Here is a 72,089-nt window from a genome sequence, read left to right as displayed (position 1 = left end):
AGGAAGGATGAGGTGAAGGCAGTTGTAAAGATGATGAAAGCAGGTAAGGCACCTGGTCTGGATGGATGTCATGCAGAATGTCTGAAAAAGGGAGGTTCAGTGATGGTGGACTGGTTGGTGAGGTTATTTAATGTTTGCTGGAGAGAGGGTAGAGTACCGGAGGACTGGAGTAGTGCCTGTATAGTTCCTCTTTACAAGGGAAAAGGGGACAAGTGTGAATGTAGTAATTTCAGAGGGATTAGCCTGTTGAGTGTAGTAGGGAAGGCTTATGGGAGGATCTTAATTGAGAGGATTAGGAGAGGAACAGAAGGAGTAATTGGTGAGGAACAGTGTGGATTTAGGACGGGTAGAGGTTGTGTAGATCAGATCTTTGTGGTAAGACAGATATGTGAGAAAGCTATAGGAAAGGGGAAGGATGTTTTTTGGGTTTTTATGGATCTGGAAAAAGCTTATGATAGGGTAGACAGAAAGGCACTGTGGGAGGTTATGCAGATTTATGGGATAGGAGGAAAGCTTTTGGGAGCTGTCAAGAGTTTTTATGAGAGTAGTAGAGCATGTGTTAGGATTAGAAATGGAGAGAGTGAGTGGTTTGAAGTAAAGGTGGGACTTCGTCAAGGATGCGTTATGTCACCCTGGCTGTTCAACTTATACATGGATGGAGTGGTGCGAGAGGTGAATGCTAGGGTAGTGAGTCAGGGATTGGAGATGGTTAAAGAAAATGGAGAAAAGTGGGAGGTGAGCCAGCTGTTGTTTGCGGACAACACTGCGCTTGTGGCAGGGTCAGAGGAGGGATTGAGGAAGCTGGTGGCAGAGTTTGGGAGAGTATGTGATAGAAGAAAGCTAAAGATAAATGTGGGTAAAAGTAAGGTGATGAGATGTACAAGGGGTGAAAGTGGCAGTAGACTGGAAGTGAACATTAAGGGAGAGCGACTGGAGGAAGTGGATAGTTTTAGATACTTGGGTGCAAGTGTAGCAGGAAAAGGTGGAGTGAAGGTGGAGGTAGAATGTAGATTGAGAGAAGCGAGTAAATGCCTTGGTGGTTTAAAGAGTGTAATGAGGAATAGACATTTGGGAATGGATGCGAAGAGGAGACTGTATGAAGGAGTGATTGTGCCAACAGCACTGTATGGGGCAGAAACGTGGAACATAAGAGAAGAAGAGAGAAGGAGTTTGAATGTGTTTGAGATGAGGTGTCTGAGAAGTATGGTGGGGGTTACTAGGCTGGATAGAGTGAGAAATGAGGAGGTGAGGAGGAGAACAGGGGTAAAAAAGGATTTGGGAGATAGGGTTGATGAAAGAATATTAGGATGGTTTGGACACATGGAAAGAATGAGTGAAGAAAGACTAGTAAAAGAGGTATGGAAGGCAGATGTGGAGGGAGTGAACATGAGGGGACGTCCTAGGATGAGGTGGATGGATGGGGTGAAGGGGGCTTCGGGGAAGAGGGGAATGTCTGTTGAGGAAGGAAGGGAGAGGACGGAAGACAGAGGTGAGTGGAGAATGGTTGTATATGGATGATGTTGTGACTGCATGAGGAGGAATGGGCAGGGGGGTGGGGGGTGGGGTAGTATGTGTGAGTAAATTTTGACGCAGCCCGAAGGGATTTCTCCCCGTCCTCGCCTTATATGCAAAGGGGGACGGAGAGGGGGGGTCGCCGATTAAATGAAGCGGCCTTGCTGTGGATGTACTGTGTCTTGCGACACTGCTTCTGACCCAGGGCGGTGGGCAGGGTGCAGGGATGACCCGTCATCCAGGAGGTGCTCAGATGAGAGGAAGGGTGGGAGGGGTGTGGAGGGTATTTAGGGATGAAATGGGTGGGAGTGTTTTTATGCCTTTCCCTTTTTGGCTACCTCCCTTGGAAGGGGGAAAAAGCCTTGGTATATGTAATACTATTTCCTTTGAAAGATTCATAATTGATTTTATTCTATTAAAGAAATGTTTTTCTTAATTTGTTTCATGTTTGAAGGACCCCTGAGTGCGTTTTGATGGTTTTTATAAAGTTTGTTCAAACAAATGTTTTTCCATTGTTTGAACTTTGAGGTGAGATTATTATGAGTGGATAAATGTTTTGAAAATTTTTAGAATTTGTATATTTTAATTGTGGGTTTTTATAGCAAAGTTTCTTTAAAAACTTCTTAAGTATTACATTTTACAGAGATGTAAAGCATTACATATTTATTTGAACTTTATAGCTGAGATGTTTTTAGGATTTATAGCAATTAGCAAACTTACACTTTTTAAATGTAATCAACCTTTTGCATACGATTTTACCTACTTATTATTCACACTTCTTCATCCAGTATCATATAAAAGAAAGGTCAGTAACTACCATTTCAGTTTATTTCAAGACTCTGAGATGTATAGGCTTGCATGTTCATGTTACCATGGAGGTCACAAAGACATAGGGGCGGAGTGAAATTGTGCTACAATTGTTACATGTATGTTAAAAAATAAAAGAAAAGATTATGTAAGATGGCAATGTGTTAAACAGAGGAGTGAAGGCTGTATTTCAAAAAGTTACCTCCTGGTAGTTTTTGGTAGCTATATAAATTTTCATTTATATTTTGTATTTTAATTTGTAATATGATACATGTAAATTTGCCTAGCCCTAATCTAGATCCTTAGCCACAAAACCAAACTATAGGACTTTATGTACGGGGATGCACAAAATATTGTAACTTTGTCTTCAACTCTTATTGAATCGTCACTAACCCGAACCAATAAAATTCATTAGTTAGTTTTTTTTCTCTTCAATATTTTAGTAATTGACAGCATCTTTTGATAAAGTTAACCCATCTCACTAGGCAGCAGCGATCGCAGTGGCCCCCTTTGTGCAGGGAGGACATTTTAGTGTAGATCATTTCACTTTGAATATTCAACATTCTTAAAGAATTATTATTTCAGCGATTATTCCTTTTTCTTTCTTTTTTTGATTTTCTTTAAACTAGTTGTTGTGATAACCAAGGAATTTTTAAAATACACACAAAAGTTTCTAGTTGGACATGATAGCCCCACATATACAATTTCATATTTAGACTGCCAGATTTGGAAAAAAGACCATTTATTTAACTACGACAACAAACTAATAAAAAATAAAAGAACAAACCAGAACATTTTAAGTTTGGCACTCAAATTCATCTGCTTTATTTTGTACTCCCTATAAAGTTTAATTTTTGTTCTAGAATACAGAAGTATCCTCTTCTGCTGACTAAATCATCAACGACTTGAACTGACAAACTCCTCATTATAACACATCCTCTTCAGTAATTAGTATGTGTCAGTTTCTCTTGCTGACTAAATCATCAGCGATTTGAATTCACCAACTCCTCACTATGTCACATCCTCTTCAGTCATTGTCCTGCTGACAAATCATCAGCGATTTCAACTGACCAGCTCCTCACTATATCATATCCTCTTCAATAATTCGTGTCATACTGACTAAATCATCAGCAATACAGGAACAACGGCAGACCCAAGATTTGTATGGATCTTGGGCGGACCATCCTAGTATTAAGTTCATTTGACGTTAAGTTTAAAATAACCCAGAGATATGGCGATAGGAGTGTGGACAATATAAGAAATGAGTTTCATTTCCAGTTTCGTTGTGGAATAAAAGCTGATGCGTTATTATCAAGCATGTCAAGTACAAAGAACAATTCTTGTACACATTATGGATGAAGAGCCCACGCTAACTAAATCTCAATAATAATTGAATATGTAAAATTGGAAAAATGACCACGTCATGATATAAAAATTAAATGAAATAATAGTTTAGAATTGTAAAATTACCACTGCTTCATAGAATTTATTAGTTTAGAACTAGTATAGTGATCAGGATAGGGACATCCATCGATTGCTGCGCGAACGATGGATCGATCGATAGCGCAGCGCGACATGACATATGTATATGTCATGACATATACATATGTATGTATATGTCATGACATATACATATGTATGTATATGTCATGACATATACATATGTCATGTCGCCCTGCGCTATCGATCGATCCATCGTTCGCGCAGCAATCGATGGATGTCCCTATCCTGATCACTATACCAGTTCCAAACCAAAAATTTTTATGAAGAAGTGGTCATTGTACAATTTTCAAACTTTTCATTTTATTTCATTTGTATATAATGGTGTGGTCATTTTTCCAATTTTACAAATTCAAATATTATTGTGATTTAGTTAGCGTGGACTCTTCATCCATAATGTGTACAAGAATTATTCTTTGTACTTGATATGTTTGATCATAACGCATCAGCTTTTATTGCACAACGAAACTGGAAATGAAACGCATCTTATATTGTCCACACTCCTATCGCCATCTTTCTGGGTTCTTTTAAACTAAACGCCGTTGTTCCTGTATTGGTGATGATTTAGTCAGCTTGACACGAATTATTGAAGAGGATATGATATAGTGAGGAGCTGGTCAGTTGAAATCGCTTATGATTTTTTATATAATGAGGAGTTTATCAGTTCAAATCGTTGATGATTTAGTCAGCAGAAGTGGAAAATTCTGTATTTTAAAACAAAGATTAAACTTTATAATGAGTACAAAATAAAGCAGATGAATTTCCGAATGCTAAACTTAAAATGCTCTGGTATGTTCTTTTGTTTTTTGTTAGTTTGTTGTTGTAATTAAATAAATGGTCTTTTTCAAAATATGGCAGTTTAAATATAAGATTGTATATGTGGGGCTATCATGTCCAACTGGAATTTTTTGTGTGTATTTCAAAATTTCCTCGGTTACCACAACTAGTTTAAAGAAAATCAAAAAGAAAGAAAAAGGAATAATTGCTCAAATAATATTTCTTAAGAATGTTTAATATTCAAAGTTGAATGATCTATACCTTCTGGACACAATCCCTCCTGGACAGAATCCCCCAAGACAATATCCCCCCTGGACACAATCCATCCCAGAGTATATATTTATGTATTTTAATATATCAATGTATTTATATATTAATGTATTTTAATATAATTCCCATATGATACTTGACTGTATACATGAGTATATGTTTATGTATTTTAATATAACAATGTATTTATATATTAATGCATTTTAATATATATTCCCATATCATATTTGACTGTATACATGAGCATATGTTTACTTATGTATTTTAATATATATAATGTTTTCATATATGTTTGTAAGGTGTAGTAGTGAAGCAAAAAAACTTTTTCCATAAATGATTTATTCAACCAAGTATATGAATGTCTGTTCTGTATTCATTAGCACCTCGGTAAGGTAAGTTGCTTTGCATGTGATGATATATAATGGGAGAGCTGCTATTCTGAATAACGTGGGGGGATTTTGTCTAGCGCCCTCACTTTTGTGGAGAGATTCGGTCCAGGAGGGATATTGTCCGGAGGGATTGCGTCCCGGATCCCCGTGCACAATTGGGCCACTGCGATCGATGCTGCCTAGCGAGATGGGTTAACTTTATAAAAAAAAATGACGCTTCAATAATAGTTGAAGACAAAGTTTCAATATTTGGGCATCACCGTACATAAAGTCCTATAGTTTGGTTTTGTGGCTAAGGATCTAGATTGTGGCTAGGCGAATTTACATGTATCATATTACAAATTAAAATGCTAAATATAAATGAAAATCTGTATAGCTACCAAAATCTACCAGGAGATAACTTTTTGAAAAAGTAAAATATCGTGGCTCTCATACTTACCATGAGATCGCTGGTCAAGCCTCCTTTATAGCTTTCACTCCTCTGTTTAACACATTGCCATCTTACATAATCTTTTATTTTATTTTTTAACATACACGTGACCATTGTAACACAATTTCACTCCACCCCTATTTGTCTTTATGACCTCCATGGTAACATGAACATGCAAGCCTATACTTCTCAAAGTCTTAGAATAAACTGAAATGGTAGCTACTGACCTTTCTTTTATATGATACTTGATGAAGAAGTGTGAATAATAAGTAGGTAAAATCGTATGCAAAAGGTTGATTACATTTAAAAAGTGTAAGTTTGCTAATTGCTATAAATCCTAAAAACATCTCAGCTATAAAGTTCAAATAAATATGTAATGCTTTACAACTCTCTAACGTAAACTGTAATACTTAAGAAGCAGTGTCTTGCGACACTGCTTCTGACCCAGGGCGGTGGGCAGGGTGCAGGGATGACCCGTCATCCAGGAGGTGCTCAGATGAGAGGGAGGGTGGGAGGGGTGTGGAGTGTATTTAGGGATGAAATGGGTGGGAGTGTTTTTATGCCTTCCCCTTTTTGGCTACCTCCCTTGGAAGGGGGAAAAAGCCTTGGTATATGTATGTATGTAGAACAAACTTTTGCTATACAAAAACTGCAATAAATATACAAATGATCCATGCCATCAGTGAACAAATACAAGAACTTATATAAACTTCACAATTTTATCTGTAAAGAAATAAGCAAAAGAGCAGATGAAATGATTGTACACACCACGATCATCACGTGGCATGGACTGTGGATAATTTCGTCCACGACCTGACGCTTCTGCCAGTGCGACCCTGCTTCACCCCACCAAACCTAATCCAATATAATCATGTAATTACGCACCACAGGTGTCTACCCAGGCGGTATATATCGCAGATTCCGTCAAATGTAACCCTACACGAAAAAAAAAAAAACTATGTACTTTTAGCACTGAATATAAAATACGAAAGCCCTCTGCTTCGTTAGTTTCTTTTTCCAATGTATGTAATGTGATATTTCATAGTCTATAAATTTTGTATTGCCTATTTTAAATAAATTTTAATGAAATTTTGGTATTTAATTGCATGGAATAGTTATGTAATCTTTGTATTATAAAGAAATAAACAACTTCTGCAGAGGCTATAAAAACAAAACTTCTCTTCGATCAAATTACATGAAAATGACACATTCTAAAGAAAATAGTTCAAATAATTCAACTATATGCTAATTTTGACATAAAATTGTGCATTTGAGCAAAAACCGTCCTTGGTCGTAAATTTGTAAAAAAAAAAATGTATATATGTATGTCTAATTGTATTTAATATTGTTGAATAAACCTATAATAATAATAATAATAAAAAAAATGGTCGGTAATATTGCTGAGGCTAAAAATGTAACTTCCCTTTGATCAAATTACATGAAAAACACATTAAAAATAGTTAAAATAATGCAATAACATGCTAATTTGTTAGGGTATTCGTAGCTGTGATCGGTAATTTTACAGAAGTTAAAACAACTTCTCTTGGGTCAAATTACATGAAAATCACAAATTTTAAAGAAAATACCTCAAATAATGCGACCATATGCTATTTTTTACGTAATATTCTGCATTTGAGCAAAAACCGTCCTTGGTCGTGTCTGGTCGTTAAATTCGTAGCTGTGGTCGGTAATTTTGCAGAGGCTAAAATGTAAATTCTCTTGGATCAAATTACATGAAAATAAGTTATTTTAAAGGAAATAAGTCAAATAATGCAACCATATGCTAATTTGTTACGGTATTCGTAGCTGTGGCTGGTCATTTTGCACAAGCTAAAAACATAATTCATCTTTGGTCAAATTACATGAAAATCACACATTATAAAATAGTTAAAATAATTCAACTATATGCAGTCTATTACAATAATAACACAATAGTAAGAAACTTAATAAATAGAGTGAAGTTTGATCCATACCACCAGTGATCATAGATGGCGGGCTGGACGAATCGTAGCTGTGGTCGATAATTTTGCAGAGGGTAAAAACGTAACTTCTCTTTGATGATCAAATTACATGAAAATCACACATTTTGGAGAAAATATTTCAAATAATGCAACCATATGCTAAATTGTTACGGTATTTGTAGCTGTGGTTGGTCATTTTGCACAAGCTAAAAACATAATTAATCTCTGGTCAAATTACATGAAAATCACACATTTTAAAGAAAAGAGTTGAAATAATTCAACTACATGCAATCTATAACACTAATAACACAATAGTAAGAAACTCAACAGAGTGTAATTTGATCCATACCACCAATGATCACAGATGGCGGGCTGGACGAATCGTAGCTGTGGTTGGTAATTTTGCAGATGATAAAAACGTAACTTCTCTTTGATCAAATTACATGGAAATCACACATTTTAAAGAAAATAGGTCAAATAATGCAACCATATGCTAGTTTTTTTTATATAATTATGCATTTGAGCAAAAAAACGTCCTTCGAGTTTGGTCGGCTATGAGCTGTGGTTGGTCATTTTGCAGAGGATAAAAATGTAACTTATCTCTGATCGAATTACATGGAAGTCACACATGTCATAGAAAATAGGTCAAATAATGCAACCATGTGCTAATTTTTACATGAAATTACGCATAATAAAAGAAGTTTTAAGGATTATAAAGCCGACTCCACGGAAACTAAAGCATGGATATGACAAAATAATAATAGCTAGGTATTGAAGAAATCCTTTTTAACAAAGCTACATTAGCAATTAATAATAGAGAGAGGCCGTTTTAACCACGCCACTGAATGCGAGGCTGTTTTGCAGATGATAAAAACGTAACTTCTCTTTGATCAAATTACATGGAAATCACACATTTTAAAGAAAATAGGTCAAATAATGCAACCATATGCTAGGTGTATTTTTATATAATTATGCATTTGAGCAAAAAAACGTCCTTGTTCGAGTTTGGTCGGCTATGAGCTAGTTGGTCATTTTGCAGAGGATAAAAATGTAACTTATCTCTGATCGAATTACATGGAAATCACACATTTTATAGACAATAGGTCAAATAATGCAACCATGTGTTAATTTTTACATGAAATTACGCATAATAAAAGAAGTTTTAAGGATTATAAAGCCGACTCCACGGAAACTAAAGCATAGATATGACAAAATAATAATAGCTAGGTATTGAAGAAATCCTTTTTAACAAAGCTACATAAGCAATTAATAATAGAGCGAGGCCGTTTTAACCACGCCACTGAATGCGAGGCCGTTTTAACCACGCTGATGAAGGCGAGCCCGTTTTAACCACGCCCATGAAGGCGAGGCCGTTATGACTAGCCCGGGGCCGTTTTGACTGGTAAGCGGTGGAACCAAGCACGAGTCCCTGGGCTTCGCCTGCTGTGCTGGTTCCGAAACCCGGAGGTGAGTGGAGATTGTGTGTGGACTATCGCCGTCTGAATGCTGTGACCAAGGCAGACCCCTACCCTCTTCCACGAATTGATGACCTCATTGAGGAGGTTGCAGCAGCTAGGTTCCTGTCCAAGCTGGATCTAATGAAGGGGTATCACCAAATCCCCCATACTAGTAGAGCATCGGAGGTCTCCGCATTTGTTACTCCACAAGGGCACTTTCAATATAAAATTACCCCCTTTGGAATGAAGAACAGCGGAGCATCCTTCCAACGCCTGGTCAATTGGATAGTTGAGGGATTACCCGGTGTCAAGGCATACTCAGATGACATCGTAGTTTTCTCTGACAGTTGGGAGGATCACCTTCACCAGCTAAAGGAGTTACTTGGCAGGTTGGCCCAAGCCCATCACACCATAAATTTGAGAAAGAGCTCTTTTGGAAGGAGCACTATCGAGTACTTAGGCCATCAAGTTGGCCAAAATTGCATCTCACCAGTAGAAGCTAAGGTGAAGGACATTACAGAGTTCCAGGTCCCGAAGACGAAGAAGGGGATCCGAAGATTCTTGGGTATGGTGAACTATTATAGAAGGTATTGTCCAAACCTCGCTGATGTGACCGCTCCCTTGACCCGCATGCTCTCTTGTAATCCTTTCAGGTGGAATGAAGGCGCAAATGCAGCTATTGATGAGTGCAAGAGGCTTCTCTCAAGTCGTCCCGTCTTGGTGGCTCCTGACTATAGGAAGAGTAACATGATTGCTGATGCCCTATCACGTCCAGACACAAAATGTTCAACCCTTGCTCCGCAGGTTTGAACATTTTTGTCCGGTGAAGGGGGATGTATGTCACGTCACACCGGGTTCATACTCGTGATGTGACATATTCATTCCTGGAGCATGACTACACTGTGTTTTGCAACCCCTCGGCGTGACCTATAACACGGACCAAATATGGAGCGGCGTAAGTCCGACGGTTGTGAAGACGGCGTCCCCTCTCTTGACCACCTTAGCCCTATGGGGTGAGAATGAACAATGACTCCTTGTCCGCTAAGACTGTTGACCTAGAACGCGCGCGAAAGCTCTCATAGGCAAGCGGCGGAGTGGTACGAAACCAACGCCGCCCGCTAGCTGAGGTCAAGGGGCGCATTAACCAAGAAGAATGAAACGAATTAGCACCTCCCCTCCTTTTCTACCTCACTGTCTTGTAGGTTAAGGTATAAGCTAGGGAATTATTGTAAACCCTCTCCATGCATAAATAAAGGAAGTAATGGATGTGTGGAGTTGGGTAGATAGGGATAGGAATATATGTATTAAGATAAGTTGGTGCTTGGGCAATAGCACCTGTGTTGTGCGGCTGGGGTATAAATTGGGGGGGTGCAGATACCCACGCTGCTCCCTCCGCACTCGACCTCTGCACATTGTCGGTACTTTGTAAGTGAGAGATATTCTCACTAGTTGTGTTAGTAAATATTTCAGTGATTTTGTATATCTTCTTTCTTTATCCTGGCGTGTTGGATGTATCTATAAAGGGGCGATTCTTCTCTGAGACTCTGGATTGTATGAATTACTCAAACTCTGTTTTAGAGTTTGATGTAACACACAAAAACTGAGCTTAGGGCATGACACAGACAAAATGATGTGTGGGTCTGGTCCGTAGGGGCGCCCCATATAGACCCTAAAGTATCAACTCCATGCTACTTTGCCACAATAACATGCAGTCAATACCCCAGAGCATCAACAAAGATGGCACCAACACTCTCCAAATTGACATATGATCAATGATTGTCCAAATTGGAACTACCAACCCTGGAACAAAGAAGAGAAAGGATATCTACTGTAGCAACTCTTTATAGAATCATGAAAGGAATGGAAGTCCTAGATAGAGGTGATTTATTAAAGTGGGACAAGAGAAAAACAAAAGGACATGAAAGGAAACTCAAAAAGGATAGTTATAGATGAGATCTGAAAAAGAATAGCTTCCCACACAGTGGTGGATATCTGGAATAAATTAGATAAGGCAACAATGTGTGCAAATACTATTCAAGAATCTAAAAACAAACTTGATGCTGAAAGATATAATGACGGGTCACTATGGGTATAGCTCCCTTCTCATATAATACAACTAGGTAAACAACTGCCCCCACCCCATCCCTCCCCATTTCTCCTCCATTTTCTTTACTCATCACTCATTTTCTTAGTTATTTCCACTGCAACCACCCCTCTCTCCCCATCCTCCTTCACATTTAGTAACTCCCTTAACTACTCTGCCCATCTTCTGCTTACTGCCATCTCCTACACCATACTCTCCATCCGCACCCTTCACCCTTTCTCACTTAATTCCCCTCCTCTTTCTCTTTGTTTATTTCCAAAATATCTTTTTATCACTTTCAAAATTTTCTCTCATACTCTTACCCCATTTCACATCTACTCTCCTCTTTGCCTCTTTTATCTTATGCTTTACTTCTCTTTTCTTTTCTTTGTACCTCTCATATGATTTCCTTGTCCTATTTTGTAAACAATCTGTGAAAGCTCATTCTTCTCTTCTAGAACCTTCTTTGCTTCCTCATCCCACCACTCACTACCCTTTCTACTATTTCCTCCCATCCTCCTTGTTCCACACACAGATTTTGCACACCATGCAACTCCCTCCTTGTACCATCCCCATTCCTCCTCCACTAGTGAGGCTGTTTAATGTGTCTCTAAGGGAGGGTAGAGTGCTAGAGGACTGGAGGAGTGCCTAAATATTGCTGCTTTACAAGGGAAAAGGGGACAAATGTGAGTAGTAGTTTCAGAGGAATTAGTTTTTCTGAGTGTAGTTGAGAAGATATATGGGAGGGTTTTGAGAGGTTTAGGAGAGGAATATAGGGAGTAATTGTTGAGGAACAGTGTGGGTTTAGGAAAGGTAGGGGTTACGTGGATTAGATATTTGTGGTAAGGCAGATATATGAGAAACCTTTAACAAAATGTAAGGATCTTTTCTGGGCCTTTAAGGATCAGAAAAAGGTTTATGACAGAACAGAGAGGCATTATGAGAGGTTTTGCAGATATACGGGATTGGAGGAAGCTGTCAAGGGCATTCAAGAGATTCTATGAGAGTTGTATACCCTTTGGTGGAATTAGAAATGGAAAGAGTTAGTGGTTAGAGGTAAAGGTGGGACTGTGACAGGGATGCATCATGTTGGTATGGCTGTTCAATGTGTACATGAATGGGATGTTGCAGAAGGTAAATGTGAGGGTAATGGGCAGGGGACTGGAGGTGGTTAAAGAAAATGGAGAAAAGTGAGAGGTGAGTCTGTTGCTCTTTGAGGACACTGCACTTGTAGTTTGGTGAGAGGGGGGGATTAAGGTTGTTAGTGATGGAGTTTGGGAAGGTATGCAAAAGGAGAAAATTTGAAGGTAAATATGGGTAAAAGTAAAGTGATGAGATGTACAAGGAGACAGGATGGCAGCAAGTTGGAAGTCTTAAAGGAGAAAGGCTGGAGGTATTTGGGGTCATGTGTGGTAGGATTGGGGGAAGTGGAGGTGGAGATAATCCATTGGGGGATTAAGTTTGTGGTACATGATCTTCCACTTTGAGATGAAATGTCTAAAAAGTATGGTAGGAGTTACAAGATTGGTTAGAGTGAGAAACAAGCTGAGGAGGGGTGCAGGAACGGAAAAGGAGATAGCAGATAAGGCTGATGAAAGAGTACTGGGATGGTTTGGACATACGGAAAGAATGAGTGAAGATAGATAAATAAAGGAGATGTGTTAGGCAGAGGTGGATGGAGTGAACTGAAGGGGACAACCAAGGATGAGATGAATATTTGGGGTGAAAGAGGCAGTGAGAAATGTGGGAATGTCTGTTGGGCAAGGAAGGGAGAAGGCAGGAGATAGGGGCAAGTGGAGAATGGCTGTGTAGAAATGTAGAAGCATTTACATGTCATATAATGTCCAATCATTGCACACCAGAAACTTTAGGAACAGTACCACAGGGATCAGTTCAATCTCCCACACTCTTTAATCCTTACATATACAATATACCTACACCCAACACCTCAGAAATGAAAATTTCTTCTTACACAGATGACATAACTATTACATGCACACACCATGATGCAAGGATGGGAGCAGGTGGGGGATAGGGGGATGGAGTTGTTAAGTGTCAATGATATTTTGATGCAGCCCAAAGGGATACCTCCATCTTCTCTTTTTTCTGCATGAGGTGATGAAGAGGTAGGTAGGTTGCTGACTAAGTGGAATGGCCTTGCTGTAGATGCACTGTGTCTTGTTACATTGCTTCTGAACCAGGGCAGTAGGCACAATACAGGGCTGACTCATCTAATATATCCTAACTTAACCAAACATAACCATTTAATACAAAAAATAGATCTCTGAAATGCAAAAACGAAAGAAGTGAGAAATGTGTTTGTGTGACACTGGAAAAATACCAACAACAACAACAAGATAACCTACATATGATGGGGATGAGTATGGCTAGAGTGAAGCATAATTGCTGGCACCTACCTGGCTGCAGAACAGGGTCACTGCTGGCATCTGGCTGCAGAACAGGGGTACTGCTGGAGCCTGGCTGTAGAACAGGGGTACTGCTGGAGCTTGGCTGTAGAACAGGGGTACTGCTGGAGCCTGGCTGTAGAACAGGGGTACTGGTACTGCTATCCCTTGCTGCTGTCACCTGCAATATTTCTTGTTTGTCACATACCTAACATACTGCTTAATGGCAATATACACACACGCAGAGATGAAAAGAGAAACTATGAAAAAGAAATAATAGAAAAATGCAAAGAACAACCTAAACTATTTTACACATATGTAAGTGGTAAACTAAATAACAAACAAGAAATAGAAAAGCTGTGCCAGGGAAATTATGAATATACAGAACAAGAAATGGCAGAAATTATGAGCAATCATTTAAAATTGGTATTCACAATTGATCTTTCAATGAAAAAGGAAAAGGAGAATGAGTACAAGAAGAAGCTGAGAGAGGAGTGGGAGGGAGTGAAGGATAGACTAAAGCTAGGAGTGGAGGAGGAATGGGATGGTTCAAGGACGGAGTCACAAAGTGTGCAAAGATGGTGTGTGGAACAAGAAGGACAGGGGGAAATAGAAGGAAGGGTAGTGAATGGTGAGATGAGGAAACAAAGAAGGTTGTAGAAGAGAAGAAGCGAGCTTTCACAGATTGGCTACAAAATAGGATGAGGGAGTCATACGAGAGGTACAAAGAAAAGAAAAGAGAAGTAAAGCAAAAGGTAAAGGAGGCAAAGAGGAGAGCAGATGTGAAATGGGGTAAGTGTATGACAGAAAATTTTGAAAGTAATAAAAAGATATTTTGGAAAGAAATTAAAAGAGTAAGAGGAGGCGAATCAAGTAGAGAAGAAAAGGTAAAAGGTGTAGATGGAGAGATGATAATGGAAGAGAAGGCTGTAAGGGGAAGATGGGCAGAGTATTTTTGGGAGTTGCTAAATGTGAAGGAGGATAGGGAGGGAAAGATAGTTGCAGTGGGAAGTACTAAGAAAATGACTGGGATGAGTGAGGAAAATGGAGTACAAATAAGGAAGGATGAAGTGAAGGCAGTTGTTAAGATGATGAGAGCAGGTAAGGCACCTGGTCTGGATGGATGCCATGCAGAATCTCTAAAAAAAGGAGGTACAATGATGGTGGACTGGCTGGGGAGGTTATTTAATGTTTGCTGGAGAGAGGGTAGAGTTCCGGAGGACTGGAGGAGTGCCTGTATAGTTTCACTTTACAAGGGAAAAGGGGACAAGTGTGAGTGTAGTAGTAGTAGTTGGGGAAGGCTTATGGGAGGATCTTGACTGAGAGGATTAGGAGAGGAACAGAGGGAGTAATTGGTGAGGAGCAGTGTAGATTTAGGACAGGTAGAAGTTGTGTAGATCAGATTTTTGTGGCAAGACAGATATGTGAGAAAGCTATAGGAAAAGATAAGGACGTTTTTTGGGCGGAGAGGGGGGGGGGTCGCCGATTTAATGAAGCGGCCTTGCTGTGGATGTGCTGTGTTTTGCAACACTGCTTCTGACCCAGGCCAGTGGACAAAGTGCAGGGATGACCTGTCATCCAGAAAGTGCTAAGATAAGAGGGAGGGTGGAGGGGTGTGGAGTGTATTCAGGGATGGAATGGGTGGGAATGATTTTATGCCTTTTCCTTTTTGGCTACCTCCCTTGTAAGGAGGAAAAAGCCTTGGTATATGTATGTATGTATGTATGTATATATATATGTATGTATGTATATATATATATATATATATATATATATGTATATATATAAACTTGCAAACATTTGGCCTAAATATAAATCTATATATATATGAAATGCCTAAATCAAATGAAATACCAAACAACCTTAGTGAGATATAAAATGCTGTCATGTCTACAATCTGGCCTCAATTTTGAAACACTTTGGGGAAGAAATGTACAACTAACCCTCTTTTCATCCAATCAGCATTTTTCTTATGCCATGCACCCCATTTTCATCCTGATCAGATTTGTGTCTTTACATTTTGAGATTTGCTTTACTCTCTGGCTTTTAAGCAAGACTAAGCTCAAAATTATTTATTTCCTCTTTTAAGTTCTCACAGAAATAGTGTCCATCCATGTTGTGGGGCAAAAGTTGGCACATGGCAATAATTGATAATGGCATTTATAAACTTGAATTCTTCCCTTAATATATGAAATGCTTTGGACATAAGAGTACAGTATTGACAATTGTATCAACTTACAAAAATTAAAGAAATTAAATTTCCATTGTAATAATGATCCTCCCATTCCTGAAATGATTAGGTCAACCTTTTCAACACTGCCACACTTCAGAGACTTTGCACCACCCAAGGACATGTGCTTCTATACAGCTAAATGGTGGACTCTTGACTAAAATAGGTCTTGTAGTATCCAAGCCTTCTTCATTTAGCCATGCCCTAGCTCTATGAAATCACTAATCTTTGGTCAAAACAAACACTATAAAGTACACCACCAGAGTGAAGGGGTTTATCAGCAAAATGGAGGACTGAATCCAAACTATATGAGAAAGATAATGTGGACCCCTCTCAACATTATGCAATTATAGCAACTAACACCTGGTTGTATCCCAGCCATGAATTGTCATTCCCAACTAAAATAGTACTTCTTAATACCTCTGGCCATAGAAACAATGTTAGCAGCTGACCATATAACAGCAGATTAAATCAACACAATCTGCACTATTGTCTCTGACATCAATGATATAAACACATTAATGTAAAGAGTTAGGCTAACACAACTGATACAGTGATTATCCAATCCTAGCCACCAGTACTCTCCTCTCCATTTAGTGGTGTGGTCATAATAATTTTGCCTGAGCAAAAGCCTGCTCCTCCTCTTGATCTTCTTCAGATAAAGATAGGTGCACATTCTCCTCTGACCACTTCTGCTGTTCTATGCACACTCACCATGTCTGATCCAGGGATTTCAAACATGGCATCTAACAGAAGGGTTTCCTGCAACAGATAAGGTGAAGCTATAAACTTTCATCTAAAACACCTGCTACTACATGTCACCTGCAAACTTTGAGAAAAAATTCATGTTAGAACACATATTGTAACACCACATACAACATTTCAGACAGAAAAATGTTTCGGCATACTTCAGCACAACTACCCCTTTCAACCCCATAGATGGTTTCATCGACCCCTGGGGTCGATATCGACCCCCTAGCAATCTACTGACCCCCTTTCGACCCCTTAGATAGTCTCATCGACCCCTGGGGGTTGATATCAACCACTTTGGGAGCCCCTGCCATAGATGGTTTCATCGACCCCCTAGCAATCTACTGACCCCCTTTCAACCCCTTGGCTATTTGTTGACCCCTTGGATGGTCTCATCGACCCCTGGGGGTCGATATCGACCACTTTGGGAACCCCTGCAGTAAAACAATGCTCCCCCACCATCCTCAAAACGTAACAACCAATGTTGTACTGAACGCACTGTAACTCCTGTATTTTCAAAGATTTCTTCAGAGAATGCCCTGCCACTATAGCAGCAATCTTGTCACATTCGATTTCACATCCACTACCCATAGCCGGCAACACAAATGCCAAACCACTGAGAATTTACATAAAACCGTAGACAAAGCACAGAGTTCCAGAAAAATAATCCTCCCCAGTTGAATCTGAAATAGCACGGAGCCTGGAAACAATACATGCCCTGGTGGCAGCCAACCTTGGTCTCACTGCCAAGCATACAAAACAATATCTGGCTCACTCACGATATTGAGAGTGAGGGACTTCAAATTTGCGGCATAAGTACTGACATCAGCATTACCGCATCCAAACATATGGCAGTTTTGGTGTGTGTGTTTATGTGTGTGTGTATGTATGTATATATGTATATATATATCTATATATATAATATATATAATATATATATATATAATATATATATATAGATATATATATATGGAACCAGGTGTGGAAAATAAACTAAAGAAAAAAAAAAAAAAATGAAGGGCATTATAATTGGGCAAAATTGAAAAGACCATCACTGAATTACTCAATGGAAAATTAGACAATTACAATAGGAGAGAGAGAAAAAAAAAAAAAAAAAAAAAAAGGAGAAGGACCTGGGAGTGTTGGTCATGGAAAACTTGTCACCCAACAAACATATCAGTAAAATCACTGAGGCATAAAGATTTATGGTCAATATTAATGAGACTCACTATACATTTAAGGAGATATGGAAAAAAATCATAAGATGCTTGATCAGTCCTAGATTTTAATATACAGAAGTGTGGTATCCACACACAGTGAAGGGCAAAAACTTGAAAATATAAAAGAGCAACAACCAAAACTGATTTCCAGCCTTGCAGTAGTGGTGTGGTATCCACACAGAGTGATGGGTATAAACTGGCAAATACAAAACCAACAACAAAATTGGTTTCTTGCCTTGTCAATAAAACATACAAGGAGAAGCTAGAGGCCTTAAATCTATTATCATTAAAAGAAAGTTCAGGTCATCTTTTTCAGTTTTGTGCAACTCTTTTTAAGGTGTGCACAAAACTGACAAAGATTCTGGTTTGGAATGGGAGGGTATCACAAGGTCATGGGAACAAAATAAAGACCACATGTCTATTGAATACCAAGAAGCAATATTCCATACAGATGCATCAATTACTGGAATAGCCTAAAGGTGATATCCCAAGCTAAAATTGTAAGGAAATCTTAAATTAGGTATGATACTCGGAGAAAAAGGGATAGGACATCACACACATAATTTTTTTTCTTATATACTACAACAGAATAAAATGATAAAATAAAGCCAATATTCTAAGGTTTCTTTCCAGAGTATCCATGGAATGTTGCCAGCCAGCCGGCTCTACTCAGTGAAAATCAAAGCAATGATTAATTGTTATCATTATTACAATCTTCATGACAATTAACACCTCTCCAAGTGAGTCAATCTCCAACAGCTAGCAGTGATTACCACTAACTTTGGCTGTTTAACACACAAGAGTCAAGGTGATGACTCAAGCTACTCTTAAGCACCTACTGGCCTAAGCTCTTCACTTAGGATTACATGACATTGTCACATACTCAGTTAAATTCACTCCTGATCCAGGGGGATGACAGCGAGATCACATATGCATCCAGCAAAAGGCAGGGTCAGCAGTCTAGATTTGTACAGTGAGGTCAGCAATACAGTTGGGGGTCTAGCCCTGGGTTGTGTTGTGGTGGAAGATGGGGGGCCTCCTAGTGAGATTACATACGAGGTGGACTCAGATGTCCATATTGGAATCAAAGGTATAGATGAAATGTACAATAGTCTAACTACTAGGATTTTGTACCCAGCATAAATTTATACTCCAAAAGTTATAAGAGGAAATATTAATACTCCCAAATGGATATGATGCTGAAAAATGAGATTGGAAAAAAAAAAAAAGAGGGCAAAAGAGGGCTTTATGTTAGGATGAAAATTGAAGAAACACACCTTAGGTATAAGTATAACAAAATGGCTAGACTGGTTAAAAAGAACACACACAGAATGAAATGTAACAATGAAATTAAGATTGCCAGATAAGCGGAATATAACCCAAAGGGCCTCTTGCATCTCTACAGAACTAAAAATAAGGAAAGGATATGCTCATTTAAATCTAACAAGGATGTCTTGATAGTTTCAGAGGAAAAAATGAGAGGCATTTAATAAGTATTTTCCCTCAGTATTTACGAGAGAGGATTGATATGGTACTTGAGTGTGACCAGGTGTTTTGTGGGGATGGGGGAAGTAGATTAACTAGCATCAGTATTAGTAAGGACGAAGTAGTCAAACAGACTGATAGAGTCAAAACCATAAAATCCCTGGGTCCAAACAAAATATTTCATAGTACTAAAAGAGTGTAAATTTGAAATGTATGACCAGTTAACAGAGGTATCTAATAAGTCAGGGGACACTGAATTCATGCCTATTTCTTGGGTGGAGGCAAACATCATTCTTGTTTTTGAAGAGGGTGATAAATTTTCTATGCACACCTACAGGCCAATCAGTTTGACAATGTTTATGGGTAAAATGCTGGAATCAATAGTAACTAATAGAATCAGGGTTCTCACCAAGAGACATGATTTGGTTTGTGATTCTCAGCATGGTTTCACAAAGGGTAGGTCATGTGTACCTAATGTTTTATTCTTTCACACCTTCTACAATGTGGCAAATAACAATGATAGTTACAATGTTATTTACCTTGACTTTGGCAAAGCATTCAACAGGCTGCCACCAGAGACTAAAATAAAGTCAAAGTCCATAACATAGAAGGAAAGGTGTTTGAATGGATTTGAGTATGGCTTTGTAACGGAAATCAGCAGGTCACCATACATGGTGTAAAATCCAAACGAGGGAGTGTTACTAGCGGAATTCCCCAGAGCTTGGATTTAGGTTCCTTATTCATTATATATATATAATCAATTTGGACAATGAGATTATTAGTGATATCACCCGTACAGTGTCGGATAAGCTTCGTTAGAATTTCAGAGAGTGAAGGAATTTTGTACATTGATTTGAAACATCACAATTGTAGTCACCCATAATAGTGTGACACTTACAAAAAATGTGTTTATAAATAGTTTTTGTGGATTTTTTGCACTTTGTTATATGGTAATTTTTTTTTTTTTTTTTTTTTTTAATAAAGTAGCACATAACTTAAAAAATCAGCCTAATTATTCACTATTTGCAGCCAAATCTGGCAACCCTGGTCCTCTCCATTGCAATTCGTCACCCCCACCTTCAGCATTTTTCTCTTTCCTCCATCTCACCTTGTATCTGTTTAGTCATTGAAAAATTACTGTATGTGCAATTATCACACCAGTTTTGCCAAACAGAATAGTGAGGAAACTTCTGAGAAGGTGCAGGCAAAAATAAAAAAAACTTTGCTTACTTGTGGATATATGTAATTTCCCATTAACAGAAAATCCATCAATAATTAAAACAGTCTATACAAAGCCATTGATAATGAGGGTCAACTGTTTTTTTTTCAAGCATGGAAGGCTCCAGTAACTGCTCTCTCTTCCTACAACTTTCAGCCAGTGACTGGGAAACAGTCTCACACTCATACAGCACAGACAACAGTCTGAATTTTTTCCCAGAGACCTGTGGGAGGTTCTGAAGACTGTTGCCAGCCACTGTGTGGCTGGAGGTTTTACACTTAGTGAAACTCAAGGCAATGACTGAATGATTAACCTTAAGTATTTACTCAAAGTTTTGCGACATTCCCAAGTGGACGTTTTAATGCCGCAGAATTTGGAACTGTCAATCTTCCTACTTCACCTTGACACATATTCTTGACTTGGGTGAGTCATACACATAACTCAGTGCAAGAGAAAAATTCATAACAACATATGTACAATGTAAATGTGTGTGTATATCATATATGCAATCATCCCTTAACATTCATGACTTTAAAATTTGTTGTTTGGATTAATTATTTGTGAATTGCTACTAAAGAATTAAAAAATTACAGTGTTTCAACAATTCCATACCAGCAACTATAGAACAGCAGCTGAGATCACTCAAACTCACTATGACAAACTACAAAAGTAGCTAAGACAAAACAGAATGAAAACCTCCCATAAAAGATTATCAGTGAGATTATTATCACCAGACAACTATGAACCCTTTGGCCACTCAATTATCTATTCCCCTGTGATGCCCATTTCCCTCCCAAAAATAAGAATTGTCAAATTTCCATGAACTGTGCTGTCCCTAGGTAATTGATGTCTGAGTTTTATGAATATGGCACTAATTTTCATGTAAAGTCAGTAGAAATTGAGGTTTTCATGGCTATTATTTTTTTTTCCACTTTTTTGTTTGAAAAAATACTATGAGAAAATAGGGATATCTGCCTTTGTTATTTACATATATGCTGCTTATTTGTACCTAGTGTACTTCAGTAGAAATGTATTTACTTGTATGAATGCATAAAACTAGTAAAATCTAGCTTTCAATGAATATCATCAGAAGAATTATGTATACAAATATATGTACCCATATGGGTATGCACATAATAATTTTTATAGAAACAACGAAGAGCCGTTGAAACTAGATTTAATTTTTACAAAAGAACTTCAAACTGTGGATAAAATCCAATACAAAACACCAATTGGAAAGAATGACCATATACTCATTGAAACTGAACTAAAGGAAGAAATATACATGGAGAGAAATGAAAAGCATGGGAAAGGAAGATTGATGTACAACAGTATGGACTTTGCAAAACTAAAGAAATTATTCCAGAATGTAAACTGGGAAAACTTTTACATGGAAGAGACAAAAATGGAAGAGAAATGGAATATCTTGATGGATAAATACAATGAAAGGGTAAATAAGCACGTACCAAGACAGAAGTGAGAGATAGTGTACATTAAATGCTGGTTCAACAGAAGATGCAGTGAGGCAAAAGACAGAAGGGACAGAGCTTGGAAAAGGTGGAGAAAGGATAAAAAAAACCTGGAAAATGGCAAGTCTATAAACTATAGAAATGAGTATGTTAAAGTGAGAAGAGAGGAAAAAAGGAACCATGAGAAGGATATTATAGATAAATGCAAGGAGCAAGCCAAATTTATTCTATCGATATGTGAATGGTAAACTTAAAAACAAGCAAGAAATGGTGAAACTACGCCAAGGAAATATAGAATACACAGAAGATTTAGAAATGGCCGAAATCATGAAAAATCATTCTAATTCACTAGAGAGAAAACACAAAATTGGAACGAAGGTTATGAAAGGCGATCTCCCCCCATGAGCGACATAACAATAGCACAAAAAGAAATATTAGAACACCTATCAAACTTTGACGTCAGGAAATCACATGGCCCGGATGGAATTGCAAATTGGATTCTAAAAGAATGCAAAGAAGAACTAACGGACAAAATACATAACATAATAAACTGCTCACTCAAAGAAGGAAAAATACCAAAAGACTGGAAAAATACTAACATTGTACCAATATATAAAGGAGGAAACAAGGAAGAACCAACTAACTATAGTCCAGTCTCACTAACAAGCACTATAGCCAAAATCTGTGAGAAAATCATCAAGTATAGATGGGTGAAACACCTGGAAGACAACAATATAATAAACCCAAGACAATTTGGGTTCAGACCAGGAAGATCATGTACCACAAACTTAACCTCTTCACTCCAGGGCACATCGCACATCTGGCAGCATTAGCTGCCCGACGTGCGATGTTGCATCATAATAATCGCATTATAAAAAATAAAGTCAGTGCTCAATCGTTCGTTCTCTTTCACCCGTGTATTTTGATAACCATAGAAAATATGATGAAGCCAGTTTAGAGGATGGAAGTTATGTAGGTACGACTACAATAAATATAATCAAGATGTCGACGTCAGCATCATCGAGTACCCACTTGCTCCTCATGCCGCCTACGTAGGCATCACCATACAGAAGTGGTTAATATGTTTCTACTCAGGATTAATAGACATAGTGCAACTTCCTGGACTTACAAAAAGCTTACAAAAAGGAGGTAAAGAAGGAGAGATTCGAAAAAGATTTGGGTGTAATTATCTCAAACATGTCCTATGACAAACAGATAAACTTTATCAATGCACTTGATCACAAAACAAACACCAGCAAATTGTACAAAACACTCAACAGCATTACACTATCCAACAGTAACACTACACGCTCTCATGCAGCAATAATCACAACAACAGATAATCTACCCTCACAGACAACAAGCAAACGCACTCATACGTCATTTTGCACAGACAAGCCATCTCACTTCTCACCCTGACGACCGACGCACCATTCGACGTAAGAAAGACTTCCCCACAGACTCAGACTATATACCCTTCATAGACAGTCAGACAGAACTCATAATACATAATCTCAAGCACTCATCTGCCTGTGGCCCTGATAACATAAGTAACATCCACCTAAAACACATTGGACCACAAGGTATACACGCACTCACAAACATTGCAAACTACAGCTATTCACACAACACTATACCTGACATCTGGAAGCATGGTAAAATAATCACCATTCCAAAACCGAACAAAGACCGAACAAAGACCCAACAATCCCAACATCGCACCGCCCAATCACACTTCTCTGCACCCCCTCTAAAGTCATTGAACGCCTAATACTTAAACTTGTCACACCACATATTCCCCTTGCTGACTCACAACACGGTTTTAGGCCACTACACACCACAAACACTCTTCTGATAAACCTCACACAAAGAATTTTAGATGGCATCAATTCAGATAGGCCCCACCACAGAACACTTCTCATAACATTAGACATTAGTAAAGCTTTTGATGCTATCCCCCGCCACAACCTAACAAATAAAATATATAACACAGACATGCACAATAACACCAAAAGATGGCTGGCCAATTATCTGGCAGGTAGGGATGCTTATGTGTCATATAATGGCCAATCATCGCACATCAGAAACATTAAGAATGGAGTACCACAGGGCTCAGTTCTATCCCCCACACTCTTTAATCTATACATGCATGACTTACCCACACCAGACACCTCAGAAATACAAATCTCTTCCTACGCAGACGACATAACAATCACATGCACACATCGTAACAAAGCTGCAGAAATAATCCAGCCATACCTTGATACACTCAACACATGGTTCATCACAAACAGACTCAAAACAGCTCCAACCAAATCTACTGCAACACTTCTCACCAACTGGACAATAGAACACAAATACATACCTCATCTCTACATTAACAACACTAATACCACACACAAACACACCTAAAATTCTTGGTGTAACATACGATACATCCATGTCTTTCAAACAACACATCACAAACATAAAAAACAAATGCACACCTAGACTTAACGCACTTAAGTCAATCACTGGAACAACATTTGGACAAAACAAAGAAACTAATATAACAATATACAAACAATGCATATGCTCAGTGTTGAATTATGTGAGTCCTGCATGGGCTCCTAATCTCAGTGAGACACACCACAACACCCTTCAAATCATACAAAACAAAGCCCTAAAAACAATTACAGGCTGCACAAATACAACACCAACAGACCATTTACACCATGAAACAAGTCCTCAAAGTCAAGGACCACCTCGACATGAGAGGCACACAAACACTTGCCGCAGCCACCACAAACACATCACACCCGCTACACTACATAGCAGAACACCCACACACACCAAGAAACATTAAAACAACACCCAAAGACCTTTATTACGCACAAATACTCTCTTCTCTTCCTCCACAACCACCAAATACCAGCCTCCGGAAACATATTCATAATCATATCACTCACCGCTCCATTAACACACTGAAAGACAACACACTGCTGCATGCCAGACCCCCTGATATCCCCCTTCTGAATCCTCTCTCCCACCAAAGGACAGAGTCCACTTGGCCAGACTGCGGTGCGGCCACCACCCAGCACTTCTAAGCTACCAGAAGAGGCTGGATGACCGCATTGTGAACAGCTGCCCAGGATGTAACACTTCACCCCATACCATACAACACATAATGGAAAACTGCATTATACACAATCATGCACGCAAACAACACAACATACACTCTATAAAGGATTTGTGGGAAAACCCAGTTTCGGCTGTAGCATTCCTTGTGGAGACGGGACTGCTCGGACAGACAGTCTAGGGAACGACAACAATAACAACAACAAAAAGCTTTTGACAAAGTACCACTTAAAAAATTATTAAAGAAACTCAAACATATAGGAGGGATACAAGGGAACCTACTAAAATGGATGGAGAACTTCCTGATTGGTAGAAAGATGAGAGTAGTGCTCAGAGAAAAATATTCAGATTAGAAAGAGGTGATCAGTGGAGTACCACAAGGATCTGTACTAACTCCAATAATGTTTGCTATTTATGTGATTGACATGGGTGAGGATGTGAAATGTTACATGAGCTTCTTTGCTGATGATGCCAAACTGTTAATGAATGTAAAAACTGAAGAGGATTGAGAATCACTGCAGGAAGACCTGAATAAAGTATGGAATTGGAGTCAGAACAGGGAGGTGGACTTCAATATTAAGAAGTGTAGCATAATGGAGTTTGGAAAAAGCAAAAACAGAATATCAGGACAATATAAAATTGGAACCAAGGAGGTAAAGAAGGAGAGATTCCAAAAAAGATTTGGGTGTAATTATCTCAAACATGTCCTATGACAAACAGATAAACAAAATTGTTGGATAATCCTACAACTTGCTAAGATCAATAAAAGTGGCATTTACATATTTGGATGAAGAAAGGATTAAAAAAATATTGGTCACACTGATAAGGCCTAGACTAGAATGTGCGACGACATTGTGGTCACCCAGTACCATACATACATATACCAAGGCTTTCTCCCCCATACAAGGGAGGTAGCCAAAAAGGAAAATGCATAAAATCATTCCCACCCATTCCATCCCTACATACACTCCACACCCCTCCACCCTCCCTCTCATCTTAGCACCTCCTGGATGACGAGCCATCCCTGCACCTTGTCCACTGCCCTGGGTCAGAAGCAGTGTCACAAGACACAGCACACCCCACAGCAAGGCCGCTTCATTAAATCAGCGACCCCCCATGCATAAAAGAAGAGGATGGGGAGAAATCCCTTCGGGCTGCGTCAAAATTTGCTCACAAATACTACCTCACCCCCCATCCCCCGCCCATTCCACCTCATGTATCACAACATCATTCATATACAACCATTCTTCATTCACCCATCTTCTGTCCTCTCCCGTCCTTCCTCAACAGACATTCCCCTCTTCCCCAAAGCCCCTTTCACCCCATCCATCCACCTCATCCTAGGACGTCCCCTCATGTTCACTCCCTCCACATCTGCCTTCCATACCTCTTTTACTAGTCTTTCTTCACTCATTCTTTCCATGTGTCCAAACCTTCTTAATACTCTTTCATCAACCCTATCTCCCAACTCCCTTTCCACCCCTGTTCTCCTCCTCACCTCCTCATTTCTCACTCTATCCAGCATAGTAACCCCATCATACTTCTCAGACACCTCATCTCAAACACATTCAAACTCCTCTCTTCCTCTCTTATGTTCCATGTTTCTGCCCCATACAGTGCTGTTGGCACAATCACTCCTTCGCACAGTCTCCTCTTAGCATCCATTCCCAAATGTCTATTCCTCATTACACTCTTTAATCCACCAAGGCATTTCCTCGCTTCTCTCAATCTACATTCTACCTCCACTTTCACTCCACTGTTCCCTGCCACATTTGCACCCAAGTATCTAAAACTATCCACTTCCTCCAGTCGCTCTCCCTTAATGCTCACTTCCAGTCTACTGCCACTTTCACCCCTTGTACATCTCATCACCTTACTTTTACCCACACTTATCTTTAGCTTTCTACTGGTGCATCACCCTTCTTCAGATTGATTTCATTCATATCTAGTAAACCTTTACAGTTAGCACGAATGGTTCTATGAGTGCTTCAAAGAGTGGAGTAGAAGAATAGAACTTATCAATATAGACAACATGCCCCTTTTCTTCATAGCCTGTCAGTAAAGACTGGACTACCCTTGAACCAAGTCCCCCTTCAACTTGAGCAACTGTTTCATCCTTACCTGTGTAAATGTCAAACTTTAGGAGAAATCCTGTGTTACCATCACAAAGAGACCAAACTTTTACACCCCACTTTAAGGTTTTAATAGTAGATGTTTGAAAAACAGCCTTCATCAACATGGTTTCATCAACAGAGAATTCTTTCCCAGGGCTATTAGTTAAGGTGTAAGTACCCTGAACCATATCCATTATAGGTCTAATTCTATATATTCTATCATCCTGATTTCCTTCATTATCTGCAAAAGGTATACTTGACCTTTTCAACTCATAATCGTTTACACCAAATACACTGGCAAAACCTGGAGTGGCAGTAAGAAACTATCTACAAAATATGACTTTAGGGTAGGTTTATAGATGAGACCAATGCCTATTTCAGCAGGTGTCACATCATTCCATTTATGAAAGCTAGAATTAGATGATAAGAGGCATTACTTTTCTCATTCATTTCAGCACAGTATTGGTGTATTGCATCTGGAAAAAACTTCTGAAACACTAAGACCAAAACTCAAGTACGCAGTAACACTATGGACACCCAGTACCAAAAAGAATATAAAGAAGTTAGAAAGAATACAAAGAGCAACAACAAAGCTGGCACCAACTCTTTCCATAATGACATATGAACAAAGACTGTCCAAATTGGAATTACCAACTTTGGAACAAAGAAGGGAAAGAGACCTACTATCTATAGAATTATGAAAGGAATGGAAATTTTAGATATGAATGACTTATTGAAATGGGACAATGGAAAAACAGAGTGATAGATACTTGGAACAAATTCGACAAAGAAATAATGTGTACAAACACTATTCAAGATTTTAAGAAAAAACTTGATGCTGAGAGATACAAAGATGGGTCACCACGAGCATAGCTCTCTTCCCATATAATACAACTAGGTAAATACACTACTTGGTGTTTTTTTAGTGGCTAGAGTGCAAGTGAATGTCTAATCAAAATTTGTTGTTTAAATACTCATTTTGGAATGCGTTCTCAGTCCACTCGTGACCTCAGCTCAGTCCACTCGTGACCTCAGCTCAGTCCGCTCGTGACCTCAGCTAGAGACCTCGTTTTTCTGCACAGACACCAGCTAGTGAATACCTGTGAATACCTGTGAATTTTATATCTCCGAATAGTGTTAAGTGATTGTGTTGTGTTTTTGTAATTGTATACGTATAGCGCTATACAGTTACAGATATAAGATAAAGTGCAGGGTTCTATTTAATTTCAAAACAGTTTTCTGTTACCGTATTCCAAAGGTAGGAGAAATAGTATAAGGTAAGCAGAGTAAGCTTCGCGTATTTAGTTTATTAGAGACCGCTTTGATTTTTTGTTGTTGTTGATTTGTATTTTCTCTTTGCCGTTTTTATTGCTAAAGGGGGAGCGAAATGGCTTGTGAAGGTTGCGTGAACCTAGAGGTCCGTCTCAGGATGTGTGAGGAGGAAATTCGGCTTCTCAGGAGTGCGCTCCGTGAGAAGAGTGAACCCTCCCCACAACCCAAAGAGCGTTCCACTTCTTCACCTACTGTCACTGCCATGAGCGAGTGGCGCTCCGTGGGGTCCCGTTTGTCGAGCCCGCGTTCGGTAGACGTGTGCCCTGTGGAGCAACCGCTGGCTCTAGTCAATCGTTTTGCTCTACTGGAGGATGAAGTGGCTGAAAACCAGGGAGTTCTTGGTGGTGGGGGACTCCATGGTTCGAGGCTATGACGACATCCTGCAGCGAAAGACTAAGCGACGTTGCAAGCTTGTATGTCAACCGGGCCGTGGGATCGTTGATTGTACCCGGTCCATCAGGGAGCAAGGACGGAAGAACACGGTTACGATTGTACATACGGGTAGTAACGATGTAGGTAGGGTGAGATCAGAGGAGCTTGTTTCGGAATTACAAGGTCCTCCTTCAGGAGATGAAGGAACGTGGGAGCCGTCACGTAGTCTGTGGGGATCCTCCCGAGGATCTACGCAGGTTCGTGTTGGAACAGTAGAGCCATAGGGATCAATGATAGGATATCGCAGTTGTGCACACAATTGGGATACCACTTTCTTGATCCTTGGTATCTCTTTTCTAGGCGCCATTGACCTTTACGCTTCTGATGGGATCCACCTTACCCGCAGAGGCAAAAGATGTTCTTACAAACCTCATTGTGGGAGTTTGTAATGAACCAGCTCCTTTTTTAGGGTAGAAGGCCAAAGGGAAGGGGAAATAGAATGTACTTGGGAAAACAGGGTAGAGTATAGCATTAATGTAGAACAATGTACCAGTATAGGACAAAATATAATTTTAGGATATAATGTCGCTAGACGACGAAATGTCACATTAGGATATAGTGTCATAGGACAAAATGTCGCAATGGGATATAATGACAGTGGAGGACAAAAGATCACGATGGGAAGTAATTATAAAGGAGAACAAAATATCACGATAGGATGTAATGATAATGGAGGAGAAAATATCACGGTAGGATATATGTCATTGAAGGCCAAAAATGTAATTTTAGGAAGGGATACCGGACAGAATGTCAATGAAGGCCAAAATATCATGATAGGATGTAATATCGCTAGAGGACGTAATGACACATTAGGATGTAATGTCTTAGGGACAAAATGTCACAATGGGATTGTAATGACAGTGGAGGACAAAAGATCACGATGGGAAATAATGATAGTGGAGAACAAAATATCACGATAGGATGTAGTGATAATGGAGGAGAAAATATCACGGTAGGATATAATGTCAGTAAAGAACAAAATATAATTTTAGGAAGAGATACCGGACAGAAATGTCAATGAAGGCCAAAATATCAAGATAGGATGTAATGACAGTGGAAGACAAAAGATCACGATGGGATGTAATTATAGTGGAGGAAAAAATATATCACGGTAGGATATAATGTCACTGGGAGGACAAAATATAATTTTAGAAAGGGATGCCGGACATAATGTCACTGAACGACGGGAGGCCGGCGTGAATCACGGACGTAGGGGGACAAAATATACAAAATAGATCGGATGACCGTAATCGACCAGATGTCCGTGATGGGGGAAATGTTAATTTTGATTAGGGAGAAATGTTAATGAGGCATTGAATGTCAATGAAGGACCAAATAATAATAATATAGAGCAAGGCATAAATATAAAACAAAATGATAATATAAGACATGATATTGAAACTCAAAAATGTGTCAAAAAGAAATAATCAGGAGTTTCTTAAAACTATGTACTTTAATGCTCGTAGTATTAGGAACCAAATTTCAAGAAATACAGGCGTATGTCAAAAAGCGAAAATCTCGATATGATAGGAATAACTGAGACATGGTTAAATGGTACAGAGTTCGAAGCTGAATTTAATATTGCGGGATTTAAACACTTTCATCAGGATAGAAACCACAAGAAAGGTGGGGGTTGTTCTATTGTACGTTAAAAACAATGTTCATGCTTGTGTTTTAGAGAAAGTGAAAACAGGATGCATATGACAGTTTGTGGGTTGAGTTAACCCAAACAAATGGACAAAAAATGAATATAGGTGTAATATATAGGCCAAAGACATTATCATTAGCAGACGACAAAACTGTTATTTCAAGAACTGTCTAGTTTCTGCAACCGGGATTTATTGATAATGGGTGATTTCAATTTTACTGACATTGATTGGATGACCCTTGAACATGGCCATATAGGTAGTCGCTTGATTGATTTTCTTGGTGACAATTACTTAATTCAGCATGTAAAAGAGCCCACAAGATATGGAAACTTACTCGATTTATTGATCACTAGCCGCGAAAGCAAGCAAACTGATGTAGAAGTCGGTGAATCTGTTGCAAATAGCGATCACAACTTAGTCAGATTCAAACTCCTAAACAATTTTAGAATAGATACTTGTGCTTCTAAAACACCCGATTTCAGTAAAGCTCAGTTCATAGAACTACGTCAGGAGCTTCAGCTTACAGATTGGGAGGAAAAATTAAGCGAAAGACCTGTAGATCAGATGTGGGAAATATTTCAAAATACGCTCACTAAGATGATTCATACATACATTTCTTTTAAGAACAGGCGTCCCCCAAATCAGGCTCGCCCAAAGTGCCTCGACAAAGAAACTGAAAAAAGTATTGCTAAAAAAGAGACAGGCTTATAAGAAATATAAGTGCTCGGGTGCATCTAATGACTATGAAAGTTATGTATCAATACAGAGAGATTTAAAAAAGACAATAAGAAAAAGAAAACGACAATACGAAATGAACATCGCTGAGAAATCCAAAGAGAATCCCAAAGAATTCTATAGTTACATTAGAGATAAAAAGGTTGTTAGGAATCACATTGGTCCACTATTATCTGCTGACGGTCAACTTGAATATTCAAATGAAGGAATGTGTAATCTCTTAAACAATTTATTTTAGCTCGGTATTCGTAAACGAAACACCTCTCAAAGTGAATTCCAAACTGAAACCTGTGAAAAGTCTGGGGTAAACTTACTCACTACGGTAAATATAACAAAAGAAAAAATTAAAAGGTGTATAGACAAACTCAAAATTGATATAATACCAGGGCCTGACGGTTGGTGTCCAAGAATCTTAAGGGGAATGAAAAATGAGATTGTTGTTCAATTAGAAATTATTTTTTCAAATCCATCATATCCGGAGATGTCCCAAGAGAATGGAAACTAGCTAACGCTATTCCCACATTCAGAAAAGGCGACAAAAAATAACTAGTCCTATTAGCTTGATTTCAATTGTAGGAAAAATTATGGAAACTATCACCAAAGATGCTATCGAACATAATATAGAAAGTAACTGTTTGATAAATGATAACATGCATGGATATCGACGGAAACGTTTTTGCGTCACTAATTTACTCAACTTCTACAACACAGTTGTCTCGAATTATGACAAAAGAAACAACATAGATTTAATATATCTAGACTTTGCAAAAGCTTTTGATACCGTCCCACACGAAAGACTACTTACTAAATTAGCTTTGCATGGAATAAGTGGTAGCCTATTAGGTTGGACTAGTAATTGGTTGAAAGGTCGAAAAACGGGAGTTGTTTTAAATGGAAAAACTTCTGGATGGAAAAGTGTTGCAAGTGGAGTTCCTCAGGGTTCCGTTCTTGGGCCACTTCTATTCATAGTATATATAAATGATATAGACCATGGACTAAAATCTACTATTTCCAAATTTGCTGATGATACAAAACTGTGCGGAGTGGCAAATGATCACTCAAACCAATTAGATATTCAAGAAAGATTTAGATCAATTACAGCAATGGTCTGAAAAGTGGCTAATGAAATTTAAACACAAGTAAATGCAAGGTAATGCACATAGGTAAAAAATCTGTAAGTACGATTACAAGTTATTTGGAAATTCGTTAACAAAAGTGGATAGTGAAAAAGATCTCGGCGTAATTATCAGTAACGACCTCAAATCATCTAAGCAGTGTATTTCAGCCTCTGAGAAAGCAAATAAGATTCTGGGATTGATTGCGCGATCTTTTGATTTCAAAAGTCCATCACTCATTAACAAGCTATATAATATAATCGTTAGTTCGTCCACATTTGGAATATGCTGTTTCTGTATGGTCACCGAATCTCATTAAAGACATTGACAGACTGGAAAAAGTACAACGGCGAGCCACAAAACTGATTCCAAATATCAAAAATAAATCATACGAAAATCGACTTAAGCACATGAATGTTTTCCCTAAAAAAGCGTAGACTCAGAGGTGACTTGATACAGGTCTTTAAGATTTTAAAGGGAATTGACAACATCAAAAGTGACAAAATTTTCACATTGAATGAGAATCAGACAAGAAACAATGGTCTCAAACTGTCCGGAAATAGATTCAATTTGGAAGTAGGTAGAAACAACTTTGCCAACCGTGTAGTTAATGAATGGAATAAACTTCCTGCACAGGTAGTGCAATGTAGTTCAGTTCGTAGCTTTAAGAATCATTTAGATAAATACCTAAGTAAGATGTTGTAATTATTATAATTTGTTATATTATTTGTTTTTGTTTTGTTATAATTTGTCTGTCTGATTTTCATTTATTATTAGTTATATGTCAATTTATTATCATTTACTATTTACCTGTTTGTTTGTTATTCAACTATACCAATGCATTTATTTATGTATTTTAATTGTTATTTACATTGTTATAGTTTTAATTTTTTTTTTTTTTTTTTTTTTTTTTTTTTTTTTTGCATCCGACCTAGATATGGATCAAAAGGTCTCCTGTCGGCATGCTTTGCCTTTGTAATCCTTTTGTTTGGAATGCTGATACTTTGTTTAGAGGCTTCGATTGGCTAGCAGACAGAGCTACTCTCACATTGGTAGGTTGTTGAATGACATCACCAGTCTCACTCAGTCTACCAGGAATGTAGATCTCACACTGGGAAGTGTTTCCATGTCTATGGTTTGTATATTCAAATTGGGGGATAATTCTTTTATGAAGAGAGCTTCAAGATGGGCAACAAAAATCAAGACCATAGAAGACTGCCCATCCATGAAGCTCTCTTCATAAAAGAATTATCCCCCAATCTGAATACACAAAACAGACCTGGAGGCACTTTCCAGTGTGAGGAGATCATGTTCCCTGGTAGACTAAGCAAGACTGATGACATCACACAACAGCTGACCAATGAGAGAGCAGCACAATCCAGCAGCACTAGCCCAGTCTGCTAGGCAATCAGAAGCCTTTAAACAACAGAGTATCAGCTCTCCAAAATGAGTATATAAGTGATCAATTTTGATTAGACATTCACTTACACTCTAGTGACTGAAGAGGTATGAAAATGTGTTCTGGCTAGTACTTCACTTTGGCAGCTATGTCCAATGTATTGTACAGTACTTAATTTTTATTGGTAGCTTTATTATTAATGGTTTTGATTATCAACAGAATTTTCCATGGATTAGCTATTTAGTATTTCTAAGGTGGGTAAAGTCCAATTTACTCTACCATACCATATATTTGTATCACACACACCTGAGCTTGCCTAGTTTGCATTCTTACCATTAGAGTAAATGTCATTTAATGTAAGCCCATTGGCATGGCTAATGCAATGTTGCCAAGTGAAACTGAAACTTTACTGTCATTGCCTTTCCCTCAATTCCCAAGCCATTCCTAACACTGTACAGTAGTGTTATGAACATATGTTCATAAATAGATACATACATACATATACCAAGGCTTTTTCCCCCTTACAAGGGAGGTAGCCAAAAAGGGGAAGGCATAAAATTTATAATTTCCACCCATTCCATCCCTGAATACACTCCACACCCCTCCACCCTCCCTCGTATCTGTGCACCTCCTGGATGACGGGTCATCCCTGCACCTTGTCCACTGCCCTGGGTCAGAAGCAATGTCGCAAGACACAGCACATCCACAGCAAGGCCGCTTCATTAAATCGGCGACCCCCCCCCTCTCCGTCCCCCCATTGCACAAAAGGAGAGGATGGGGAGAAATCCCTTCGGGCTGCGTCAAATTATGCTCACACACACTACCCCCCCCACCCATTCCACCTCATGCAATCACATCATCATCCATATACAACCATTCTCCATTCACCCGTCTTCTGCCCTCTCCCGTCCTTCCTCAACAGACATTCCCCTCTTCCCCAAAGCCCCCTTCACCCCATCCATCCATCTCATCCTAGGACGTCCCCTCAATGTTCACTCCCTCCACATCTGCCTTCCATACCTCTTTTACTAGTCTTTCTTCACTCATTCTTTCCATGTGTCCAAACCATCCTAATATTCTTTCATCAACCCTATCTCCCAGCTCCTTTTCCACCCCTGTTCTCCTCCTCACCTCATTTCTCACTCTATCCAGTCTAGTAACCCCCATCATACTTCTCAGACATCTCATCTCAAACACATTCAAACTCCTTCTCTCTTCTTCTCTTATGTTCCATGTTTCTGCCCCATACAGTGCTGTTGGCACAATCACTCCATACAGTCTCCTTTTAGCATCCATTCCCAAATGTCTATTCCTCATTACACTCTTTAGTCCACCAATGCATTTACTCGCTTCTCTCAATCTACATTCTACCTTCACCTTCACTCCACCCTTTCCTGCCACATTTGCACTCAAGTATCTAAAACTATCCACTTCCTCCAGTCGCTCTCCCTTAATGCTCACTTCCAGTATACTGCCACTTTCACCCCTTGTACACCTCATCACCTTACTTTCACCCACATTTATCTTTAGCTTTCTTCTATCACATACTCTCCCAAACTCTGCCACCAACTTCCTCAATCCCTCCTCCGATCCTGCCACAAGCGCAGTGTCGTCCGCAAACAACAGCTGGCTCACCTCCCACTTTTCTCCATTTTCTTTAACCATCTCCAATCCCTTGCATTTACCTCTCGCACCACCCCATCCATGTATAAGTTGAACAGCCAGGGCGACATAACGCATCCTTGACGAAGTCCCACCTTTACCTCGAACCACTCAGTCTCACCATTTCCAATCCTGACACAAGCTCTACTACTCTCATAAAAACTCTTGACAGTTCCCAGAAGCTTTCCTCCTATCCCGTATATCTGCATAACCTCCCACAGTGCCTTTCTGTCTACCCTATCATAAGCCTTTTCCAGATCCATAAAAGCCCAAAAACCATCCTTCCCCTTTCCTATAGCTTTCTCACATATCTGTCTTACCACAAAGATCTGATCTACACAACCTCTACCTATCCTAAATCCACACTGTTCCTCACCAATAGATAATATAAAGAATAACAGTGAGTCAGATTGCCCTGTGCAGGTCATCACTAGATGTGTCAGCAACAAGGATTTCCCTGGGCCCCACCAAGGGGCTCATGTTAGATCACATTTACTAAAAGGGACACTGGTAGTGTCTTCCTGAAATCCCACCAACTCAACAAACTATAGTGTCGGAACTTTACTCTCATCTCCATCTATTTCAGCCTTTTAACTCCTTTTTATTGGTATATCTTATTGCCATGGCTCCTAAACAACCTGCATTACCTCCTCTTAGATCTAAACCTTAAAGGGCAAGAAGAGTGCTTACATTATTTGAAAAGAATGAAGTGCTAAAAAAAATTAGCGATGGTACAAGTTTTGCAGCTGTTGGCTGCCACTTTGGACTTAATGAATCTAGTATGCAAAGAATAAAATGAAGAGAAAAAGGACCTGAAGAATCTTTTAACTTCATATGCACCATTATCTGCAAAAGTGACAATGCATGTGCAGGATAATCCACTGGTGAAAATATAAAAACCCATGAACATTTGGATCAAGGACCTAAACTGCCACCCCACACCACTTGACATGATATTTATTAGGTGAAAAGCTAAACAACTCTATGATTAGTTATCTAATAAAGGTGATATTAATGGTGATAATGGTGAAGAGTGGTAATGAAAATGTGGAGTGGTGATGATGAAAAGGGTGACAAAATATCAAGTGACAAAATTTTTCAGCAAGCAAGGGCTGGTTTGAAAACTTTAAGACTTGTTATGCCTTACATAATATCAAGGTGACTGGTGATGCTGCATCAGCAGACACTGCAGCAGGGGATTCATACCCAGTTGAGTTTCCTAAACATGTAGATGAAAAGGGTTATAGGCCTGAGAAGGTGTTCAGTGCAGATAAATCAGGCCTATGGTGGAAGAAGATGCCATGGAGAACTTAAATATATATACCCGGTACATATATATATATATATATATATATACGGTATATAAAGTGGCTAAAGACAGAGTGATGCTGTGTGGCAATGCAGCAGGGCACATGACTAAGCCTGTGATGTTATACACTGCTGCATGACCTCAGGCTCTCAAAAATAAAAACAAACATGCTACTTGTATTCTACAGGCACAACAAAAAAAAACATAGATGATGTCTAGAATGGTCATGCACTGACTTAAGAACTGTTTGGCAGAGGTAAAATATTATATTAATGGACTTGGCATTGAATTCAATGCGGTGTTATATCTTGACAACTGCCCTGGCCACCCTGAGGAACTCAAGACTGCCCACCCCAACAACAATGTTAAGTTCCTCCCTAAAAACATCACTTCAATCCTCCAGCCCATGGGCCAGGGAGTCGTTGCCATTTTTATTGGCAAAATAAGCAGCATGGTTTGTGGGTCCCTTGATGAAGAACTGATGTTACTGTTAGGGAAATGTGGAAGAGATTTGATATTGGTTAATGCATAATCTTCATAGCTGAGAGCCACAACGAGCTCTCAGAGTACTGCATCAGATCATGTTGGGTGAAACTGGCCTGACCTCAGGTACACAGCATATTGAATATGGCAAAGGAAGTTGGAGGTAAGGGATTCATTGACATGACAGCAGGGGAGGTGGAAGAAGAGATATTGGGGAATGTTGGAGATCCTTTCACAGATGAAGAACTGGAACAACTGGTGGTGGTGCACGATGAAACAGGAGAATGCAATGAGTGATGATGATGAATACCAGGCCCTAACTCTAGATAATCTTGGGGAAGTGATACGAATGAGTAAGGCCCCCACAACTTGTCTCTATGATATTGATCTTTCCCTTGAAAGGTCCCTTAAAGCCAAGAGAATTATAGTGCTATGCTGCCCTCCACTGAACTCCAGAGGGAAAAGAGGAGTAAGGTATCCCATACCACAACCGCCCAAATCTTCAAACATACGAGTGCCTACTCAAGAGACCCCAGGACTTGCCCCACCCTCTGCTTCTGACACTAGTCACCTGTCAGGCTTCTCTCTGATGCTAATAAACCTCATTCATCACAATTCATCATCATCTATCATCATTCATTATTCATCATTTACTGGCCTACCAAGAATTGAGGACACTATACTGCATTATCAGAATACTATAACGTACATACTGAACTGAGGATATAATATACACTTTACAGATTCATCTACATTTCACTAATGGAATCTTATGTTTACTATTTTTATTTTTTACCCAACTAGTGTGAGTGTAGTAGTTTCAGAGGGATCAGCTTGTTGAGTGTAGTTGGGAGGGGTTATGGGAGGGTCTTGATTGAGAGGATTAGGAGAGGAACAGAGGGAGTAATTGGTGGAACAGTGCGGGTTTAGAACAGGTAGGGGTTGTGTAGATCAGATTTTTGTGGTACGACATGTGAGAAAGCTATAGGAAAAGGTAAGGATGTTTTTTGGGCTTTTATGGATCTGGAAAAGGCTTATGACAGGGTAGACAGGAAGGCACTGTGGGAGGTACTGCAGATATATGGGATAGGAGGAAAGCTGTTAAGAGCAGTCAAGAGTTTTTACGAGAGTAGTAGAGCTTGTGTTAGGATTAGAAATGGAAAGTGAATGGTTTGAGGTAAAGGTGGGACTTCGTCAGGGATATGTAATGTCACCCTGGCTGTTTAATCTTTACATGGATGGGATGGTGCGAGAGATGAATGGAAGGGTAGTGGGCCAGGGGTTGGAGATAATTAACCCCTTTGTTACCGACCCGTTAACCTTACGTAAACAAACGTTTCAAACCGTCCCACGAATGGCTGGAGCCTTATGTTTGTAAACACAGACACTTGCCACCCCGTGGGTAGAAATAACCCAGAAACCGAGGCCTTGAGAGCCCTCAATACACAAAGCTTATAACTGTGACACGTGCGCGTCACAGAGAGCACGCTCTGTTCCTGGCGGGTGCACTCAGCCGTGACACGCAGGTGTCACAAAACACACATCAGGTACTCAAGGGGATAAAGAAAATGGAGAAAAGTGGGAGATAAGCCAGTTGTTGTTTGCTGATGACACTGCGCTTGTAGCAGGATCAGAGGAGGGATTAAGGAAGTTAGTGACAGAGTTTGAGAAGGTGTGTGAAAGAAGGAAGCTTAAGATAAACATGGGTAAAAGTAAGGTGATGAGATGTACAAGGGGAGAGAGTGACAGCAGGCTGGAGGTGAGCATTAAGGGTGAAAGACTGGAGGAAGTGGATTGTTTTAGATACATGGGTGCAAATGTGGTAGGAAAAGGTGGAGTAAAGGTGGAGGTAGAATGTAGATTGAGAGAAGCGAGTAAATGCCTTGGTGGATTGAAAAGTGCAATGAGAAATAGACATCGGGGAATGGATGCTAAGAGGAGGTTATATGAAGAAGTGATTGTGCCAACAGCACTGTATGGGACAGAAACATGGAACATAAGAGAGGAAGAGAGGAGTTTGAATGTGTTTGAGATGAAATGTCTGAGAAGTATAAGGATTACTAGGCTGGACAGAGTGAGAAATGAGGAGGTGAGGAGGAGAACAGGGGTGGAAAGGGAACTGGGAGATAGGATTGATGAGTATTAGGATGGTTTGGACACATGGAAAGAATGAGTGAAGAAAGATTAGTAAAAAAAGTGTGGAAGGCAGAGGTGGAAGAAGTGAATATGAGGGGGTGTCCTAGGATGATTGATTTATGGAATTTTTGGCTCGAAGGCCAAGCGCCGGAGCCGGTAGGCCATTCAGCGCATGTCCTAGGATGAGATAGATGGATGGGGGTGAAAGGGGCATTACAAAAGAGGAATGTCTGTGGAGGAAGGACAGGAGAGGACAGAAGATAGGGGTGAATGGAGATGGGTTGTGTATAGATGATGCTGTGATGCATGAGGGTGAGGAAGTATGTACGTGAAAAAATTTGACGCAGCCCGAGGGGATTTCTCCCCGTCTTCTCCTTTTCTGCATGAAATTTATGAAGCGGCCTTGCTCTGGATGTGCTGTCTTGCGACACTGCTTCTGACCCAGGGCAGTGGACAGGATGCAGAGGTGATCCGTCATCCAGGAGGTGCCAAGATAAGAGGGAGGGAGGAGGGTGGAGGGGAGTGGAATATATAGGAAATGGTATGGGTGGGAGTGGTTTCTATGCCTTTTTCTTTTTGGCTACCCACCCATGTAGGGGGAAAAAGTCTTTGGTATATGTATTTACATTTATATATTTATTTAGCATACTTTGTAAAGCAAAAAAAAAAAAAAAAAAAAAAATGAACATTTGATAGTACATTTAACATACTTTGAGTATGGAGACCCATGCCAGGATTTAAATAGTTACCAGTAAGTGACCGTATTGGTATTGTCACAACTTTGGGGTTGTGACACACCGTCCATTTTCCCAATGTTACATGTTTTCAAACCATATTTTGCAAATACTTTCATTCGAGGACCTAGCCGACATAGTGGGCTTTACATTTGTATCTTCATTTCCTATAAGTTGTCATTTCCTCTATTCTGTGAAATTACCAGAATTCTTAGAATCTTTAGCAACTACTTGTTATTTTTCTCACCATTATTCTTATTGTCTGTTGCACCAATTTGGCCATCAGTTGCAGAGCCTTAACGAGTTTAAAGAATTGCCTATTCATAGGAATTTCCCTCCCTTTGTACACTGTGCCCATTTATGACGAAATACAGAGATGCCACGAATGTTTAATGATTGAGCCTGGGATATGTCAACCTTGCAAATTTATTGTCTCACCATGTAATTATAATTTGGTGTCTTATGTTCAAAAGTAACATTTCAACCAAGCATTAATTTGCAGTTTTTGTTTCAACTGTTCAAATTTGCCAATACCTGTACACTTGCCACTTCTCATATAAGTTAAGTAATTAGGCTAGTTGTTTATGTTAGTTAGGTTCTACAATTCTCTCTCGTCTCTAGTGATTGTCTCAAAGGGACTATTAGAGATGAATCAACTCCTGCAGACACAACACTCCATACCCTTCAGAAGCAATGATTTGAAACCAAGAAACTCGACAACATTGTACGGCTTCCTGCCATACCCTGCATTGGGTATCATTAGTTACGTCCAAGTCCTCAAAGGATGAAGTGCACACCTTGCACATTCGGTGAAGAAACTTACACTAATTGCGTGGGCGACTATTAGAACTGTTCCACCTCACCCCCGACTCGTGTGATCATCAACCTTACATTAGAAATGTGTAACAGAGCTTGTAATGGAAGAGATGCTCCTGTTGCAAATAGAGCGGACCCATTCGGTGCATAAACCTCCCATTAGCTCTGTGGTTTCCTCAAGGAGGACGGCCATTGCATCGTCATTCTATGTGAATCCATTTTCGGCAGCCGCATCCTTCTAGATTGGAGGCCCACCATTTGTTGGAACCTGAATCAAGGAATGCAGTCTGCATGGAGAGTTCCTCAGAGCTCTAGAGGTATTGATTGAGTGAATTCTTGATAGGAATCTAGTGCACAGGGTTAGTTAGGTAGAACCAGTAAACTATAGGTACATGAAACGTTATACTTCATTTAAATCACATGCTCTTGTTTCATGTTAACTTACCTACATTCTCAAATTGTACTTACTTAACATGCAACATTTTGTTTAAAATCACATGCTCTTGTTTATATTAATTTACATTCTCAAATTGTGTTAACTTAATGTGCAACATTTTGTTTAAAATCACATGCTCTTGTTTCATGTAAACTTACATTCTCAAATTGTGCTTACTTAATGTGCAACATTTTGTTTAAAATCACATGCTCTTGTTTCATGTTAACTTACATTCTCAAATTGTGCTTACTTAATATGCAACATTTTGTTTAAAATCATGTGCTCTTGTTTTCATACCAACTTATCCACATTCACATTGTTAACTGTTTGTCTTCAAATTGTGTTTCTTTAATGGGAAGCATTAAAATGTTGGGTCGCTTGTTTCTAAATGTACTTTGTGGAATTCATGCTATTAAATTGATTTCTTCAAGTTTATCGCCTAGGGTTGTGATTAGCTAAACGAGTTGAAGGATTCTGTATCCCCTTTCAAGTGTTGAAATTTATACACGCCACTCAGAGGGAAGCGAGCGTGGTCCCGGTCGGTGATGCAAATTTTCTGGACCTCGGCTCCCATTGTAGCTATCCTCCCTCATCCATTCCTCGAAAAATTGAGGATGATCACAACTCCACATCCACAACCTCTCCTTTCCACTGTCCAGAGATTTGTGACAGGTAACAACAGTTTATCAACAGCAGATTCACCATGTAAAACCTGTCAATAATGAGGGAGTACTGTACAATCAATGTCATATGGAGATATTATCAACTTCCTGTGGAAGACAAATAAATGCCCTCAGAAAAATAGAAAAAGCAAATAAAAAGCACTGCAACAATAATATTATCATAATTCTTAACCAAATATATATATATATATACCAGTACACACACATTCTATATACCAAAAGCTTTTTCCCCTTAGAAGGGAGGTAGCCTATTCCCGCCCATTTCACTCCATTCCAACACCCCCCTCAAACCCTCCTATCTCAATTCCTCATGGACGAAGGGTCATCCCTGCATCCGCCAAGTATCTGGGTCAAATGTAATGCAGGATACCATAAGAATATACAGTACGTCCACAGCAAGGCTGCTTCACTTAATCAGCAACCACCCTGTCCATTCCCTTATGCAGAAAAAGAGAGGATGGGGAGAAATCCCTTTGGACTGCATCAAAATATCATTCACACACAAAGGATTACAAAGGATTACAAAGGCGGAGCATGCCGACAGGAGACCTTTTGATCGATATCTAGGTCGGATGGAGAAAAAAAAAAAATCATAATAAAATAATAAATAAAAACTATAATAATGTAAATAACAAATAAAATACATAAATAAATGCATAGGTATAGTTAAAATAATAAACAAACAGGTAAATAGTAAATAATAAATTGACATATAACTAAAAATAAATGAAAATCAGACAGACAAATGATAAAACAAAAACAAATAATATAAGATAAATTATAATCATTACAGCATCTTATTTAGGTATTTATCTAAATGATTCTTAAAGCTTCGAACTGAACTACATTGCACTACCTGTGCAGGAAATTTATTCCATTCATTAACTACACGGTTGGCAAAGTTGTTTCTACCTACTTCCAAATTTAATCTATTTCCGGATAGTTTGAGACCATTGTTTCTTGTCTGATTCTCATTCAATGTGAAAATTTGTCACTTTTGATGTTGTCAATTCCCTTTAAAATCTTAAAGACCTGTATCAAGTCACCTCTGAGTCTATGCTTTTTTAGGGAAAACAGATTCATGTGCTTTAGTCGATTTTCGTATGATTTATTTTTGATATTTGGAATCAGTTTTGTGGCTCGCCATTGTACTTTTTCCAGTCTGTCAATGTCTTTAATGAGATTCGGTGACCATACGGACATAGCATATTCCAAATGTGGACGAACTAACGATTTATATAGCTTGTTAATGAGTGATGGACTTTTGAAATCAAAAGATCGCGCAATCAGTCCCAGAATCTTATTTGCTTTCTCATAGGCTGAAATACATTGCTTGGATGATTTGAGGTCGTTACTGATAATTACGCCGAGATCTTTTTCACTATCCACTTTTGTTAACGAATTTCCAAATAACTTGTAATCGTACTTACTGTTATTTTCACCTATGTGCATTACCTTGCATTTACTTGTGTTAAATTTCATTAGCCACTTTTCAGACCATTGCTGTAATTGATCTAAATCTTCTTGAATATCTAATTGGTTTGAGTGATCATTTGCCACTCCGCACAGTTTTGTATCATCAGCAAATTTGGAAACAGTAGATTTTAGTCCATGGTCTATATCATTTATATATACTATGAATAGAAGTGGCCCAAGAATGGAACCCTGAGGAACTCCACTTGCAACACTTTTCCATCAAGAAGTTTTTCCATTTAAAACAACTCTCTGTTTTTGACCATTCAACCAATTACTAGTCCAACCTAATAGGCTACCACTTATACCATGCAAAGCTAGTTTAGTAAGTAGTCTTTCGTGTGGGACGGTATCAAAAGCTTTTGCAAAGTCTAGATATATTAAATCTATATTGATTCTTTTGTCATAATTCAAGATAACTGTGTTGTAGAATTCAAGTAAGTTAGTCACGCAAGAACGTTTCCGTCTGAAACCATGCTGGCTATCATTTATCAAACGGTTACTTTCTAAATGATGTTCGATAGCATCTCTGATGATAGTTTCCATTATTTTTCCTACGATTGAAGTCAAACTTATAGGCCTATAGTTATTTGGTTTCTTTTTGTCACCTTTTTTGAATATGGGAGTAACGTTAGCTAGCTTCCATTCTCTTGGGACATCTCCGGATATGATGGATTTCTTGAAAATAATTTCTAATGGAACAACAATCTCATTTTTCATTTCCTTTAAGATTCTTGGATGCCAACCGTCAGGCCCTGGTGTTTTATTAACTTTGAGTTTGTCTATACACCTTTTAATTTTTTCTTTTGTTATATCTACTGTAGTGAGTAAGTTTACCCCAGACTTTTCACAGGTTTCAGTTTGAAATTCACTTTGAGGTGTTTCGTTTACGAATACCGAGCTAAAATAATTGTTTAAGATATTACACATTCCTTCATTTGAATATTCAAGTTGACCGTCAGCAGATAATAGTGGACCAATGTGATTCCTAACAACCTTTTTATCTCTAATGTAACTATAGAATTCTTTGGGATTCTCTTTGGATTTATCAGCGATGTTCATTTCATATTGTCATTTTCTTTTTCTTATTGTCTTTTTTAAACCTCTCTGTATTGATACATAAGTTTCATAGTCATTAGATGCACCTGAGCACTTATATTTCTTATAAGCCTGTCTCTTTTTAGCAATACTTTTTTCAGTTTCTTTGTCGAGCCACTTTGGGCGAGCCTGATTTGGGGGACGTCTGTCCTTAAAAGGAATGCGAGTTTGAATCATCTTAGTGAGCGTATTTTGAAATATTTCCCACATCTGATCTACAGGCCTTTCATTTAATTTGGCCTCCCAATCTGTAAGCTGAAGCTCCTGACGTAGTCCTATGAACTGAGCTTTACTGAAATCGGGTATTTTAGAAGCACAAGCAACCCTTACCCCTCCCATCCCATCCCTCCCTTCCTTGCATAAGAGTATCATCCATACAAAGTCATTCTCCACTCACCCCTATCTCTTGCCTTCTACATTCCTTGCTCAAGAGACATTCCCCTTTTGCTCAGCACCCCTTTCACCCCATCCATCCATTTCATCCTCAGTCGTCCCCTCAAGTTCACTCCCTCCACCCTTGCCTTCCACACCTCTTTTACAAATCTTTCATCACTTATTCTTTCCATGTGTCCAAACCATAGCATAATATTTCATCAGCTCATCTGCCATCTCCTTTTCTTCTCGCACTCTCCTCCTCACCTCCTCGTTTCTCACTCTATCCAACCTAGTAACCCCTACCATACTTTTCAGATATTTTATCTCAAACTCATTTAAACTTTTCCTCTTTTAAATTCCAAGTCTCTGCTCCATACAATGCCATCAGCACAATCACCAAACTGTTAAGGAAAGTAGAAACTGATAAGGACTGTGAAGCACTGCAAGAAGACCTGAATAGGATATGGAACTGGAGTCAGAAATGGGAAGTGGACTTTAATACTAAGAAGTGTAGCATAATGGAGTTTGGAAAAAGCAAAAGCAGAATATCAGGAAAATATACAATTGGAACCAAGGAAGTAAAGAAAGTAGGATCCGAAAAAGATTTGGGAGTAATTATCACAAACGACTTGTCCTATGATAAACAGATTAACAAAATTGTCGGGGAGAATTACAACTTGCTAAGATCAATAAAAGTGGCATTTGCATACTTGGATGAAGACATGATAAAAAAAATATTGGTTACATTTATAAGGCCTAGACTAGAGTACATATACCAAGGCTTTTTCCCCCTTCCAAGGGAGGTAGCCAAAAAGGGAAAGGCATAAAAACACTCCCACCCATTTCATCCCTAAATACACTCCACACCCCTCCCACCCTTCCTCTCATCTGAGCACTAGAGTATGTGGCGAAATTGTGGTCCCCTAGTACCAAAAAGAATATGAAGAAAATAGAATCCAAAGAGCAGCTACAAAAATGGTACCTGCACTTGCAAACCTATCATACGAGGAGAGATTGGCTAAACTGGAGTTACCGACATTGAAGCAAAGAAGAGAGAGAGGTGACCTATTGACCATCTACAGAATCATGAAAGGCACAGAGATACTTGATAGAGAGGACTTACTTTACTGGGACAAGAGAAACACAAGAGGACATGGTAAGAAAATAAAAAAACAGCTATAGAAGAGAACTGAAGAAAAACAGTTTTTCGCATAGAGTTTTGTACACTTGGAACAAACTGGATAATGAAATAGTATGCGCAAAAACCATTCATGAGTTTAAAAGCAAACTAGACACAGAGAGATACAATGGCGGGACACCACAAGCATAGCTCCCCTTCCCACAAAATACAACTAGGTAAATACAATCTCCTCTTTGCATCCATTCCCAGATGCCTATTTATCACGACAATTTTTAACCCCCCCCCCCCAGGCATTTACTTGCTTCTCTTAATCTACAATTTACCTCCAGCTCTACTCCTCCCTTTCCTGCCACATGTGACCCCAAATACCTAAAGCTATCTATCCACTTCCTCTGGGCTCTCTCCTTTTAGACTTACTTCCAACTCACTGCCACTCTCTACCCTTGTACATCTCATCATCTTACTTTTACCCACATTTACCTTCAACTTTCTCTTATTGCTTACCTTCCCAAACTCTGTCACTCACTCCCTTAATCCCTCCTTTGATCCTGTCACAAGAGCAGTGTTGTCAGCAAACAGCAACTGGCTCACTTCCCACTTTTCTCCATTTTCTTTAACCATCGCCAGTTCCCTGCCCATTACCCTCTCCTTTACCTCCTGCACCACCCCATCCATGTACACATCGAACAGCCATGGCAACATGACACACAACATAGTCCCGCCTTGACCTCAAAGCACCCACACTCTCTCCATTTCCCATTCTAACACAGGCTCTACTAATCTTGTAAAAACTCTTGACTGCTGCCCTTAACACTTTTCTCCCAATTCCATATGCCTGCAATATCTACCTTGCCAACCCTTTTCCTAATTCATATAGGCTCAAAAAAACATCCTTACTTTTTCCTAAAGCTTTCTCACACATCTGCCTTACCACAAAAATCTGATCCATGCAACCCCTACCTTTCCTAAACTCACACTGTTCTTCACCAATTACTCCCTCTGTACCTCTCCTAATCCCCTCACTTAAAACTCTCCCATAAGCCTTCCCAACTACACTCAACAAACCAATCCCTCTGAAACTACTATACTCACAACTGTCCCCTTTTCCCTTACAAAGTGGAACTATATAGGCACTCTACCCTCCTTTAGACAAAATTAAACAGTCTCACTAGCCACTCCACTATTACAGTGCCTCTTTTCTTCAGACACTCTACATGACACCCATCTAACCCAAGTGACTTACCTGTTCTCATCATTTTTAGAGCTATTTGCACCTCTTTTTTCTTATTTCTCCTCCATTTTCCTCTCCCATTACCTGAAGAAGTGAGGGATAGTTTTACATTTGAAACTCTGAAAGCTGCTAAGGAATACATTGAAAAATGCCCAAGTTCAAGTGGTGGTGTGACATCGCAAGAGACACTGGAGAATATAGAGTTGGGCTGTGCTACCAGAGTGGCTGGGGACCTGGACCAATACAGGGTTCAGAAATGACAGAAAAGAGCTCAGAGGAGCACAATCCAAACAGATGATGATAAGTGTCAGGTGTGGAGGGGTGTAGCCCCTTTGCCGAGTACTTTGGGGACTGGCTGGACTGCAACAACTACTGCAGCATTACACTGCTCACTATACCAGGTGTTTGTCTATCCACTGCCGACACAAGTTCGTTCACATCTGATAAAGTTTCAGAGGCCTGAACCATCTGGGTCCACGCCAGGTAGGTCAACAACTGTTGGATCCTTGTACTTTGTATTCTTGTGGAACCCTGATATGAGTTTCAACTGGGTTTTCTTGCAACTTATGTTGATCTCAGGAAGGCATCTGACTTGGTGTATCATGGAATGCTCTAGGATCTTCTGCAGATCCATAGGATTCCTGCAAGGATTACCGACTTGATACTTGGCTTATACTCTGGGACAGAGAGTGCTGTAAAGTACACCTGCATGGACAGGGTTTTTGGAGGTCCTGGTTGCAGCCCTCAAGTCACTGCACACAGGGAGCCAAGACTGATTGGTCCTCAAGTCTCCTGGACCAACACCAAAGTTCAGGTGTTTGGGAGCTTACTGGACGACATGGTTCATGCACGTGGTGAGGGCAGTATGGTCTTGGAAAGCTCTATGTAACTTAGTAATGAAGTGCATAATAGTGGTTGGTCATATCAGGAAGTACTTTGAAGTAGTGGTGTTGCCCATGGTGTTAGGAATTCTCTCAACCATAAGTACATGGTGTTGTCATTATTTATGCAAGACTAAGACTCAAATCTTCAAGTCACATGTGCTCCCTGCCTTGCTGTATGACTGTGAGATATGGACACTGAATGCTGATTTAAAGAGGAGTCTCAATTTATTTGGTACTAGGTTCCTTCAGAGAATTATGGGATATTGCTGGAATGACTTTGTATGAAACCAGAAACTGTACTGCGAGACTCTGTCTAGGCCAGCTATCAGCATAATTCATTAATGTCAACTCTGGCTATATAAGCATGTGGCACATTTCCGTGATGTTGATCCTACTCACAGGATTGTCTCCACAACCCTCAATGGAGGAGATGAAGAATTTATGGCTGAGGCAAGTTGATCAAATATGTCAAGAGTTGTCTAGAGAGGGAAGAGTGGCTGCATGAGAGTTTGTTCACAGAGACTATGGGGACTAGAGCTGGCATGTGAGTGAAGCAATGCACCCCTTAGCATATGTCACCAACTGATCATCCATCTCCTCAGTCATCCCCTCAAGTTCATTCCATCTGCCTCTGCCTTCCACACCTCTTTTGCTCATCTTTCTCCACTCATTCCTTCCATGTGTCCAAATCATCCCAATACTCATTCATCAGCCCTGTTAAATATAGAAATGGAGAACGCAATGACCCAGTAGGTAAAGGAAGTGACTCAGGTAAGAGATGACATTCCCATGAGATTAGATCTGCTACTTATCAAAGAGTCAGACATCATTAGAACCATGAACTACCTTAGCCCCAAAGAAAAAAGTGACCATATAACTACTGAATTTCAGCTGGTGAATGAAGAAATAAACCTAAGGAATAAATTATACAGGCCAGGGATTCAATATTGGCAAGGAATTACTCTAGCTTGAATTCTTTGAAAAAGCTGACTGGTATTCATGAATATCACTGGGATAATGAGGAACTAGGAAATCTTTACATTTACAACCTGAGAATGAACAAACATGGGCCAAGGATTAGGGGATGGAAGAATTAGAAACAAGACTGGTTCAACCAAAAGTGTGGAAAAAAAGAGAGCAAAAGTAAGGGATATAGCTTGGGGAAAATGGAAGATAAGAAACAATAAAACAAAAGAAATTACAAAAAAGCTAGAAATGACTATACAAAAGTCCACAGGGAGGAGGGAAGCAATTCTGAAGGGGGTGTTGTAAATAAATACAGAGATGAACATTTTTGAATGCTTACCCTCTTTCAAGAGCCCATTTTTGGGGGCACATAAATCACTACAAACTTCTACTTTTCATGTCACTATCTTCAACTTTTATCATAATCATTTCCACTCTGTTTATACCCTCTGTAACCTTCAACGCATTTAAGTTTTTCTTGGCCAGAAACATGAATCCTCCACCCTGTTTCTCATTTCTATTTTTGATCCAATGCTTATGTAATCCATGTCCAACACTATTTGGTGGTACTGGACCCCTTAATTTTGTCTCTGCAATTCCCATTATCTGTTTTTTCTTTTGACAGGTAATAATTTAGTTCATTTAATACTGAAATCAATCCATCTATGTTACTATAAGACAAGTAGTCAAAGGCCACTTTCATTGATCTTAGGAAATTGGATGCTTCTCTGATTATTTTGTTGACACGTTTGTCTGGTGCCGTGTCAGTGCTGATAATTACTAGGTCCCTTTCCAAGTTGACTTTTTTTTAACTTCCTTTGTACTAATTTTGTACTGTCCCGATATTCTATTTTAATTTTTCCAAATTCCATTATACATTTCTTGATGTTGAAGTTCATTTCACATTTTTGACTTCATTCCCAGACTTTATCCAGGTCTTTTTGTAGTAATTTACAATCTTCCTCTGTACTTACTCTCTTTAGTAGTTTTGCATCATCTGCAAAGAAATTCATATAACATTCCACACCTTCATACATGTCATTTATATGGCAAACATTATGATGTTTGCCATGTTTGCTAATGTTATTATCAAAGCCAATACAGAACCTTGTGGGATTACACTTATCATTTCTTCCCAGGTTGAGTTCTTGTCTCTAAGTACCACTCTCATTTTTCTCCTGTTCAAGAAATCTTCTATCCATTCCGATAACTTTTCTTGTACTCCACCTATTTCAATTTTTCTTAGTAGCTTTTTGTGTGCTACTTTATCAAATGCTTTTTGTAGATCTAAGAAGGCACAGTCTGCCCATCAGTCCCTTTCTTGTATTATTTCCATTAGCCTTAAGTAAAAGCAAATCAAGTTTGTGGCACATGATCTTCCATGTCTAAATCCAAATTGTTTTGGATTTAGTATATTATTCTCTTCCAAATGTTTAATCCATTTACTTTTGAAAAAAATTTCATAAATTTTTGCTATTGTGCTTGTAAGGGAAACCGGTCTATAGTTAGTTGGATTTTCCTTGTCCCCTACTTTGTATACTGGTACAATATTTGCATTTTTCCAATCTTGTAGTAATTTTCTTTGAGAAATATATTATATTGTGTATTTTATCCAGTGGTTCATCTATACATTCTTTTAATATTCAATTTGCAATTCCATCTGGCCCATGTGATTTTCATTTGGTACCTTGCATGAGGTGGAATGGTCAAGGGAATGGGGGGTGAGGTAGTATGTGTGAGCAAAATTTGACGCAGCCCGAAGGGATTTCTCCCCGTCTTCTCCTTTCATGCAACAAGGGGACGGAGAGGGGGGGTCGCCGTTTTAATGAAGCGGCCTTGCTGTGGATGTGCTGTGTCTTGCGACACTGCTTCTGACCCAGGGCAGTGGACAAGGTGCAGGGATGACCCGTCATCCAAGAGGTGCTAAGATAAGAGGAAGGGTGGAGGGGTGTGGAGTGTATTCAGGGATGGAATGGGTGGAAATGATTTTATGCCTTTTCCTTTTTGGCTACCTCCCTTGTAAGGGGGAAAAGCCTTGCTATATGTATGTATGTACCTTCTTTCCTTCTGTGTCACAATTATTTCTTTCATTCGGGGCATCTTTCTCTCTGTCCTTCCTCCCAATTTTGTGTACTTTCAATTGTGAATACAGATTTAAAATATTTGTTCATAATTTCAGCCATTTCTACATCTTCTATATATTCATTATTCCCTTGATGCAATTTCACTATTTCATGTTTACTTTTTAGTTTGTCATTCGCATACCTGTAGAATAGTTTAGGTTGGTCCTTGCATTTTTCTATTATGTCCTTTTCATAGTTTCTCTTTTCTTCCCTGTGTATTTTAACGTATTTATTTCTTAATTTGATGTATATTTGCCACTTGCTTTTCTTTCTTTTTTTGTCCTTTTTCCATCTTTTCAAGGGTTTCTCTTTTTTTATTTAATAATTTTTTTTTTTATGCACCATTTTCTCAGCCTCAGGTCCAGTACTCTCTCTCTCTCTCTAAAAAACCTCACTTTTCAGTCTCCATTCTTCGCTTGTTTTTTTCTTTATTTGCTTCATTTCTAAGTGTCTTTTCTTTCTCTTTTTCCTCATCTTTTTTTTTTTATCCATACATTTTTGTAATTTTCACTATTTGCCAGCTTTGCTGCTTTTGATATTACTTCTTCAGCTATCATTTGAGACCATTAGATTAATTTCAGTGCTCTATACTATTTTTTTCTAGAGTACTGCCCTATCTATGTACTATCTCTTTATCCATTACCTGTCCCTCCTCTTGTATCTCCTTCAGAATTGCTTTTGCTACTTCTCTTCTTTTTCTCTTTGGTATCTGTGTACATTATGTTTTTCTTTAACACCATAAACTACAATGCACTTTTTTTTATCCATTGCGTCTCTTACCCATGGAAACTATTATTTTCACTTTCCATTGTGTTGTTCTTATCTATATTTCTAACCTTAATGCTTTTACTGATATTTTCGATTTCCCCTGTGTCGTCAGCAGACCTCTTGTTTATACTTTTTTCTGCTGTCAAGGGGAGCCCGTTTGTCTCCCTACTTATTTCCTTCCATTTCCCTCAGTAATCCCTCCCCTTCTCCCCTTTCGTTACCTTTCTATTACACCACGAGCTTTCCCCTTCTCTACTAATACAAAGAGGTGCTTCCTCGTAGTTGAAATCCACAAAAATTGCGTCTTTTTCTGGAATTCCAATCTTCGCCGTCAATCCGACGATTGTGTGTGTGTGTATTTACCTAGTTGTGCGTGTGAGAAAATGAAGGTATAAGCTTTGGCTATTACAATCAGTAAAAAAAATTATGCTGGTATTTTTCATATAATTAATACAAGTGAGCGCCTTATCTATACATTGTCTGTCAACTGTACATATTTTTCATACTTAAAGTGTATAGACAAATTAACGAACAAATTATACAAGATAATAGATTTTTCTCTCAAAGAAGGAAAGGTACTGCAAGATTGGAAAGATGCAAACATAGTACCAATATATAAAGGGGGAAACAAAGATCCTACAAACTTCAGACCAATATCCCTTACAAGCACAGTAGCAAAATTATGCAAAAATGAATCAAACACTTGGAAGAGAATAAAATATTAAACCCTAAACAACTTGGCTTTAGAAGTGGAAGATCGTGTACCACAAACTTAATATTCTTTAAATCAAGATTGAGATAATACAAGAAAGATGGCTGGGCAGATTGCACCTTCTTGGATTTGCAGAAGGCTTTTGACAAAGTACTACATAAAAAGTTAATAAGAAAAATTGAAATAATGGGAGGAATATAAGGTAAGCTACTGGAATGGATGAAGGATTTCTTAAATGGGAGAAAAATGAGAATGGTACTTATAGATAAAAATTCGAACTGGGAAGATATTTTGGTTCCTTTAATGTTTGCCATATATATAAATGATATGGATGAGGGAGAAAAGTGTTACATGAACTTCTTTGCTGACGATGCCAAATTACCCAAGAGAGTAAGCACAGAAAACTGCAGATTGCTACAAGAAGACCTAGACAAAATATGGGAATGGAGTCAGAGGTGTGAAATGAACTTTAACATTAAGAAATGTAGTATAATGGAATTTGGAAAAAGCAAAAATAGAATATCGGGTCAATATAAATTTGGTAACAAGGAAGTCAAAAGAGTTGATTCAGAAAAGGACCTGGGAGTGATTATCTCAAGTGACTTGACACCTGATAAACATGTCAATAAATTAGTTGGAGAGACTTTTAACTTATTAAGATGCGGGGATGACCCGTCATCCAGGAGGTGCCAAGATAAGAGGGAGGGTGGAGGGTGGAGGGGAGTGGAGTGTTTTAGGGATGGAGTGGGTGGGAATGGTTTTTATGCCTTTTTCTTTTTGGCTACCTCCCTTGTAAGGGGGAAAAAGCCTTTGGTATATGTATGCAAGATCAATGAAAGTAGCCTTTGACTACATGGATGAAGAAATGGTAAAGAAAATAGTGGTTGCACTAATAAGACCTAAACTAGAATAAGCTGCAACATTATGGGCACCTAGCACAAAAAAAAAAAAATCATAGTGCAGCAACAAAAATGGCACCTACACTATCAAATTTGACATACAAAGACTGGAGAAAGTACATCTATCAACACTGGAACAAAGAAGAGAAAGAGGTGATTTGTTGGCCATTTACAGAATTATGAAAGAGATGGAAATTCTTGATAGAGACGACTTACTAAAATGGGACAAGAGAAACAAGAGGACACAAAAAGGAGTTAAAGAATGACAGTTACAAAAATCTTCCCACATAAAGTGATTGATGTCTGGAACAAACTAAATGGAGAAACAGTGAGTGCCAAAACTATACAAGATTTTAAGAATAAACTGGAAGCGGAAAGAGACAAAATCGGGTCACTATGAGCGTACCTTGTCCTGTAAAATACAACTAGGTAAATACAAAATAATTCAAATCATATAGTGAACCATAACAGCCATTCTGAAGAACAAAAATTGCATTGACACATATTTCTATAACCAGAATGATATAACACATCAACACAATACATTCATATACCAAGGGCTTTTCCCCCCTTACAAGGGAGGTGGCCAAACTCAAAGGCATAAATCCACTGCCACCCATTCCATCCCCACATACTTCACACCCACTCACCACCCCTCCGTTGCTAATTTCTTGGTTCCTCTTGGATGATGTGTCATCCCTGTATCTCACCCACTGCCCTGGGTCAAAAGCAATGTAGCAAGACACAGCACCTCCACAGCAAGGCCGCTTCATTTAATTAGCAACGCCCATCTCCGTCCCCTCATGCAGAAAAAGAGAAGAGGCGGGAAAATCCCTTTCGGCTGCATCAAAATATCATTCGCACATACTTCCTCACCCACTCCCATTCCTCACCCTCCCTTCCATGCATCACAACATTATCCATACATAATTGTATACTACAATTAGGCAAATACAACTATTCTCCACTCACCCCTATCTTCTATCTTCTCCCTTCCTTCCTCAACAGACATTCCCCTTTTTCCAATACCCCTTTTACCCCATCCATCCATCCATCACATCCTAGGTCGACCTCCTATGTTCACTCCTTCCACCCTTCTTTTACTAGTCCTTCTTCACTCATTCTTTCCATGTGTCCAAACCATCCCAACACTCATAAATCCCATCTCCCTTTCCACCCCTGTTCTCCTCCCTCCTCACCCCCTTGTTTCTCACTTTATCCAGCCTAATAACCCCTTATGATAGAGTGAGCAGAACATCTCTATGGAAAATAATGGAAGAATTAGGAATACCACACAAGTACATCAGATTAACAAGAGCATGCTATTGAAAACACAAGTAGCATAGTGAGATGTGGGAGTAAAACTACATCACCTTTTCAGACAGATGACCTAAAACAAGGATGCATACTCACCACTGTTATTTAATCTGGCAATGGAAAAAATAATCTGATGTAGTATGAATGGGAGAGACAAAGGAATAAAATTGGAAGATATAACCATAAAACTATTAGTGTATGCTGACGACCTTGACATCATGATAGAGAATCTAGCAGAAATGGAAAACCTGGCAGCACTCTTTAATGAAGGTAGCAAGAGAATCTAATTTGCCAGAAAGGGTACAGATTGCGGGATTGGACATAAAGAGTGTTAAAGATTTTAAATACTTAGGAGCAAAGGTGACCAGTGACAGAAGAACAAAACAGGAAGTGGAAGCCAGAATCGGAGCAGGAAATCAATGTTACTAGCCTAATAGAATTGTTTAAAAAAAAAAAAAAGGTCAATATCAAGAACAACAAAACTGAGACTGTACAACTCAATAGTGAGACCAGTCATATTGTACAGCTGCGAAACATGGGCCCTTACAAAAGCTATGGAGAAGTTTGAAGTTCTAGAAAGTAAGATTTTATGGAGAATTTTAGGACCTGTGTATCACAACCAAAGGCAAAAATGGAGAATAAGACATAACTGGGAAATTTGAGAACAAAACAACCCCATATTAAAAATGTAATAAGATTAAAAAGACTGAAATTGGCAGGACATGTCACAAGGATGCAAGAAGATAGATGGCCAAAGAAAGTGCTCAATAGTGGAGTGCATGGAAGATGACCACTTGGACGACCTAGAAAAGACTGGAGGAGATGCATTAAAGATGTGCAGATTTAAAGAATAGTACCAAGAGAATGGAAGGAGGAGGTGGCAAAGGACAGAAAGACATGGCGAGACGCTTCAAAAGTGGTTGTAGATCACCAAGTGGCCCGAAGACCAGCAGAGTAGGAGTAAGAAATAACCCTCATCATACTTCTCGAGCATTTCATCTCAAACACATTTAAACTTTTCCTCTCTTATGTTCCATGTTTCTGGCCCATACAGTACTGTCGGCACAATCACTCCTTCATACAATCTCCTCTTAGCATCTATTCCCAAATGTCTATTTCTCATTACGCTGTTCAATTCACCAAGGCATTTATTTGCTTCTCTCAATCTACATTCTACCTCCACCTCCATTCCTCCCTTTCCTGCCACATTTGCACCCAAGTATCTAAAACTGTCCACTTCCTCCAGTCTCACTTCCAATTTGCTATCATCCTCTCCCATTGTACATCTCATCACCTTACATTTACCCACATTTATCTTCAACTTCCTTCTTTTGCACACCTTCCCAAACTCCATTACTAACTCCCTCCTCTGATCCTGCTACAAGTGCCATGTCATCAGGAACCAACAGCTGGCTTATCTCCCGTTTTTCTCCATCTTCTTTAACCATCTCCAATCCATGACCCACTACCCTTGCATTTACCTTTTGCACCACCCCATCCATTTATAAATTGAACAACCTGGGTGACATAACACATCCCTGATGAAGTCCCACCTTTGCCTCGAACCACTAACTCTCTCCATTTCTAATCCTAACACACACCCTACTGCTCTTGTAAAAATTCTTAACTGCTCTAAACAGCTTTCCCCCTATCTCATATATCTGCAATACTTCCCACAGTGCCATCCTGTCTACTCTGTCATAAGCCTTTTCCAGATCCATAAAAGCCAAAAAAAAAAAAACATCCTTACCTTTTCCTATACCTTTCTCACATATGTCTTACCACAAAAATCTGATCTTCGCAACCCCTACCTGTCCTAAACTCACACTGATCTTCACCAATTACTCCCTCTGTTCCTCTCCTAATCCTCTCAATCAAGATCATCCCATAAGCCTTCCCAACTAGCCTCAACAAGCTGATCCCTCTGAAACTACTACACTCGCATTTGTCCCCTTTTCCCTTGTAAAGTGGAACTATACAGGCACTCCTCCAGTCCTCCAGCACTCTACCCTCTCTCCAGCAAACATTAAATAACCTCACCAGCCAGTCCACCATCACTCTACCTCCTTTTTTTTAGACACTCTGCATGACATCCATCCAGACCAGGTGCCTTACCTGCTCTCATCATCTTAACAACTGCCTTCACTTCATCTTTCCTTCTTTCTCCTTCGTTTCACTCACTCATCACTGTCACTTTCTTAGCACTTCACACTGCAACTACATTTCCCTCCCTCTCCTTCACATTTAGCAACTCCCTAAAATATATTTTGCATTCTTATTTTTACTATAGTTTTTTATATTGATGTTTGAATTTGTAGTCTCACCATAAATAAATAGTTTATATCAAAATTTGAAATTACTCTGCTTATTACGTATGTGCTCACATATTCATATTTCTTAATAACAACCAAATTTAACAAATTTATAGCGTTTATTCAGTGATACATGTATCTATAGGTAGGTATGGGCCTAATATTACAATATTTGCATTCCTACATGGCATGGGTGCAGACACTTATTATACAAGGGGGAGAGGGGCTTCAGCCCATCCCCTAAAATTGAGAAAAGTATTAATACTGTATGTATGCAGTTACTCACACACCCCAAAAATTGTGTGTTCACATCCTTGCTAAATGATCAGTTGGTCAAATAAATTTAAACAACATTTTGCAAGAAAATGCATATGTACATGTAAAATATAGCTATACCTGTCCAGTTTTTTTTCCATGCTGTTGATCTCTTTCTTCTTGTCTGTGAAGAGAAAGAATATAATCTGGGCTGCCAGTCCATTGAGGCCTTTTCTGCAAAATAATTAAAATACTGTACAAATATTTCTATGCATATGTATTAGATATACTACACTGCTGCATAATATGTACATACTATACAACTGCATTATGCTAAGCCAACAAGACACTTAAAAATATGAAAACATATCACAGACCGACACAAATGGTAGGAGACCTATTTGAAAAAGTAGATAAGTTGGCAAGGAGTGAACATTACAATAAGATATGGATAAAAAGAGAAATGAGTATTGAGGAATTAGAAAAAGAGAAGACACTAAGAGATGAAGCTAAGGAAAAATAATGCCAAGAGAATGGAGACCAAAAACAAGGAATTCTATTGGAGAGTAATCAACGTGAGACTGAGAAAATGGTAGATCAGAATGGGCGAACCAAAGACAGAAAAAAGATGGAAACAAAAAATTTGAAAGTGGCCGATACTAACATTGACGGATTAATTTCAGGACTCAATGAACTTAATGATTATCTGTTAGAAGAAAAACCAGACATAATGGGAACTGTGGAGACGAAATTAAGGGGTTCAATGCCACCCATCAATGTTGGACAAGGGCTATACAATTGCTGGATTAAAAACAGACGAGAAATAGTGAGGAGGAATCATGTTCTTGGCCAAGAAAAACTTGAATGTGACAAGAATTACGGAGGGCAAAGGTAATGTAGAACTGATGATGATAAAAGCGAAGACAAGGACATGAAAAGTAGAAAGTTTGTGGTGACTTATGTGCCCCCAAAAATGAATGCTTGGAAAGAGAATGAGCATATGAAAATGCTAGAAGATACAAGGCATTCATTTAAATGAGAAATGGGCAGAGGTAACCTGGTAATTACAGGGGCTTTAACTGTAGAGAAATTTGTTGGGAGGACATGACAGTGAAAAGCAGGGAAGACTTGTGGGGTAATTATGGGGGACTTTAACTGCAGAGAAATTGGTTGGGAGGACATGACAATGAAAGGGTAATATATTATTGGACATGACCAAGGAATATATGACACAGTGGGTCAGTGAAAACACCAGATACAGAAATAATGAGGAGCCATCAAGACTAGATTTAATATTTACAACAGAACCTGAAATTGTGGATAAAATTCAATATAAGACACCAATTGGAAAGAGTGACCATATACTTACTGAGACTGAACTAAAGGAAGAAATATACATGGAGAGAAATGAAAAGCATAGTTAAGGAAGATTGATGTACAACAAAACGGACTTTGGAAAACTAAAGAAATTCCTTCAGAATGCAAATTGGGAAAAATTTTACATGGAAGAGACAAAAGTGGAAGAGAAATGGGATATCTTGATGGATAATTATAATGAAGGAGTGAATAGGCACGTACCAAGACAGAAGCTAGAGTGTACATTAAATCCTGGTTCAACAGAAGATGCAGTGAGGCAAAAGAAGAGACAAAGCTTGGAAAAGATTGAGAAAAGATAAAAAAAAAAAAGTAAAATGGCAAATATATATGAAATATAGAAATGAGTATGTATAAGTGCAGAGAGAGGAAAAAAGGAACTATGAAAAAGACAGATAAATGCAAAGAGCAGCCCAAACTATTATATACATATGTGAATGGTAAACTTAAAAATAAACAGGAAATGTGAAAGTATGCCAAGGAAATATAGAATACACAGAAGATCTAGAAATGGCCAATGAACCTCGATATTGAAAGAGAACAGTTAGATTACAAGTAACGTGAATATGATAGCTCACAGTTACATCAGATATTCCTTTGTAAAATTTCAATGTACCCAAAATTTAATGTAATACATATTTACTGTGATGGGTCTGTTGTTGGTGAAAAAGCTGAATGTGGTATTGTGATTAGGGAATTCTTTGAATAATGTACAAGTAATGAAGAGCGATACTCCAAAAGAATAGAAGGTACAAACTCCAGCACCACTGCAGAAAATTGCTATATAAATTGGAAACAATAGGAGGCATACATGGAAAACTATTGAATTGGATGAAGGATTTCCTACATGGAAGAAAAATGATAGTAGTGCTCGGAGACAAATATTTAAAATGGGAAGAAATGAGTTGTGGCGTCCCACAGGGGTCAGTAATAGCTCCGATAATGTTTGCTATATATGTGAATGACATGGACAAAAGTATTGAATGTTATATGAACTTTTTGCAGATGACGCAAAGTTATTAAAGAGAATAAACTCCGAAATAGACTGACTCATTACAGAGTGAGCTGAACAAAGTCTCAGAGTGGAGCAAGAGATAGGAAGTAGAATTCAACATCAAGAAATGCATTATAATCGAATTTGGGAAATACAAGAATAGGATGATATCAGGACAGTATAAAATGAATGAAAAAGAAGTAAAGAAAGAAAATTCTGAAAGGGACCTAGGAGTAATCATCACCAAAGACATGTCCTCAGATAAATAAAATAGTTGGAGAAACAAAATTTGTTGAGATCAATAAAGGTGGCCTTTAAATACCTGGATAACGAAATTATCAAAAAAATATTACAAACACTGATAAGGCCAAAACTGGAATACCCAGCACTGATATGGTCACCCAGTACAAAAAAGAATATAAAGAAATTAGAAAGAATACAAAGAGCAATGACAAAGATGGACCCAACACTTTCAAACCTGACATATGAACAAAGACTGGCTGAACTGGAATTGCCGACCCTACAACAAAAGAGAATGAGGGGACCTACTAACCATCTACAGAATTATGAAAGGAAAAGAATGCCTTGATAGGGAGGACTTATTAAAGTGGGACAGAGGAAAAACAAGAGGACATGCAATGAAACTCAAAAAGGCAAACTATAGAAGAGACCTGGAAAAGAACAGCTTTCCACACAGTGATAGATATATGAAACAAATTGGATGAAAAAATAATGTGTGCAAACACATTACAAGAAGTTAAGAACAAACTTGATCTTGCGAGATACAAAAAAAGGGTCAACATGAGCATAGCTCCCTTTCCTGTAAAATACAATTAGGTACAACTAGGTAAATACACGCAATACATGAAAGTTTAAAACTAACGTCCAACATAGGAAAATCATTATATTTAATTGTAGATAGTCAGAGTGTATTACTTGTACTTAATTCAAAATTCCGTAGTGATGACAGCCTTGTTTTTAAGTGTAATAAAATGTTAATCAAGGACATGAAATCCATTAAAATCAATCTAACTTTTGTATGGATACCATCGCACTTTGGAATATATATGAATGATGTTGCTGACGATTTGGCCAAACAAGGAACAGTCACAGAGAAAGGCATCATTGATATCAAAAGTGTCCCAAGTAAGGAAGAAATAAAACTGAAAACGAGAAAACAAGGAGATACTTGGGACCAGTCTCCCTATTACTGACCAAACACAACCAAGGACAGTTTTTGCTCAAATGCACAATTTGAATTTCATTTATGAAAAAAAAAAAAATAGCATATAGTTGAGCAAAAACCGTCCTTGGTCGGGTTTGGTCGGTTGTGGTCAGTAATTAGTGAGACACCTTGGGACCTAAAAAGAAAAAGAAAAAAAAATGCAAAAGGAAGTAAAATTTGGTTACACTAATTTCACTTATGGACGGCACAACTGCACGTATGAGAAAACACTGTAATGAGATTAAGGTCAGGGTATAAATATCGCTGTGAATATTTAAAAACACTGGTGGGATTGCATGTAAACTGTCACGAAAATAAATGCCTCCACTCATTACAACACCACGTAATGGAATGCACAGAACTATGTGAACTTGGAAATGATGATATGAAAGAATGTTCCTTACAAGTAACAAGTATCTTGTATGATGACAAAAGAAAAGATTAAAACTCTCAAACAAAATGAAGTTATGAGACATGATTATTTATCATAAACAAATATATTGTTTTTAAAGCTGCAACATTTCATTTTAGTCGAGTGGGTGCACTAGCAAGCTGTGCACCCCTTTCGCTGTAATTACGAATTATGTTAATAAACACTAATAATAGTAACTTACTTGATCAAGCCCTGCTGTCTTGTTTACTACCTGTCGGTTCAATGTACGGTTACACCATGACAGGGCGTTTCGCTGCATCGCATGTTTATGATGTTATCAACCAATTTTTCGCTGCATAGTTTCCCTACACTAATAAGAAGAAACTTTATTTTGATTATAAAAATATGTGACCAATATGTAGGTGGAAATAAAACATGACATTACAATCAATGCACACGATGCATTAGTAACTTGTTGTATAAAGCATGCGTCCATAAATTCAAATTCAAATAGCAATACCTGGAGCACTTTGTGATTGCGGCCGTCCACACTGCACTTTTACACTCAGCATCAGACCATGGCCATTTGCATTTTCAAAATTCATGTTGCACATGTTCCTTCCTAACAGTTTTGTATTATTTTAATTATTGATTATTTTAATTATTAATATTTATATGAACATGAGCTGCTTTATTAAACATATTTTTTCTTTTGCTTAGGGCCTACAGAAAAGCGCTGTTGGATGGCCTTGTGGCACGTGCAGTTGTGCATATTACAAAATTATGTATTTTGTTCGGTTTCAATAAACATAATTGTAATTTGATAAGCCGCACCTATGTTATAAGCTTACTCTTTGCGCTAAATGTGAGCCCTGACAACATAAGTGGAATCCTGCAACCTGATTGCTTCGAGCTTTAAACGGAATATTTTGAATTTTGAAGTTTTTATTAATAAACCAAAACACTTGCAGTTTAACCGATTGTGTTTCCAGGGTCTGACGACGCGACCCGAGACTGGGTACTACGAGGTTGATGCCCCAGGGCCATAGCCAGGAATTTTTGGGAGCTAATCATGCTTTTTTTTTTTAGGGGGGGGAGCTGCCGTTGTACTGTACATACACAACTCGTGGTGCAGTTGGTAGAGTTCCCGGCTACCACTACGGAGGTCCGGGTTCGAATCCCGCCCAGGGCTGATATAATTTCAGTATCGATGCGCTGTGGGTTGTTACTCCAACTCTCGTGGTCGGAGAGTTGTGTGTGTGTGTGTGTGTGTATTTACCTAGTTGTATTTACCTAGTTGTATTTTACGGCAAGGGGAGCTATGCTTGTGGTGTCCAGTCTTCATATCTCATTTTATCTAAACTATTTTTAAATTCATCTATTGTTTTTGCACACACTACTTCCTCATCTAACTTGTTCTGTGAGGAAAGCTATTCTTTTTCAGATCTCTTCTATAACTGTCTTTCTTGATTTTCTTTCCGTGTCCTCTTATATTTCTTTCATCCCATTTTATTAGATCCTCTCTATCAATAATTTCTATGCCTTTCATGATTCTGTAAATAGTTATCAAATCTCCTCTCTCTTCTTTGCTCTAGTGTCTAGCTCAAGTTTTGCTAGTCTCTCTTCATGTGATAGTTTTGAGAGTGTTGGTGCCAATTTTGTAATTGCTCTTTGTATTCTTTCAATTTTTTTTATACTTTTTATTTTGTATTTGGTGACCCCATCGTTGCTGCATATTCCAATCTTGGTATTATTATCAGAGTAATTAGTATTTTCTTCACCATTTCTTCATCCAGGTATGTAAATGCCACTTTGATTGCTCTTATTAAATTATAAGTTTCTCCTAAAATCTTCTTTATATGTTTCTCAGGTGACATATTATTCATAATAATAACTCCCAGGTCCTTCTCATTTTCTACTTTTTTTTTATTCCTTCTTCTCCCAATTTATATGATCCTTCTATTCTTTTTTTGCTTTTTCCAAATTCCATTATACTACACTTTTTGGTGTTGAACTCCATCTCCCACTTCCTACTCCATTCCCATACTTTATTGAGATCACTCTGTAGTGACTCACAATCTTCTTCCGTGTTCACTTTTTTTAACAGTTTTGCGTCATCTGCAAAGAAGCTCGTGTAACTTTCAATTTCTTCATCCATATCATTAATATATATAGCAAACATTATGGGGGCCAGAACTGTTCCTTGGGGAACGCCGCTTATTACTTCATCCCAGTTAGAGTGTTTGTCTCTTATCACTACTCTTATTTTTCTTTCTTGCAAAAAGTCTTCCATCCATTTAAGCAATTTGCCCTGTATTCCTCCTTCAGTTTCTAATTTCAGCAACTTCTTATGTGGTACTTTGTCAAAAGCTTTTTTTAGGTCTAGAAATGCACAATCAGCCCATCCATCTCTTTCCTGTATTATATCTATTAGCCTTGAATAGAAACATATTAAATTGGTGACGCATGATCGTCCTTGTCTGAATCCAAACTACCTTGGATTTAGTAGGTGTTTTTTTTTTCTAGATAATTCACCCATCTACTTTTGATCATTCTTTCACAGATTTTTGCTATTGAACTTGTTAGAGAGACTGGTCTATAGTTTGTAGGGTCCTCTTTATTTCCTCCTTTATATATAGGTACTATATTTGCTCTTTTCCAATCTTTTGGAACTTTTCCTTCTTTCAAGGAACTATTTATTATGCTTTGTATTTTGTCTGCCAGTTCATTCCTGCATTCTTTCAAAATCCAGTTTGCTATTTCATCTGGTCCATGCGATTTTCTGACATAAAGATTACTCAAGTGTTTCATTATTTCGTTCTTTGTTACTTCTATTTCTTTCATGGGGGGGACTTTCTCTTCCCATTCGATCTCTCCAGGTTGTATGTTCACCCTTGTAAACACCGATTTAAAATGCTTGTTCATAATTTCTGCCATTTCTATTTCCTCTGTGTATTCAACTCCTCCTTGTCGTAATTTCTCTAATTCTTGTTTGTTTTTCAGTTTGTTGTTTACAAATCTGTAAAATATTTTTGGTTGATCTTTACATTTTTCTATGACATCTTTTTCATATTTTCTTTTTTCGTCTCTGCACACTTGTACATATTCATTTCTATAACTAGTATCTATTTTCCATTTTTCAGGTCTTTTGTCTCTCTTCCATTTGGTCCAAGCTTGGTCTCTTTTGTCTTTTAACTCCCTACAACTTTTGTTGTAGCAGCACTTTACATATTCTTTTTCTTGCTTTTGTCTTGGGACATACTTTTCCACTCCTTTTTTATATATATATATTTTTTGTCAAAATATTCTATTTCTCTTCTACTGTTGTATCTTCTTTGTGTATTCTTTCCCAGTTTTCATTTTGAAAGAATTATCTTATTTTATCAAAATTTGTTTTTTCATACATCAATCTTCCTTTTCTATATTGTTCATTTCTTTTCATGTATTTCTCCTCATTTAGTTCTAGTTCTATCAATATGTGGTCACTTTTACTTATTGGTGCCTGGTATTCTATCTTTTCCACTATTTCAGGTTCTGATGTGATTATTAGGTCTAGTCTTGATGGTTCTTCTTCATTTCTATACCTAGTGTTCTCTTGAATCCATTGTGTCATTGTGTGGTCAATAATCATCTCAAGTAGAACATTTCCCCATGAGTCTTCTCCACCCTTTACTGTCATCTCTTCCCAGCAGACTTCTTTGCAATTAAAGTCGCCCATCATAACTGTTCTTCCTCCATCTTCCATTATCTTATTTAATGTTATTCTTGTGTCTTCTAACATACTTTTATGTTCACTCTCTTCCCACGAGGCTGTTTTTGGGGGCACGTAGTTTATTACAAACATAAGAACATAAGAACATAAGAATAAAGGAGACTGCAAAAGACCATAAGGCCTACACTAGGCAGCTCCACATCCATCACCACCTGTCATCCCTATCCATAAAGTTGTCTAATCGTTTTTTAAAACAACTGATAGTTTCAGCGCTTACTACATGGTTACTAAGTTTTCCATTCATCGACCACCCTATTAGTAAACCAATTCTTGCCTATTTCCTTCTTAAATCTAAATTTGTCCAGTTTATACCCATTACTGCGAGCCCTGCCCTGTTGTTTTATTATGATGACCTTGTTTGCATCACCCTTGTTATAGCCTTTGATCCACTTGAACACTTCTATTAGATCACCCCGCACTCTGCGTCTTTCCAGAGAGTGTAAGTTTAGGTGCCTAAGCCCTCTCTTCGTAAGGCAAATTTCCGAGTCCTTGTATAATTTTGGTCATTCTTCTCTGTACTGATTCCAGTGAATTGATGTCCATTCTGTAGGACGGAGACCAAAACTGTACCGCATAGTCAAGGATGGGTCTAACTATCGCTAGATAGAGTTTAATAATTACCTCTGCACTTCTATTCGTTACCGGCTTAGCAATGAAGCCTAATGCTCTGTTAGCTTTATTCTGGCGCTAATGCACTGCTTCCTGGTTTTAAGGTCCGGACTCACCAGAACTCCCAAGTCCCTCTCGCACTCAGATTTTTCTAAACACGTGTTATCTAAGTTGTATCTATTTTCGGGGTTGTGTAGCCCTACGTTTAACACGCTACACTTAGAGATATTGAAGTTCATTTGCCATTTCACCGACCATGTTAACAGTTTATTAAGATCATCCTGCAGAATATGGGCGTCGTCTCCTGACCTAATTAGGCGTCCTATTTTAGTGTCGTCCGCAAACTTACTAACATCACTATTTAACCTATCGTCTAAGTCGTTTATATACATAATGAACAACAAGGGACCCAAAACCGAGCCCTGGGGGACCCCGCTAGTAACAATGCCCCACCTAGATTTTATTCCATTTATGGTGACCCGCTGTTTTCTGTTACTAATGCAAGCTCTAATCCATTCTAACACTTTTTCTCCTATGCTATGGGCTTTGATTTTATTTAGTAGTCTCTGGTGTGGCACTTTGTCGAACACTTTGCTAAAGTCAAGGTATATAACATCATGATTTTAATTGTTGTCTGCCGCCTTATATACTTTAGTGTAAAAGGACAGAAGATTAGTCACACATGACTTACCCTTGGAGAAACCATGCTGTGAATCACGAATTAAATTATGCCCTTCAATGTGTTCTCTGAGTCTATTTACTATTATTGATTCAAGCATTTTTCCTATAACCGATGTCAAATTGATTGGCCTGTAGTTGCACATAGACGATCTATCTCCCTCCTAAAAAACAGGAATAACGTTTGCCTGCCTCCAAGCAGTTGGAACAGAACCAGTGTCTACCGATTTATTGAATATTTCTGCTCTTGTTATCTCTGTCTTCTACTTCTATCATAATCATCTCTACTCTATTCTTTCCATATGTGACACACCTCACGTTTATATCCTTCTTAGTCAGGAACATAACTCCACCCCCTTGTTTTATCTCTCTGTTTCTAATCCAATAATTATATGCATTGTGTCCTATGCTATTGGGTGGTAGTGGACCTTTTAATTTTGTCTCTACAATTCCCATTATGTCCGGTTCTTTTTCCTTCAGATACTCGTTCAGTTCATTCAGTCCTGTTATTAATCCATCTATATTTGTGTAGGACACTCTTAACTTTCTGTTATTTCCATTGTATTTTCTGTTTCTTTTTTGTTTCTCTCTATTATGGTCCATTTCCTCACATTCATATTCACTACTCATCAATAGAATTCTTCTTTTTCTGACTCCGTTCTGTTCTCGTTTTTTTTTTCTTTAGCTTCTTGCCTTTTCATTTTTTCTTCCTCTCTTTCCTCTTTATTCATTTCTCTTTTTATCCATACCTTTTTACATTGTTCACTTGCTACTAGTTTCCCTGTTTTTGCTAAGATATTCTCTGCTGTTGTTTGTGACCTAAATTTAATCTTAATTGGTCTGGTCTTATCTGTACTATATTTTCCGAGTCTAAACATCTCTTCAATTTGTTTCATGATTTCAGGTTCATCTTCCTGAACTAACTCTAGTAAACTGTTTATTTTTTATTTTTCCTCTTTAATTCTTGTGGTTCTATTTTGCTTAAATTTCTCTTCCATTCCTAATATAATTATACATTTCTTTTTGTCTGCTAAGTCTCTTACTATATTCTCCTTCTGTCTCATCACTTTAATAACTGAGTCTTCAGTTTGTTCTTTCATTTGTTGCTTAATTATGTCAGTAAATGCAACTTTATTGTTTTCTTGGATTTTTTCCAGCCCTGTGCTTCCTTTGCTATGGCCTCTTTGCTATTTTTATTATTCCTCTTTAATTCCTCATTCTCTTCTTTAACTTCTTTTAACTGTCTTTTTAATTCTTCTATTTCTAAAGTTAAGTTTTTGTTCGCCTTCTCTAGTTCCTCCAATCTTTCAACTCTCTGCGCAATCTTGGCTACGTTACCGAACCCATTTTCCCAACGCTCGGTTATTTCATCAAGTTTTTCCTCTAGTCTTGCTAATCGGGGGAGGTTGGTATCCCCCACCCTCTTTAAATCCCTGGAAACTATTATCTTCACCTTCCATTGTGCTGCTCTTTTCTATATTTCTAATCTTTACATTTTTGTTGATCCCGTCATCACCGAAATCATCGTCATCATCGGTCCGTCTTTTGTTTACAAGACGCCTGGCCTCCTGGACCATGTCCCCCTCTTCCTCATTTCCTTCCATTTCCCTCAATAATCCCTCCTCTTCTCCTTTTTTATCACTTTCCCACTACACCACGAGCTTTCCCCTTCCCTATAAATACAATAAGGTACTTCCTGGACGTTGAGATCCACGTAGATTTTCTTTTTTCTTCGGAACTCCAATTCTCGCCGTCCATCCGACGAAAGTGTGTGTGTGTGTGTGCGTGTAAGGTCACAGCATTACCCATAGATCGGTCGTATACGAGCTCTGAGCTCTCTTACGGGAGGGAAATAGCTGTCTATCACAAGTCCAACATGTGATCCAAAGACCATAATGAATCCAACGACCATGGTGAATCACACGCGCGCACGCGCGCACACACATAGTAATAGACATTTGGAACAAGTTAGATGAGAAAGTGGTGTGTGCAAAAACAATACACGAATTTAAAAATAGTCTAGATAAAATGAGATATGAAGACGGGACACCACGAGCATAGCTCCCCTTGCCGTAAAATACAACTAGGTAAATACAACTAGGTAAATACACAAACTAGGGCTGTACCCCGCCGCCAGCCTCAAGACCTTCCCTTCCGCTCCCCCCAGTGGCCCTCCCTCCCTCCCTCCCTCTCCTTAACTTTTCTCATCGGTTTCCCTCCATTTCTTCTCCTTCTTTCTTCTCCTTCCTTTTCCTCTTCTCTCCCTTCTCTACCTGTATTTTCCCTCCCTAGTCTGATCTTCCTTGATTTTCCTTCTCCCCCTCTGACACGAATTTCCTGGACAGTGGAAGGAGGTGAAGGATGAGGGGGTGTGGGTAATACGTACCTTAAGTGAGTGATGAAGGGAGGAGGAGGATAGCTACAGTTGGGGAACCGAAGTCCAGGATATTTATATCACCATCCGGGACCACTCGCGCTTCCTCCAGCGAGCGAGCGTGAATGTAAATCAAATGGGGGGGGGGGGGGGTGATGGGGCAACTCATTAAGTGAACCGTCCTAGGCTAATGAAACCCAGAACTCCTAATGTGAGTTTTAATGGATTAAATAATTCTGTAATTAGACACTAGAATTATACTACTTATCATTAACAATGTGAGTTAACAATTAACTGGATTTCACATACATCCTAACTATTCCCTGCGCGCGATTCCTAGCTATAACTTATACTAAACCTTAACTTGTGTGTCTTGCGTGTGGAGACGTCTTCAATTGGTGTGGTCTCCTGCTGAGTTACGACCGGCGCGGCTCCGCTTCTGGTGGGGGCGGGAGGCGACGGTTTTCGTGTGGATCTGAGCGGGAAACTGACCGACTTCGTAGCTTGATGGTTAAGGACGGGCGCTGAGATAGGCTTTGTAAGCGACACTTCACCGACGTATTCTTGGTCAATCGCACCGCACCTTGTAGAGTTCTGGCGGGAAGGGACTGTACCCAAATCTCTTGACACTCGATCGCCACGCAAGGATGAAAATCCTTAATAGTCACATGAGGGAGGAAAGGACACGATTGGACTTCCGAGAATGAGCGGTCCGACCTCCCTTGTTGAACCCGATGTGAAGACTGACCTCTGTCCCGCGGCATGTGAGGTCACAAATGCCCGCCAGTGAGCAGCAACGATGCCAATACTTCTACGTTCCCGCCACTAGTGTTGAAGGGTACTACGAATAGTGTTCATGTGGAAGATGACACAGTTCCAATTGTTCCTTGAGGTAGACACTATTCACGAGCGGGTTAGCTACGATCCTAATTATTCTAATTGCCTAGGTTAAAACAAATATGTGGCAGCGCGCAGGGGGGGGGGGTTTCGCACGGAGCTGGAACAAGGTCGCTTTGTGCTTGGGTGCGGAAACCGATGGCCTCGGTCGTGTGAGAACATTTGAATATAAAGGGGGGGGGGTTCTCTAAATAATTAGAAGTCTCTCACTTCGTTAAGGCACTGGAGTTGATTGTCAAAATAGCACGACAGTTGATGAGGATAAGGAGAAGGAGAAAGGACAGGATGTAGCTACTAGAAGTCTCAAGGACTCTGGTAATTCCCCCGAGTATAGGGAATGAAGGGCCGAAGCGGTGAGAAATCGGACGAAAGAAAATGGAAAGGGGAGACAGCGAGCCGGGTGTCACAATAATATTAAAAAATTGTGACACCCTCAGCTCACCTCTGCTGACCTCCTCTCGCTTTCCACTTTCCCTCCTCCATCGTTCATATTATCCCCAAGCCTTGTGCATTCACCCTTTTCATTTCTTCCCGTTTCTAATCGTTTACCCTTCTTCCCCTCCTCTCGATCCATCTTCTCCCTTCGTTCTTCCTTGGTCAGTCTTCCTGTTGTCTGCTCGCTCCCTCTCGAGGGCATCTCAGCATCGGTACTGACTCCTCCTTCATTTTTTTTTTTCATTCATCAACTGCGTTCTTCATCTCCTTCACGACGATGCACCCCTAATTGTTCTCCCCAGCGCCCAACACACAGCTTCCCTTTCTCCCCTCTGTCTCTCTGTCTGTGCTTCTGTCCTGCCTGTCTGTTCAGTCCGTCTGTCTGTATGCCTCTCTGTCTCTATCTGTTTGTCTTTCTATATGTATCTATCTCTGTGTCTGTCTCTCAGTCTGCCTCTCTATGCTTGCCTGTCTGTCTTTCCGTCTCTCTGTCTTTCTATCACTCTACCCGTCTATATGCCTGTCTGTCAGTCAGTCTGTTCGTGCCCCTGTTTGTCAGTCTCTCTATCTCTCTGTCTGTCCATCTCTCTGTCTGTCTATCCATCTGCCTGTGTGTCCGCCTCTCTGTATGTCCGTCTCTCTGTGTTTCTGTCTCTGTCCGTCTGTTCATCTGTCTGTTTGTTCGTCTCTGTTTGTCTGTCTCTCTGTCTATCTGTATGTCTCTCTCTGTGTCTGTCTCTGTCCGTCTGTTCATCTCTCTGCCTGTCTGTCCGTCTCTCTGTCTGTCTGTACGTCTCTCTGTCTGTCTGTAAGTCCTCCAGTCTCTGTCTTTCTGTCTGTTTGTCTATCTGTCTCTCCCTCTCTTTCTCTCTCTCTTTCCCTCTCTCCCTCCCTCCCTCCGTCTCTCTGTATACGACTATGTCTCAAATGGTGTGTGTATTTACCTAGTTGTATTTACCTAGTTGTATCTTACGGCAAGGGGGGCTATGCTCGTGGTGTCCAGTCTTCATATCTCATTTTATCTAAACTATTTTTAAATTTATGTATTGTTTTTGCACACACTACTTTCTCATCTAACTTGTTCCAACTGTCTATTACTCTGTGAGGAAAGCTATTCTTTTTCAGATCTATTCTATAGCTGTCTTTCTTGATTTTCTTTCCGTGTCCTCTTGTATTTCTTTCATTCCATTTTATTAGGTCCTTTCATGATTCTGTAAATAGCTATCAAATTTCCTCTCTTTCTTCTTTGCTCTAGTGTCTATAGCTCAAGTTTTGCTAGTCTCTCTTCATATGATAGTTTTGAGAGTGTTGGTGCCAATTTTGTAATTGCTCTTTGTATTCTTTCAAGTTTTTTTTATACATTTTTTTTTGTATTTGGTGACCACATCGTTGCTGCATATTCCAATCTTGGTATTATCAGAGTGATTAGTATCTTCTTCACCATTTCTTCATCCAGGTACGTAAATGCCACTTTGATTGCTCTTATTGAATTATAAGTTTCACCAAAAATCTTATTTATTTGTTTCTCAGGTGACATATTCATAACAATGACTCCCAGGTCCTTTTCATTTTCAAATTCTTTTATTCTTTCTTCCAATTTATATGATCCTGTTATTCTGTTTTTGCTTTTTCCAAATTCCATTATACTACACTTTTTAGTGTTGAACTCCATCTCCCACTTCTTATTC

General features: G+C 38.9%; 1 protein-coding gene across 2 annotated transcripts; it reads right to left on the bottom strand.

The window, feature by feature from the left end:
• Positions 1-11,932: 11,932 nt before the first annotated feature.
• On the bottom strand, positions 11,933-62,219 carry LOC143022758 (uncharacterized). Of its 2 annotated transcripts, XM_076181103.1 has the most exons (5): positions 62,157-62,219; positions 61,878-62,006; positions 57,812-57,904; positions 16,536-16,583; positions 11,989-13,772 (listed from the first exon to the last, which is right to left on the bottom strand). In XM_076181103.1, exons 2-5 carry the CDS (start codon positions 61,953-61,955, stop codon positions 13,428-13,430), a joined length of 564 nt encoding a protein of 187 aa, XP_076037218.1. In that variant the 5' UTR covers positions 61,956-62,006; positions 62,157-62,219; the 3' UTR covers positions 11,989-13,427. The 2 variants fall into 2 exon arrangements, with proteins under 2 accessions (XP_076037219.1, XP_076037218.1); XM_076181104.1 differs by lacking the exon at positions 57,812-57,904 and having other exon boundaries at positions 11,933-13,772.
• Positions 62,220-72,089: the final 9,870 nt, after the last annotated feature.

The sequence above is a fragment of the Oratosquilla oratoria genome, unplaced genomic scaffold (assembly GCF_046742065.1).
Source record: "Oratosquilla oratoria isolate Oo_2021 unplaced genomic scaffold, ASM4674206v1 SCAFFOLD160, whole genome shotgun sequence".
Classification (NCBI taxonomy): domain Eukaryota; kingdom Metazoa; phylum Arthropoda; class Malacostraca; order Stomatopoda; family Squillidae; genus Oratosquilla; species Oratosquilla oratoria.
The sequence above is the reverse complement of the archived record's forward strand: the minus strand, read 5'-3'. Positions and strand labels throughout refer to the sequence as shown.

Coding starts and splice junctions, on each gene's coding strand:
- LOC143022758 (XM_076181103.1), bottom strand. CDS start 61,955: ATGCAGCGAAACGCCCTGTCATGGTGTAACCGTACATTGAACCGACAG. Junction 57,905..61,877: donor AGACAGCAGGGCTTGATCAA/GTAAGTTACTAT, acceptor ATTATTTTGCAG/AAAAGGCCTCAATGGACTGG. Junction 13,773..16,535: donor AAATCCCTGGATCAGACATG/GTGAGTGTGCAT, acceptor GAAATATTGCAG/GTGACAGCAGCAAGGGATAG.